Source organism: Benincasa hispida, chromosome 10 (genome assembly GCF_009727055.1).
Source record: "Benincasa hispida cultivar B227 chromosome 10, ASM972705v1, whole genome shotgun sequence".
Lineage (NCBI taxonomy): Eukaryota > Viridiplantae > Streptophyta > Magnoliopsida > Cucurbitales > Cucurbitaceae > Benincasa > Benincasa hispida.
In genome coordinates this window covers 45,051,068-45,123,156 of record NC_052358.1, presented here as the reverse complement: position 1 = coordinate 45,123,156, position 72,089 = coordinate 45,051,068, and positions in this window count along the sequence as shown.

Genomic DNA, 72,089 nt, shown 5'->3' with positions numbered 1-72,089 from the left:
CCCTAAGGTTTGCAATGCAACTCTTTATTATTGATTTTAATTCTAATTTCATTTATTATAACATTATAAGAAATGAAACAATTAAAACAACCAATATTGCAAGCTAACATACACGTTATATATAACAATTATAAATTAACCTAAGGTAGTGTCATGCTTCATGCAATATTCATTCATTACTAATATATAACTTTTATATAACTAAGTAATGAATTTTGCTTTAGCTAATATTCATAACAACTATTCAACCTTATATTATAATACTTATAATATAAATGATGCATGGATATGCTATAATGCATGCATGCATATAGTATAACTCTTATATTATATGATGATGAGTATGCTTTATATAATTTAAATCATGCATACTAATTATTATAACACTTATAATATAAAATGATGCTGAAAATAAATGCATAACCTATGTGGGTTTTAAAACTATATAACACACATTATGACATAAAATATAAACATACATCACATGCATATTTAATAAAAATTGGATAGACCGTGATAGATAATACACAAAACTGGAAATAAAATATAAAGGCTAAACTTATTAAAAATGGAGTCCACCAATTCGAAACAAGTGAACCGAGTCTCGAACTGCTGCGCTCGAACCGCACCAACAAAGACCTTGCAGCTTTATCGTGTAGCAAAACTCCAGATCATCAAAGCAACGAAGACGTCGAGTAATAGACGATCATTTTATATGCGATCGTGTAGCTTTTGACTATGCGAGAGCATGAAAGTCTACTCAATCGTGTAGCTAATGACTATGCGATCACATGATAGTTTACACGATCAATTTATCACGCAATCGTTCATCGAGTATCAATATACCACACGATCGTTTACTCCCATCTAGCGTCTATGCGATCATGCAGTCAACGCAACACGATCGTTTAGCAAACTCTACACGATCGCGTAGCATTAGCTATAAGATCGTTTAGCAAATACTAACACGATCGTGTAATAAACTCTACATGATCGCATAAAAAAATCTAAATGATCGTTTAGCTCCAGCTACATAATGCGACCTCCTTCATTTCGTCTTCTCCATCGAAATGCACTGCAACCCTTCTTCTAAAGCCTCACGAGCGAATCAAAACTATACGAATACAGACTCAATTTCAATTTAATGCCAAAAAACGCAGGGGTCCTTACAAATTAACTTTGTAAAATAAACAGAAAGCCATAAACAGAGACTTCTATCCCAAAACATCCATCAACATTCATCTACAAAGATTTATCATATAAATGCAATGCAGAAATTAAAACCCACCGCTACTGTAAACGAATTTAATACAGAAATGGAATTTGGAATTAGAACTACAACCTAGCTCTGAAACCAATTGAAGGAACTCGTTTTACAAGGAGACCCTTGAGCGAAAGTGGATCGTCCAAATTCCATTTTTATTGAAAATTAAATTTACAGTAAACATACAAGACATGCATTCTATATTTAAATTACAGCATGCTTGAAAGAAGAAAAGGATTTAAGAGATATTACTTTTGAAGAACCTTTCTTCTTGTAAATCCCTCGATTGGTCACCAACTCGAACACAACAACCGTTGAAGATTTTCTTCAAGAACTTCATGAACCAAAACCAAGAAGATACTACCATAAAGAGCCTTCGGTATTCTCAGGGTAAGAACCAAGAGTGGTGGGCTCTGACTATTTTGATTTTGAGGGTTTGTTTGAGTTTGGAGGAGGAATAAGAAGATTGAAGAAGACAAAATGTTTCTGTACACTCTATCGTATAGACAATCTCTTCTATCATGAAGTGTTAGTTGTGTAGCCTTAGAAGGAAGAAGAGAAACTAATTTCTTTTATTCTTTTTTCCATAAAACTAATTAACCACCCACTAAGGTGGTAGGAGAGAAAATAGGAATTATTATTCAAAACAATGAAATAATATAAATAAATAAGATAACTAACTTAACATATCTTATTTATTTTGAACTATATGTTATATACAATATAAACTATAGTACGTGAATAATTAATTAAACTCTTTAATTATGTTATCTACCATCCATCAACTGTCGAACACTCCACTAAAGACCGAAAACTGCATTCTTCATACTACAGATATATTTATGTGTCCATTGGATATAACCAATCAATAGTACGATGACTCTTCACAAATTGCTCGTAAGTACAGCCAGGCCGAATTACCGTTTTGTCCCTGTAGTTACATCTGACTTCTTAAGTATCACTGATCCCTCTAATGAACAATAGATCATAGTCCTACTATGACTAAACCCTCTCGGGCTAGGAGAGAATGTGGCATCACATTTTTCAAGACCGTAATCAGCCCTTAAGGGAACAATTTATTTACTCATCCCTGCTTCGAAGACGGAGTGAATTCTCTCTTGTGTAGCTATGTTCCCAGCTCCTCAATTAGACAAATCCTCAAAATGGTAGGCTTGTTAAGTCGGTGATGTGGCCACTCTCACCCATACAAATCAAAGAACCTCCCTCATAGGCAGCAATTCACAATTCACTCAGGATTCAGGTCATGTTACCTATCGTCATCCTGGTGAAATGAAAGTTTCTATTATGAAAGGTGTTATATAATGAGACTAAAAATTTTGTGGTATGGTCTTATACAAACTCCTTTGTATAGAATATCCCCGCTCGCATGTCTAATACATGAATGATCAGGATAAGATCATTTGAAGCACTTTAAGGTACCCAGCCTTATCCATATACTACATATCATTTAGGTTATCATTTAAACATGATTCACTTGTATGTCTCCATATACATGTTTAAGTTACAACGATAACCTTGGATGTTAGTTTATTGGTTTGTGGTTAATGCAACTAAAATATCACATATTTTATAGACAAAGTGAATAAAAATATCATATATTATTAATCATATAACAGTGTATTCATATAAGGTTTACAAACTATAGGACTCTACGAGATTTATGGCATCAACCCCAACAGATGTAACTACATGGGTAAAACGGTAATTTGACCCAACTGTAGTTATGAATAATTTGTGAAGGGTTAACTTACTATTGATTGGTTAAATATGTGGATATAAAAATATATCTATAATGCGAAGAGTGTCGTTATTGATCTTTATTGGAGTGACTGACAGTTAATGAATGTTGATTGATCTAATCAAAGAGTTTAATTGATTAATCTCATATCATTGAAGCTTCTAATTTATAGATCCATAAGATGATGGAGTTAGCAACATGCAAGCTGAAGAAATTAAGATCTTAAACACTCTAGTTATATTAACTTAAGGATAATGCATGCAAGTTCAAAGCTATAAGAAAATAAAATTTTGAGAGCAAACCTTAATGTAGCTCAAAATTGAAGTTGTTCTCTACTTGTTTTTTTTATCACGAACACTTCATGGACCACTGCTAGAGTCTTTTTCGTTATTCTTCAGTCTTAGAATGAATTGTTAGATCCAATTTTGTGATGAATTTTGAGGAACAAAGAGATTAAGAGAGTTTGGAGTTTTCTAAATGTTGAGAGAGAATTCCAGCCTCACAAGCAATAATTTTAAACCAATTCTCGGCCAATTATTCTTCTATTTCAAGAAGAAATCATGCAACACCAATTTACCATTAATTGATAGCAAATTAAGCAACAATTGGACTAGTTAGAGTGGGATATGAAGTGTTGTTGAAAACCAAATGTGGAAAAATCCCACTATCTAAAATTTAATTAATATTGAATTTCTCAAATTCAATATTAATTGAATTTTCTTTAAAATTAATTTAATTAATTAATTTCGAATAAAATTAATTTTAGATAATTAATTAAAAAATTTAATTAATTTAAATTTAATATCAAATATTAAATAATAAAATTAATTTTAATAAATAATTAACACAAATCCCGATCATGAATTCCTAATCATGTGTAATTTTTCAAAATCATATTTAAATACTTCCAACTCTCCAAGACGTTAAGTATATCAAATATAATTAAAGAAAATTCTTATAAATAAAAAAATTCTAAAAATATTTACATTTTATAGCAAAAAATTCCAAAAGTACTTGTGTTTTTGAAATTTTTTGCTATAAAATGTAAATGTTTTTAAATATTTTTTTATTTAAAAAGATCCCTTTAATTAACGATTATTTTCTAATATGAATTTAAACAATTCAAATTCTCTCATCACACTATTCTAAGGTTTAATTCTATATGAGTTAACATGGGAATCTAATGGGCCTACAGACCATGAGCTCCAATGATCCAAGATTAACCAGGTAAACTATTTAACCTAGCTAACCAACATTTGTTAACTACTGGGACACTCCACTATAGCCCAATAGCTACGCTCCCCTCACTGTAGATATATTTCTGTCCATTTGATATAACCATGATTAGTAAGTCGACTCTTCATAGGCTGTTTATAATTACAACTGGGTCAAAATTACCATTTTACCCTTGTAATTACATCTTGTTCCTTAAGTCCCACTAATCCTCTAATGAATAACTGGTTTGTGGTCCAACTACCAAACCGAATCTCTCACGTGCCAATGAGAGGGTGGGGATCCTTGTTCAAGACTTGGAATCAACACTTAAGAGAACAACCTATCTACCATCCCTAGAATCGAGTAGGAGTGAATTTCATCTTGCAGGACTATGTCCTCAACTATGTACCCAATCTTATCCCTAAAATAGGGGGTTTATTGAGTCAGCGAACTTAGGCCACTCTCACCCATGCAGATTAAAGGATAATGCCAAATAAATAGGAGTTCATAGTTAGCTCAAGATTAAGATCAAGTTATCTAGTTCATCATATTGAAATAGTCAGTCTTAACAGTAAACGACATTATAAAGTGAATATTTCATAGTTCGGTCTTATGAAAATTTATTGCATAGGATGTCCCCACTCGCATGTCTCCACATGAATGATTCAGGATCACATCGGTTGTATTAAATACAAAGTGGGTCGCATCCACAGTGTCTCCAAGATAAGGTACACAACCTTATCCTTATACTATAGATCGTTTTAGCTATTTACTCGAACTTGATCCACTATTATGTCTCTATATATAGTTCAAGTATTCATGTAATAGCTAAGGGTTCTTAGTTTATTGGATTTAGGGTTATTAAGTACAATTCACATATTCAATAACATCTTTACTGAATAAACGTCAATAATAACTTTATTTCAAAATAAAATATGTTCATTGTTTACAAGCCACGAGTCTTAGGACATAAAACCCAACATAAGGTCTCCTCGTTAGCTCACTGTGGATAAAAACAAGAAATTATTATTCTGGAATAATTTGAATTGTTCAAATTATTTAAGAAAATTTAGTTATTAGTTATTAGTTATATTAATATGATTAATATAAAGTATAATGTATATTGATACATTATAATATATAGTTAACTATAAATGTGGTTTATAATTAAAACTATATAATATGCGAGAGATAAATATTTGAATGAGATTCAAATACTATTTATATAAATACTATAGGTTAAAATTTAATGTCAATATGATTCATATTAAAACTATAGGTTATATGAGAGAGCTGCATTTTAATATGATTATAATGCATGTTATATGGTTTGTTAATCAGTAAACTAACCATATAATATAAGTATTATACTATTAATATTTTAATAATATAATTATAACTCCCCATGATAGGGAAATTATTTGGCAGAACGTGAGAGGAAGTTATTATAACTCCCTCTCCTTCACTCTTCACATGAATCGATGTTCTTTAAAAAACACAGATGAAGAAGATTTCTCTGAGAAATTCTAAAAAACTCTCTCTCTCAATATCAACACTTATATCTTGTAATTGAAGCATATCGAACACGAGGATTTTCATGAGTAGCGGAAAGATCATTCCAAATTACAATCATATATGAACTTTACCATTACAATCGCAAACAAAAACATACGGTTATGCATTAATTATAGAAATAACAACATGATATACATATGATCAAGGACGAGAGAAACACATTTTTGCAGACTCATCAAAAAGCTCCTTAATTACGAACGCTCGATCACAACAACCACGAATGCTACACTGCACGAACACCGCACACTCGAACTCAGCAATCGCCTAAGTCATGAACACCCTGAGCAACACGAACGGCCTCCACAGAACCTCGATAGTGTCGAGTTGATTATGACACCACCAAGAAGGCTACCTTGGTATCCTCGGTGTGAGAATCCAGAGGGTGGGCTCTCTTGGACTTGGTAAGAGGCATAAGACCGAAGGAAATACAATCTGGTAAACGATTGAGCAAGTGGGAGATGGAAGAACCTATCGTATAAGTCGATGTCCAATCGTTTAAGAAAAGCCACGCGATCGTCTAGCAAAAGCTATGCGATCGTTAAGCTCATCGCTTAGCTGAGTATCTGTTGCCTACTAACACTCCACGATCGTTTAGCTAACTCCAAGCTGTCGCAGTAAATTCAATTTACTTGACAACTTCCGTGAGAATATTTTCAAGATTGGAAAATTCAAATCAACAATTTTCAACATTATAAAATCTTCCTAAAATTAGGAAAAAATTTTTCCTTTAATCTCATGATTACAATGAAACCACCAATAACCTCTCACTCAATTGGTTATTAGAGAAAAAGAGATAATTATCCAATAAATAATATTATTATAAATATAAATGATAACCAACTTATCATACTATATTTATAACCTATAGTTTTAATATTTCATCTCATAAAATAACAAACCAATAGCTCTTTTTCTCTTCCATGACACTTAATGTAAATCTCATTTAGATTTAATCCTCCACTAATGTTCTCATACATCATACCGATCATATCATATTATAATCGAATTACCTCTTGTCAAATTGAAACATTTCAAATCAACAACCCCAAGAACTGATCCTCAACTGAATTCATTGAGCTACCAAGGGGACCTTATGGACCTGTAGCTCGAAGCTTCAACGGTCTGACTTAAACTCTTTAAGTCATGGATCCACACCGTTAAAACTATCAAGGCACTCTACTAAAAGACCGAAAACTAAAACTCTCCTTACCATAGATATATTATGCGTGTCTATCTTTAACCAATCAAACAGTACGACAACCCTTCACAGATCGCTTGTAAGTACAACTTCGGCCAATAACGTTATGCCCTTATAGTTACATCTAACTCCTTAAGTACCACTTATCCCTCTAATGAACATAAGTCATAGTCCTAGTATGACTGAGTCCTCTCTTTCAAAGGGAAGCTGGTTGCCACATTGTTCTAGCCCGGAATCAGCCCTTAAGGGAGCAATCTCTCTACTTATCCCCTGCTTCGAGAAAAGAGTGAATTCCATCTTATGTATTGAGTCCCAACTCACAAACCCAGACAAGTCCCCAAAAAGGTAGGCATATTGAGTGACAATTCTGGCCACTCTCACCCATACTAATCAAAAGACCGCCCTCAAAAGCAAGAGTTCCCAAAACACTCAGAATTGAGGTCGTGTCACCTATGGTCAGTTAGGTGAGATGTAAGTCCCTAGTATCAACGATGTTATATACAGATTCTAGTCATCTCATGGTTCAATCTTATACAAACTCTTTGTCTAGGACACTTCTGCTCGCATATCTCCACATGAATGATCGGGATCTACCATCTATAGTAGTTTACAACACTTGCAAACCTCTACAAAGCGGGTCGTATCCATAGTGTCACCAGGATCAGGTATCCCACCTTAATCCTTATACTACATACCTATTTAGATTATCACTTAAGTCATGATCTACTTGTATATCACATATACATGCTTAAGTTTACATAAGATAACCATGGAGCTTTGTTTATTGGATATGAGTAAAAGGCAGAAGGAAATAACACTTAATTTATTCATAAAACAATGTGTATTATTATAAACAACGAGAGCCCGGGAGAATTAGGACATCAATCCTAACAGTAAAAAGCCCTCTCCCAAAAGCAATTAAGAAGGAACCCACATGTCCTTTCCTTGTTCCGGAGAATAACAAGGTTACTAAATGGTGGTGTCTAGATTTGAGGAAAAATCCCACTGTTTGTCCTGAAACTGCTTAGTTCGTGTTCTTGGAGAGGATTTGCGTGAAGAAGAGTTTTTTTTATCAAAGGCCAGTCTTCTATTTTCTAAACTCTTTGTAGATTGCATGCTTAGGTTTATTAAATGTTTATTCTGTGACAACTTTAGTTTGTTACTTTTCTACATTTCACTGTTTATCAAAGTGATTTTCGAATTGTATGACATCCACACGCTTCCACGAGAAATTCAATTTCATCAATTGGTATTAGAAACAAATCATACAATTTGTTTTTCATTTTGACATGAAATTGAGAGAATATGTGGGTACTTTCTACATTTTGAATGTTGGGAATTGCTAAATAGATGTTTCAAATTTTGGCACTAGATTTACTACTTTAATCTGATTAAAGTTATAAAGGCCCATTATTTTTTTAGCATTTCATTATGCTATCGAGTCTGCAAGTATGTGTTTTGGAGCTTTGGCAAGAGTTTTTGGAGAAGGCAAGCAAAAACAGAGCAAGATGGACAAAGTTTGAAGTAGAGATGTGCATTATGTGCTGGAACATAAAGAAACAGCGTAGCAACACTTTCCCTTACACTATTGCACAAAAATCCCAGTGTTGCGATGTTCGACTACAACGTTACAATGCTAAGGCTGAGCGTTGCAACGTTGCGAGGAGCATAGTGTTACACTGTGGCAACTTCTAGATTAACATTGCTATGCTTGGCTAGAGCAAACACTTCAAGCATCAGACGTGTGTGTGTCATTGGTTTACCGATCGAGGGTTCGATCCTCAAGGCTTTTTTCTGGAGTAGTTTTTGTTGTATTTTTTAATTTTGGTTATTTTAATTAATTAAATTTATATGATATAATTATATTAATTTAATTAATTTTTAGGGGTGCCAAAATTTGGTCTACTTTGTCTATTTCTTTAATTTCTCATTTGATGTATGATTAAATTTATATGTTGTTTATTGTATGCCATATAGTTTTAAAAATCCCACCTTAGTATAAACATTTATCATGCATCATATTTAATATAAATGTTATATTATATAGTTGCATGATTTTATAAGCATGCTCATGCATCATATTCATACAAATGTTATATTATATGATTGTATGCATAATTAAGCATATCCGTGCATCATACTTTAATATAATTGTTATTTTGTATGATGAATATGCTCTTATTTTCATTATTGTTTAATATAGTATTATATTATAATGAAAATAAAATTGCATTGAGCATGTCATTACTTAGTAAATGTAACAGTTAGATTTGATTAATGTCATTAGATGCATGTTATAGGTTTTAATTATTTCATTACTTTATAAAGGTTATAAGTTGAATGAATTAGAATTAAAATCTATAATCAATAGTAGCATGCAAATTTAGGTTCTAATTAATTTTAAATGGTTAAAAATTAATTCACTTAGACCTATGTTAAAGTATTTCTAATATGATTAGAAATAGGTTAATTATTTATTTTTCTTTTAATAGGATGAATTTGACTAATAAAAGATTAAATTTATAAAATACTTGTCTATAAGAGACCTTTGTCTAAGGAAGGTTTTGTCTAAGGCTAGGGTATTTAAGCTGACAGAAACGAAACACCTCTATCTGATAACTGACTTGGAAGGTGAATTAGATAAATATTTTATAAGCATGCAATAAAGGATTAAATTTATTAAAGTATTTAATAAATAAAATTATATATTGTTAAAATATTCAATATAAACATTATATTGGAGCAAATTAACAATGACTTAGTTAAATTAGTTAGCTAGATTTATTTAAGTTAATAAACCCTAGGTTCTAAAACATTTAGTCGGAGGAAAAAACGATGTATATGATATGAATTTTTTTCACCCACGTTCTCCCTAAATGTTCACATCGTGAGATCCATGCTTGGCCTCATGGTGTTCTGGGTGCACCTCCCTTAGAAAGGTATTTGCATGGGTCATATCAAGGTGAATGGAGAAAGTGTTTATAGTAAGTGTGAGAAGGACGTGTGTTAACACATCCTATGATCTCTTTCATTAGTTTGTAATGTTTTTTTATGATCGACCTCGTGGCGGCCCTGTGAGCATCCCCCATAGGAAGTTATTTGCATGGAAAGAAACAGATCGAACTCCAAAAATGGATAAGATCACTATAGTCATTTGCATCAATGATGTTCTTCCCTGAGGCAGACTAGTTGGGGCGGGACTATAGGGTTGAAAAATGAAGGGTTACACTTAATTTGCTAATGATTCCTTGACCAAATCAATAGTAATTAAATATTGTAGGAATAAGAGTTATTTTAATTAAGAATGTCTCAATTCAGTGAAGAAATAACTTTACACCATGAGGTGACATTTATTCTAAATCATTGAAGTATCATTGAATATTAATGTTGTTATGGTTCATTAAATTTTGCTAAATTTATTGGATTAAATGAGATATTTCAAAGATATATAATATAAATATTTTTTTTTGTATCAGCATCTTATAATCATGACTAGCATTATAATCTGCTTACTTGGTGCTGATAAATTAAACGGTGAGTGATAGCTCTAACAAGGAGCTAGTTTTATATCCTTAACTCTACCATATTTATACAATTTTTATGTATAAAATGACATGCATTTCCGGGTCGATCAATTAGAATTATGCCGCATGGAAAAATATGAGTGTTACAATGCTCGTTGGAGAGTCAGGACACTTTGCACTTAAGTATAAAAGGAAATTTTAGCCACTTTGCGTAGAAGATTAGAACACAACTCGATTTTCTCTTAATTTACTTAGCTTTTTGCACTTTTTCTTTCACTCTTTCCTTACCTTTGATGCATCCATGCTATTCTTTGATTAGATCTTGAAGGAGATGCTACACTAAGGTAAGTAATTTAGTTTAGTTTAGATATATTCTTAATTTTCTTGGTATGAGGTTGAATCTCTAATAATTTCTCATGCAATTTTTTGCATTATGTAATAAGCTCTTGTTGAAATTGATTCTTGAATGTGAAATAACTTCTATGCATTGGATGTAAGAATTTTTGGCCAACTTTATTTTATTCATGAATGCTAAAAATAATAGCATGTCTATATGTTTAATTTCTTAGGGCAACCACAATTAAAAACTGCAAATGTGTGAATTTAGGTTATTGGAATTAATCTTGTTCACAATTATGCATGCTTAGTAATTCAAGAACAAATGGGCTAGTAACCTAGCCTTTCCAAACTACTAATGCAATCTTAGTCAAGAATTGCTCTTTCTTAATGCAAAGAACAATTAATTAGGTCATTATCGATTCTTATTGATTGAGTCATTTAGGGTTGATTAATTGTTTAATCAAGAAATTAAGGTTATACATTCTTATGCTTTTAGGGTGTATAGACTAAGTGGAATCTTGATTTTGTTAAATGCCCATGATTACCAATAAAAATTAAGAGGAAACCTAACTAACCTAGATCAAAGGTTGATTTCACTCGAATCCTGGACCTGATCTTTAATCCTACACCGGTTAATGATGCGATGGGAGAAGTTTCTCTTTTGTCATTTTTTCATCAATGCTGGCCCAATCGATGCTCATCCATGCCCAATCCCAATGGACAAACCTTTAATCCGATCTGCCCCTAGCTCTATAATCCACCCGTCTTCCCTAGTGCCATCAAGCCGTTGAACTTCATACTAGAGTTGAGAAAGAGGTCTAGGCCCAAGAAATCCTACCTTTAGCTGCTTCTCTACTTCCTCTTTTATTTTCAAATGTTTATTTTTTCAAAATCAATTATTCATTTTTCAATTATGCATTTACATTTCTGCCTTTACATTCTCGCATGATTTTGTCAATTTCAAAACAAAACCCCCTCCTAGTTACCACTCGAATTCCAAATTAGGTTAAACAATCATTAGATTCTTTGTGAACAATCCTTTTCTTGCCATCTATACTACGTGTTAGTGTAGGTTATTAGATTAGACTTGCAAATTTATTTGGTCCTTGGAAGTGTGATAATGACATGCATTTCCGAGTCAATCAATTAGAATTATGCCACATGGAAAAATATGATTAACACCATCTTGATCATTGACGACCTCAATTTTGTTCTAACAGATGAATGTCCTCTAACCCCCCAACTCAATCCATAGCGAAATGTTCGTGATGCCCATGACAGGTAAACAAAGGCCAATGACAAGGCTTGAGTCTACATTTTGGCAAGCTTAACTGAAGTCTTGGCCAAAAAGCATGAGACCATGGTCATGACCGTCAGATCATGGAGTCATTACGTGAGATGTTCAAACAACCGTCCACATGTGTTAAGCATGATACTCTCAAATTCATCTTCAACACCAATATGAACGAGGGGTCATCTATTAGAGAGCATGTCCTTAATATGATGGTCCATTTCAATGTGGCAGAGATGAACGGGGTTGTCATAGACGAGTTCTGTCAGATAAACTTTATTCTGGAGACTCTTCCGAAGAGTTTCATTAAGCTCAGCAGCAATGTTGTTATGAACAAAATTGGATACAATCTTACCACCCTTCTCAACGAGCTGTAGACTTATGAGTCCTTGATGAAAGTCAAAGGACAACACGAGGAGGTAAAGTTTACTAGTTCCTCAAAAAATTTCCACAAGGGTTCAACCTTTGGGACTAAGTCTGCACCTTCTTCCTCAGGCTCCAAGAAATGGAAGAAGAAGAAAGGTGGTAAAGAGACTAAAGCTACCCCATCTGTTACTGCCCAAAAGGGAAAAAGGTCAAGGTTGCAAAGAGAACCTATTTTCATTGCAACCAAAATGGGTAATGGAAAAGAAACTACCTAAAGTACTTGGCTGAGAAAAAGAAGGAAAAAGAAGGTATATGTGATTTACTAGTTCTAGAAAAATGATGATTCTGCTTGAGTACTTGATTTTGAAGCCACTAGACGTTTGCTTCTCATTATAAGAAACTAGTTTCTGACAACAACTAGAGCTTAGAGACTAACAACATGACTCTGCAGGTTAGGATAGGGTGGGTTGTCTCAGCAATTGCAGTAGGGAGCTTGAAGTTATTTTTTAATTCAAAATATATATTGTTGGACAATGTTTATTTTGTTCCTCATTTCAAGAGAAATTTGATTTTTTATATCCTGATTATTAGAATATTCTTATAATATATCTTATATTTGTGACAAAACGTTTATCTCAAAAAATGTTATTAATATTTGTTCTGCAATAAACGAAAAAAACTTATATGTGCTAAGACCATTAGCATAAAAAATGCTCCATAATATTGAAATGTTCGACACTGAATAACTATACAAAATAAAAGGCTAAAAGTTTCTCCAAAAGAAAATGCTCATCTTTAGCATCTAAGACTGGGTCACATAAACCTCAATAGAATTGAAACGTTGGTCAAGAATGGACTTCTAAAAGAGTTAGAAGAAATTTTTTTACCTGTATGTGAATCTTGTCAAGAAGGCAAAATGACAAAACAACCTTTTACTGGAAAATGATATAGAGTCAAAGAACCCTTGGAACTTTGGACCTTTGTGGTCCTGATGAATGTTAAAGAAAGATAAGGGTATGAATATTTGATCACTTTTATAGATGATTATTCTAGATCTAAGTATGTTTACCTAATGCAACATAAGTCTGATACACTTGAAAAGTTCAAAGAGTACAAGGTTGAAGTTAAGAATTTATTGGGTAAAAAGATAAAAATACTTTGATCAGATCGAGGTGGAGAGTATATGGATATGGAATTCCAGAACTATATGATAGAACATGGAATCACATCTCAACTCTCAGCACCTGGTATACCTTAACAAAATAATGTATCAGAAAGAAGGAACAAAACCTTGTAAGACATGGTTTGGTCGATGATGAGTTATGCTTCTCTACCTAACTCATTCTAGGGTTATGTAGTGGAGAGTGAAGCCTACCTCTTGAACCACGTTCCATCAAAAAGTATTTATGAAATATCTTTTGAGTTATGGAGGGATCGTTTAAGTAGTTTACGACATCTAAAGATTTTGGGGTGTCTGATCCATGTGCTAGTGGCTAACCCAAAGAAACGAAAAAAAAGGCCTTGAGGTATCCTGGAACCCTTCCTCCCTCACAGGACGAGCGAAATCTGTAGAATTGGAACCATATTTGGAGTTATGTCTCTTTGTAGGCTACTCAAAGAAACGAGAGGTGGTCTCTTTTACGATCCGAAAGAAAAAAAAATATTTCTATCGAAAAATGGAACTTTCTTGGAGGAAAATCACATTAGAGAGCATAAACCAAGAAGTAAAATCGTATTAAATGACCTTTAGAATAAATCTACTGAACCTTTCACAAGTGTTATTGAAGAAGCAAGCACAAGAGTTGTTGATGTTGCTTCATCTAGTCACACATTCTTCTCAAGAGTTGAGGGAGCCTCGACGTAGTAGGAGGATTATAACCCAACCTGCTCGCTATTTGAGTTTAACTGAAACTCAAGTTATCATACTAGATAATGACGTTGAGGATCCATTGACCTACAACCAGGCAATGGTTGACGTGGACAAGGATTAATAGGTTAAAGTCATGAATCAAGAAATGAAGTCTATATACTTTAATTCTATCTGGACACTTGTAGATCAATCTGGTGGAAATGGCTAGATTTGGCCATGAACGACCATAACGATAGACTTGCTTGAATATTTTTGCTTGAGTTCTCAATTGACTATTCTCTGAGGCATGAATCACTAGCACACTTAGAAATTTTCTTTTCTCTTGTTTATTCTTTGCTCGGACTAGCAAAATCTTAGGTTTGGGGTGGTGAAACTGATAACTTGTAGAAATACAAGCTATTGCAACCTTTTACTTAGAATAATGAGGGTAGATGAGCAGAATATGTGTTGATAATACTAATAATTCTTGTGAAATAATAAACTTGCGTTGATTTACATTAAAAATCCCACCTGACCCCATATCATGTGTATCTTTTGTAAAAGTGTCTATTTTGTAGTTATCGCAGGAGTTGATCGCATGCGCTAATCTCAATGAAGAAAAGTTGGTCGCATGCACTGCCACAACTACAGAATGATAACCATGATGACAATGTTTAATGTCATGGGTCTTAATTTGATATCAATGTTAGCTATCATTTAGGATTGCATGAGAAAGAGTTGTTCTCGAAAGATAATAATTTGGAATTTAGTTTCTAGACTTAGATAAATGGTCTTGCTTAATTCCATGATTAACCTAAAAATTTTTCAATGAAGTATGTAATGAAATCGACACGCTAGAACACTCTTTTATTTTGAAAATACATTTTTTTGTCTTGTTATTTTGTTTTATTGCAAATAAATAAAAAATCATTCAAATTTACTTTCCAATTCTCTAGCTTAAATTGACACGGTTCTAAATAGATAAGTAATAAATGTACGTTTGATCCCTGAGGATGATACTCGACCTCTTAAGCAATTTTAATATACTATAACTTGACCGTGTTCACTTGCGCATGTTGTACATCAAGTTTTTGGTGCTATTGTCGGGGATCAAAATAATGGTTTTGTGCTTACTAATCGAGGATTGGAGAAATCTTAGACTAGGGCTTATTTTTGTGCTAACCTTGTTGGAATTTTCTCTTGTGCATGCCCCGTGATAAGGATACACCTCTTTTGCCTCTTGATCCAGATTGATTGTACCTTAAGCCAGAACCTTAGAGACAAGCAATAAGTAGAAGAAGATATGGCTGAAGAAGTGGAGAAAGCCATTAGGGATTATTTCCAACCCTTTTTACCCTTAGCTCAGCCCGGGATCATGAATGCATCTATAAATGCAAAGAACTTTGAGTTGAAACTAGTGTTGATTCAAATGACGAGGGAGATTGCTTTTTAGAGGACGCCCTACTAAAGATCCTCACAAGCATTTGAGATCCTTCCTTGAAATTTGTGGGATGGTAAAAATTAATGGAGTTTCTAACGATGCCATATGACTAAGATTATTTCCACTCTATTCAAGACCGAGCTAAGGATTGGCTTGAAAACATTCCATCGGGGAGCATTGGAAAATGGGATGAACTAGCTCCGGTCTTTTTGAACAAGTACTTTTCGCCTACCAAATTCTCTAAATTGAGATATGAGATTGTAGCCTTCTCTCAACAGCTCGATGAACATCTATGTAAATGTTGGGAAAGATACAAGGACCTATTGAGGAGATGCCCACAACACGGATATCCCAATTGGTTGCAAATTCAATTATTCTACAATGGGTTTAATGGTAACACTAAATACATCCTAGATGCTACTGCCGGGGGATCAATCTTTGGAAAAACTGCTACTAAGCCTTATGCTATCTTAGAGGACATGGCTACTACGAGTGATTAGCCAAGTGATAAAGATTTCACCACCAAAACTATCGAAGTGTATGGTGTGGATGAGGTAAGTTCCATTAAGGCTCAGTTGACCACAATTACTAACACTTTGTCTAAATTGGTTGCAAGAGGAAAATCATTAAATTCACCATTAATACCTTCTCAAGCATCTGTGGCAGTTGAATCTTAACAAGTTTAGGGAACACAGTAGAGTGAGACAGCTAATTATGTTGACAGAGGACATTACAAAGTCCACCAAAAAATTCCTACACACTATCATTCTAGTTTAAGAAATTATGAGAGTTTTTCCTATGCTAACAATAAGAATGTTTTGTAGGCACCCCCTGGTTTCTTTAGTGTAGGTACATCAAATGTAGAGAGGAATTATTCTCTAGAGGAAGTAATGTTAGAATTTATGAAAGAGTCTGAGAAAGAATCACAACTTTGGAGAACATGGTTCAGGTTCATGGAAAGGCAATTCAAGACATGGAAGTGCATCTTAGTCAAATTGTCACTTCCTTTCAAGAAATGCAAAAAGGTAAATTCCCCAGTTGTCCTAAGAAGAATCCAAAAGAGGAATGTAAGGCCTTGACATTGAGTGGGAAAAAGCTAGTCACTCATTTGATAGATGATGATGATGATGAATCACTTGCAAGAAGTGAAGGAGCTCAATGATGAACCTAGTGAAATACAAGAACTTGAGAAAGTTGTTAAGCAAGAGCAACCAAAGGAAAAGGACAGTGTTCCATAATCATCTTTAAATGAGTCTTCTACTCCTATATCTTTTGTGCTTAATAATATTCCTTATCCTCAAAAGTTCCTAAAAAAGAAGTTAGATGAGCAATTTTTCAAGTTTCTAGGGATTTTTAAGAAATTGCATATTAATATTCCATTCTTAGAAGCTATAGAATAAATACCTAATTATGCCAAATTCATGAAAGATATCTTGTAAAAGAAAAGGAAATCCGAACAATATGAGATGATTGGTTTGACAGAGGAACGTAGTACTATCCTACAAAAGAAACTTCCTTCGAAATTAAAAGGTCTAGGGAGTTTACTATCCCTTGCATTATTGGCTCGTTTATTGTTAAGAAAGTCTTATGTGATTTAGGTGGTTCAATTAATCTTATGTCTTTGTCTGTTTACAAGAAGCTTGGACTAAAGAAAGTAAAGCCTACTATAATCTCCTTACAAACGGCTGATAGATTTGTAGCATATCTTCGACGGATAGTCGAGGATGTGCTTGTCAAGGGGGGATTTTTTTTTTTTTTTTTTTTTTTTTTTTTTTTTTTTTTTTTTTTGCATTGATTGTGGTTCTGGACATGAGAAGGATTCTGAGATCCCATCATCTTAAGGAGATCTTTCTTAGCCACAGGTAGAGTGCGAATTGATATTAAGGAAGGTAAACCAACTTTTAGAGTTAATAAAGATAAGGTAACTTTTGACATTTATCCATCACTCAATAGCTCTAATGAGGTAAGTACGTATCATAGGATAGATAGCAAAGATGAGAATGCTTTTAAGCATGATTTTGTATTACCTTCTTTGCCATCTTACATGAGTAGGAATGATAGATTTGTTGCTTTCAGTGGCAATGATAATATGATTGTTGACCCTCTGGTTGGTTGTTATGATAAGTTATCTTTTAGGCATGGATATGATACTTTGATCTCAGGATGTGAAAGTATGAATGAGAGATCTAAACCACTATGGGATCCGACATGATGAATGAGTTTAGTCTAGCTAGGAGACGTTAAACCAAGTGCTTGTTTGGAGGCAACCCAATATTTTTACTACTTTCCTTTTTTTTTCTTTTTTTTTTCTTTTTTTTTTTTGCTTTAGTTGTTTTATTTTTAAAAAAATTAGAGAGTCACTATTGTTTTCATATTTTTCAGGATATATATTCAACACAAAAGGTATTTTTTCTATTAGCCTTTTTGGTGGACTTCCATACGCTTCTAAGCTTGCTTCTCTGTGCTTTATTTTTTTTCTTGCATTGAGGGCAATGAAAAATTCTAAGTTTGGGGTGGGAGGTGTCATTTGTACTTTTGTGTTTGTGTGTTTATCCTATTATGCATGTTATTTGTACTTATCCTGCTATGAATATTATTTCGAAAATTTGAAGAAAATTTTGAAATTTTTAGCATGAGTTGAGGAGATTTGGTTAGTTCTTTGTTGTATGTTGTTGATGTTGATTGTCCATAATGAAACTTAAATATGCTTGTTGAATAGCTTATAGTGGGAATAGGATAGTAATATCTTGAAGTATGATCTATTTATGTCCCTATTTGAGTCTCCCATATCATGAGCACAATCATTTTAATTTAGAAATGTTAAAAATAGAATCATGTTTAGTGTATTTAATTGTCACCTCGAAAGGCCCCATCGATTAGAGAATTAATGTGCACGATGGTTTGTAATGTTATACTAAAAGGAAAAGAAAAGAATATTATGTTTGCCTTTGGAAAAAACAGTGATCATTCATTAACATGTGCTTAAAAGAAATATATTTTTGTGTTTAAACTTGTAATGTGTATGCATGGATGGGGGTAAAAGGTGTTACCTTCTTGTGATCAATTACGACAATTGAGAATTGACTATGTACGATTCCCTGCATTGAGTGTGAGAAAGCTAGTACCTCTTAGGTAAAATGATAAAAGTTTTAAAACCTGAAATTCTAATTAAGGCACCTTAGTGGACACATTACTTTCTTGAAATGTGTGGATGCTTGATGATTGGTGCATGAGCCAGAGTAAGGGGAAAATAGGAGAAACTTTCTTGAACCTAATTTTAGTTTCTGAGTTTTAAATTGATTGTGACTTACACACACACACATGGGAGATGATTATATTTGGCCATGGATGACCATAAATAGAGGCTTGCTTGAATATTTCTTCTTGAGTTCTCAACTGACTATTCTCTGAGGTATGAATCACTAGCACATTTACTTGGAATTTTTCTTTTCTCTTATTTATTCTTTGCTTGAGACTAGAAAAATCTTAAGTTTGGAGTAGTAAAATGATAACGGGCAAAAATGCACATTATCATATTGCTAAGTTCTTAAACAATGTTGGATTGTGTTGATAAAACATGTTAAATTGCGTCCATCAAGCATCAATCTCATAATATTGTGGTCGCATGCATTCATCGCATAGGACAATTGATTTTAGTGTTTTTATGCAGAATATGTGTTGACGCAATGTAAGAATTGCGATCATATGAAATCATTGGTCGAGCGCAACTTCACCGCAAGGCTTTGCGATGATTGTGTTCGCAAACATTTTCCCGAGAAGGATCGCCGCAACTTGGTCAGCGCAACATGGTGGGCGCATCTGGGTGAAAGGCTAATTAATCGCAATGGGACAGAAAGCTGATGACAGTCGAATCCGAATTAAGTTGACAGCCGATAACGATCACAAGTACATTCAGCTTTTCGGTGACAATTATTTGGCGCATCAGTCAGGAATTAAAGCCTTCCCATCTGTACAATCATAAGAGAGAAGTCGCCTTTCACCCTAGATGCACTATGAATACGAAGGGCATCCTTCATAAAAGAGGTTAACCGGTTCCAAGCAGTTAATCAGTTTGCAAGTCCTTGTTCATAGTTTTCTTTCATTTTAAGGCGAACGTAAGAGAGAAGGTTGTGCCGATAGATCGTTCCGGTAAGCTTGGGAGAGCGACGAAAGCTTCAAGGATAGAGAGAGGGCCGACGCCTGCGGAAGCGGGAACATCTTTAGAACCGAATAAAGATTACAGTATAAAAGCCTCGGTCAGCAAGGAATTGCTACCAGGCTCTCTACCTTCTGTCTCTTATACACATCTAGATGTGTATAAGAGACAGAGATAGGAGCTTAGAAATAAGCACTGTTTGCTATTAACGCATCCCATGCATCCTAGAGATAGGATATGATTGTATGCGGTCACCTTGCTTTTATGAATTTTGCATCATCGCATAGGACAAGAGTACAAACTTAGGGATAAGTTCTATGGACACTTTTGCATTCAATACATGCATCCTAGACTTAGGAGCATCGAATTTGCATTAGAAAATGACTTGTTGTGCATGGTTGTCGCATGATCGCATAATCTGACGCATTCCCAAGTAACACTAGCTAAAGATCTTTTCAACCCTTTCATCGCATACTCAGTGGATCTATTACACAACTGACTTTTCTCAAATCTGTTGGATTTGTTTTTTTTTTTTTCATCAACGCAATTAACAACAAACCAACATTTAATTGAGTTACTGGTTACCGCAAAGTTTTCATAAAAATTACCAACGCAATCTATTTTCATAAGTCCCTGAGTTCGACCCTGGACTTACCAGGAAACTCAGTGGAATTTACACTTGGATTCCGCTGAGGAAACTTGAGTGCACAACGTAATTTCATCAACGCATATCATCTACATTCCACTTCATAAAAATAAGCATCATGAAATGCACAAAAAATGTGTTTTATTTGCCTTAGATTTAGGATAGTTTTTAATGTGTTCTTATCAGATTTGATGCGTTTGTTAGTGATTTCCAAAATTTATTATTCATAAGTGAATTATATTCAAAATAATAAAAAAAATGACCAAATTAGGCTTAAAGGAGTAAAAATCGAGCAATGGACCAAAATGAGTGAAGAGAAGAGAGGAAAAATGCTAAAGAAATCAAAGGGCGGAGCAGTATAACACAAGCACTACAAGGTAGTAGCTATGTTAATTGAAGCGTAGAAATGCTGGATGTAGCATTGCAACATTACGACACATGACAGAGATTTATCCTGCATGTTCGAGGGAGCGTAACGAGGGAGTAGCGATGCTCAACACATTACGCTTGAAGGCAATAGCTGCACTTAAAGAGGCAGCGTCATAGCATAGCATTACGCTGCGGTAAAATAAGACTAGTGTCCTTACGCTTTGTTTGAGTGTTGCGAGGTTGGCTTTCAATATTTGAAAAATCTCCAAATTTTGGTAAGAATTTATTCCCAATTTCTCATCCTCTATATATTTGGACATCTATAAACACTTTGGAGGGCATTCTGACCTAATTTTCAGACATAAAGTAGTGAGATCTTGCCAAAGAGTAGAGTGTGAAGAATTAATGTGGAGACCGTGCAACTTCTCGACGTGCTAACGAAGAGAAGAGTGGCGATTTCTACCAAAGGAGAAGCATTCTTGATGGGGAAGCATTCTTGATGGGGTTTTTCTCTAATTTTTTATTTTTCTCTACTCAATTTTGTATGCGAATATGTTTATGAGAACCATGAGTGGCTAGACTCTTTGTTTTAGGATGTTGTTGGATTTACATATGGATTTAGGTTAATGCTTAAGAATTTTATGGAATTGCATAACTTTTTATCTTTTAATGTTATTGTTCTTAATTTATAGCGATTGGCCATCAATGGATGTTAGATTAAATGTCCAATTCGGTAGGTTGCATGTTTAATCGGACTTGTAACAATGAATTGCTATTAACCTATCATGTGTGCAGTTAGGAAGATAGTAAAAGTTGATGATGACAATGTTTAATGCCATGGGTCTTACTTTGATATCACGATGTTAGTTATCATTAGGTTTGAAGGAGAGAGAGAGCTATTTTCGAAAGATAATAATTTGGAATTTAGTTTCGAGACTTAGATAAATGGTCTTGCTTAATTTCATGATTAACCTATGTATTGCTCAATGAAGTATGTAATGAAATCGACACCCTAGAACACTCTTTTATTCTGAAATTACATTTGTTTGTCTTGTTATTTTGTTTTATTGAAATTAAATAAGAAACCATTCAATTTTACTTTCTAATTCCCTAGCTAAAATCGATACGGTTCTAAATTGATACGTAGTAACTATTCATTTGATCCCTGAGGATGATACTCGACCTCTTAAGTCGTTTTAATATACTATAACTTGATTGCATTCACTTGCGCTGTTGCACATTAGCTCCCCCTAAGGCTTGAGAAATCCTTCTCAATAAACAAAATCTTAAGCTCCCTTTAAGACTAATCAACCTTTATGAATTGAAGCAAGAACAAGTGAAGAACACGCCGCCACAAATAGCTCAAAGAACTTCTACTTGAAAACAAGGTAATGTTGTAAGAATTCTGTAAAGCTCTCAAGATAATCTCACAAACAATTGATGCGGCAACCCTAGCATGAGTACTTCTTGAACTTAAATAGCACAAAGGAATAATGGAAATCATCCCCATATAAAATTGCTAGCTCACTGAAAAGGAAAACATCCCAAATAAATATATTATGCAAAATAATTTTAATAAGGAAGGAAATATTCTGTAGACTTGGCATCTAGAAGAACATCCTCTAAGACAAGATCCACCAAAGACAAAAGTCGAGACAACTCCTAAAATACAAGGAGTCAACGCCAGTAATCTAAAACAAATATATTTAGCCAATATCACATTTTTAACAAACTCCCCCTTCGGCTAAGATATATATCTTTTTAAAACAAGACTTATTAAACGCTTCCAACTCAGATCAACAATTAAAAAGGGTAGGCAAAAAATAATAAAATTGTTAAACCATAATAGTAATAAAGATCCATGCAGAAATACTAACAAGTCTGAGAATCCAAAGACAAAAGATAATGATCCAGAAACAACAACAGTCCAAACATAAAAAACAACCCAAACACCATACCAAACAGTTGCAGTTGCTATCATCCAACCATCAGTTCAAGTAAAAACAAATTCAATTTAACAACCAACTGCCGTTCTGACTTAAAAAAAATATTCATAAAGAGGGCCCAGCATAATCAGGATCCTCCCCATTCTGCCTCATCAAAGTCATCAATGCAGTAAGTTCATGCTTTTGATCAAAAGTACGATCGATAACATCATTAAGCATTTTAATCTCCTCAGACAAGAAGTGCAGAAGACAATGACCTAAGAAGGAGGCAACAAAATTTGCACTTGGGGCTTCCTCAGCAGTACTAGGAGAAAGCGGAGTGATGTTTGGAACATGATTCCCTTAAAATAATTTGTAGTTAAAATTCAGCAACCCGGGACCAATACCAATCAGTTCAGCAGCTGAGAGCAAGTCAATCTTCTGAGATAATAGAATTCCATAAATCAATCTTGGATAAGCAATGGGTAATCTCAGATCTTGTGATCCAATATGCCTTTATAATCGTCCAATGACAAAAATTCCATAGTCAAAAGTAGCTCCTTTTCCAATTTGATATAACAAAGTAGCCAGAGGAATTAGAAGACTAGAGTGGTGAGAAGAAGAACATCAATTGGCAATCCTAATGTGAAACAACACAACATATTTAGCACTTAACTCAACACAAGCAAGTTGCCCAGTCTTAGGCCAAACATTCTTCAAACCTCCAAATAATTTTGAAACCAAATCTTTCACAAAAAGACGTAGCTCATGAGAAGGAAACATTCCTATCAATAAAAGAATTAATTACACTAGTAGTAAAAACAATGTCGTGGCCTTAGACATGAACCCTTTAAAAGTCAGTAAAATTGGCATCATCAAAGTAGGCTAGAGATTCACAATAAACTCTATGACAAGTTTTCTATAATAAAGACCAAGGTTCAATATTGCCTTCATCAGATCAGCTTTGATAACTAGGTCCATGATATCATAACATTCTTGAGCATTTTCAGACAACTTCTTTTCAACAAAAATCTTCCTTGACCCTATGGTAGGTGCACGAGTGACTGAACCTTGGACCTTTTCAAACTCATCATCAAAACTCCTAATCACCTCCCAGTCTCTGGAAGACTCAGATACGTCTTTAGCATCTTCTTCATCAGAATTTTCTTTTGAAGACTCAGAAAAAGTCTTCGCATCTTCTACAACTTTAAATTTGGACAAGGCAAAGAGGAACATCGTCTTGACTAGATGAATCTGACACATGAGGATTACCCGAGGGTTTTGCAAAACTCTCCTCTTTTTCAACCTGGTCATGATCAACATTTACTTTTTGAAGATTACCACTCTTGTCTAGCACTTTGTCATATCCATCAACATTTACTCTTTCAACATACAACTTCTTCTGTCAAGCACCCATTTAAGAAGACACTTTTCATATCCATCTAAAATAATTTACATTTCAATAAACACGAGATACCCAAAAGCAATCTAATAGCTTTGAGCTGAGCCATAGGAGAAAATGTTTCATCAAAATCTACTTCTTCAATCTGAGTATACCCTTAATCAACTAAACGAGCGTTATTCATGGTTACATTTCAACTTTCATCATATTTGTTCTTAAAAATCCATTTTGTCCCTATAACATTCACACTTTCTAGATGAGGAATGGGAGTCTAGACATTATTGCTCACAAATTGACTGAGCTCATCCTACATTGCATTCACCCAACACTCATCAACAAGAGCTTCCTTAACATTCTTTAGCTCAATAGGGGAAATAAAATAGATATCACTTATCATCTCAAGATAGTTGACTTTATCTTTTGTTCTGACGAAGATCCCTTCTTCTAAAGTTCCGATAATGTTAAGGCAAGATGCTTTTTAAGAACCATGCTTAAGGGTTGCTTCTTACTAACTTCATTTTCTTCAGTTACATCCTCACTATTCTCATTCTGGCTTTCAGTGCACTTGTTAGTTAACTTGTCCTAGACATTTGAACTGTTAACAGGTAACATGCTATTTTCTTCTTCCTTAGAGACAATATCAAAACCATTCACAACATCATCAATTATAATATTTATAAATTCCATGACACATCGTGTACATTTTTTGTATACACATTAGGCCCTACTATTTGTGGAATAACCCAAAAATATGCCTTCGTCTGATTTGGAATCCCATTTTCCCCTGGTGTCTCTATCAACCAACATATAACACCTATTGCCAAATATATGAAAATATTTGATTAGGTTTCCTCCCTCTTCATATTTCATAATTCGTGTTGGATGAATCTGGACGTAGAGCTACTCGATTATATGACATGCAGTATTCAAAGCTTCAGCCTAGAAGTGGAAAGACAAATTTTTAGCATAGAACATGATTCTGGCCATCTCTTGAAGAGTCCGATTCTTACGTTCAACAACCCCCTTTTGTTGAGGAGTAATAGGGGTGGAGAACTCATGATGAATACCAGCAGAAGAGTAAAATTCAGTAAACTAAGAATTCTCAAATTAACGACCATGATCACTTTTGATACGAATGAGATTCAAATTCTTTTCTCTTTGAACTTGAAGACAATAGTGCTTGAAAAGCAGTAAACGTTCCTTTTTATCATGAAGAAGGTGCACCCAAGTGTATCTTGAGTAGTCATCAAAACAGTATAAGGTACCTGTTTATAAGACACATGAATCTATTACTAGCTTGACAGTCATCACAAATTGTTCCATTTGTGACTTGCAAAGAGGGAAGGGAAACGATGGCATTTTTTACACAACTTTCTGAACAGACTTCATACTCATGTGATCAAAGAATTTATGCCACAAACTTGCCTCTTCTTAACAAGAAAGGTGACAAACCTGAGAAGAATCATTAGAAGGCTATAAGTAACAGTTATCAGAGGAACGTGTACCTATCATGACAAGTGCTTTGGCATCATCTGTAATGGTGCATCTATCTTTAGAAAATTAACATTCAACCCTTGATTACACAATTGACTGATACTAATAAGATTGGTAGTACGTCATTCAACCAACATTACATCATTTAGAGAAGGAAGACCAGGAAAGCTCAGTTTGCACTTTCTAATATTTTTTCCAATAGCTCCATCCCCAAAGGTAACACACCCAAAACTCATAGGCTTTAGGCCAGAAATAAAGCTCTTTTCTCCTATCATGCGTCTAGAGCTGCCACTGTCAAAGAACCAATCTTCCTTTGCTGAAGACCCGAGGGAAGCTAACACATGTTACATTTATGTTGTACATCTTTGGTTCTCTATATGTAAGCCCTCAATTACTTTTTCTCTTCATTCAAGCTAGAGATGCACCAAGAAATCAGTCGAGCTAAGGAAGTATGATGGACGAATACTTGGATCTTGAAAGCTAAGAATTTGGCTAATTATCCAAACTATGCTTTGGAGGAAGTTAAGATATATAGGAAAATTTCTAAGTGTTAGTGTCATGCAGTTGAACATAGGGGAATAATGGAAAGGAAGGGTTGAATGCATAGTCCTTTGAAGAAGTGGAAATTTGACTAAACGTTAGTAGGAAAGGACTCAACCCTAAATTATTTATTAATAAAATAAGAGGTATTTTATTTTATATTCAAACTGCATTGATTCAATCTAATAAACTAAGATCCAAGGTTATGTGATGTCACTTGAACAGTATGTGGTAGACATACAAGTGGTTCATTATTCGTAGACCTGCCGAGACCTAAAACGAATAAAATTAACCACTCTTATAAGTTTATAACTAGCGGGACCAAGTTGTCTTTATTAGGCCCTAAAACCCATAGATAGTAAATGTAAATAATTTATTATCATCAATAAGAAGTTATCAATATTATTTCAATAAGTGTTATTGATTGTGTTGTATGCGTTTTGTCTTCATAACTCTAAATCCAATAAACTAACATCCTAGGTTGTCTTATGAGTCTTGAACTATACGTGGAGACATACAGTGATCAAACATATAGTCTAAAGAGTCTAGTATAGGGATAAGGTTGGGTACCTTGTCCTGGTGACACTATGGATACGATACGCTTTGTATTTGATATAAAAAAAAATGATCCAACACATTGGTGTAGGTGACATGCAAGTGGGGGTATTCTATGCAATGAGTTTGCATAAGATTGGACCGCAAAATAGTAACCATTAGATGTAAATCTATTGACTAGTTAGGTTTCTATTTCAATAGGATGATCTAGGCAATTCAGTCTTAATACTAAGTCTATTATGAACTCTTATTCACGAGGAATTGTCCTTTGATTTGTATGGGTGAGAGTGCAATTAGCTAAATCGATATACCTACCATTCTGAGGACAAGACCGAGTGGGGAACTAGAAACATAATAATACAAGATGGATTTCACTCCTTCCCGACTTTAGAGAAAGTAGATGAGTGTTCCCTTCAGTGGTGTCTCCGTGACTTGGACAAAGGGCCCTACTCTCTTATTGGCCCGAGAGGGGTTTCTGTTTAATTGGACAACCATAAACAGGTTGTTCATTAAAGGAGCACTGGTACTTTAGGATGTAGAGGTAACCCAGGGGTAAAATGGTAATTTGACCTAGTTGGTGTTATGAACACTCATGAATGACTAACTTATTATTATTGGTCTATATCCATGGACAAGGAAATATATCTATAGTGATAAGAGTGCATATGTGGGTCTTTAGTGGAGTGTATCTATAGTTAACGAATATTGATTAATTTTGTTAATGAGTTTAGCCAATTAATCTTATATCATTGGAGCTTCAAATTTGTAGGCTTATGAGGTCCCTTTCCTAGCTTGTAAAGTGGATTGAGGTAACTATGTCTTGAATAGAGTTTGAAATATTCAAATTCACTTAGGGAAATAATATAATGTATAGTACATTATAATATAAAGTTTATATTTTAATTAAACTTTATAATATAAATTTAATTTTTTATACGATTCAAAATCAATTTATGGGAGAATTAAATATTTGAAGGAGTTCAAATATTAATTTAATATGAATCGAATTCATATTATAACTATAGGTTACAATTAATGCGTATTAGATGCACATTAAAACTATAGGTTATGAGAGAAATACAATTGAATATGATGCATTTGTATGTTAAATTAAATATTTGATATTTAATTTAAAAATTATTTAATCGAAGAATTAAATAATTATCTAATTTTATTTAATTAAATTAATTGGATTAGAACTATAGGTTATGTGAGAGATGTTTCATTCAATATGATTTAAATAAAATGATTAATTAAATTAGATTTAATTAATTTATTAAATTTATTAAATCAAATAACTCCCACATACATAGGGGAATTATCTGAAACATGGGCTATCTTACGTTTCCTCACTCTCTCTCTCATCTTAGTTAAGAAACTTGCAAAACATAGTTTTTTGTAGTGATTGTGATTTCAACATACAGATTGTTTTGTACTTAATTCTCTCTCAAGAATTCTCCCATCCTTTCCCCAATTTTGTTCTTTTGGTTCACATAAACCTATATACCTCAATTATCAGAGAATAGGGAGGTAGCCTATTGGTAGTGTTCGTGGAATTCTTTCCCAGAGGAGAAATGGCCATTTCGTCTGAGTCGTCAACAAATATGAGTAGTTATTTCCTTTCTCCGTAGAATTTTTTGAATGCATGCTTAACCTAGAAATAATATAGTAAGCTGTTTTTATTTTTAGTCTTTGTAATTTTCTAGAATTTACCAGTGTACTAATATTTCAGAATTCCTAAATTAGTTTCGAGTATGGGTTTTGTGTTTTCTTCCACTGCTTTAGGGATTTGATCCCTACAATTGGTATCAAATCCATCTCTAGAATTAATTTAGCTTTCTAAAACTTTCATTGGGTTTTGATGGGATTAATTGCGTTGTGAATATATTTTTGCGAGTGATTGTTTACGGTAGTTTATGGCCATAAAATTTCATGCTTTTTATTCGATCAAATTGTAAAGTCCCCCTACGGTTTTGGGCATTTAATCATCTAATTCAAGTCTTCTATAAGTCCGTGTCTAGAATAGGGTTGTGATCAATGAAGATTGAGATCAATTTTGGTCAAAAACAGAAGAACAATCGGCAAACTGCCCAAAATTGCATTTAGATGCCACAGCGTTGCAATGCTACGACACATGCAACGCTAGGGTTGTGTTACACGCGGTTCAACTGCTGTCCAGGGTGGTTTGGTCTGGTTCGACTTGTTCAAAGTGGTTTGGTTCGGTTTTACACTGGGTTGGCTCGGTTCGTGGTTTTGGGGTCTGGTTCAAAGCGATACGGTTCAGTTCGAGTTGGTTTGGTCTGGTTTTAGAGCGACATAAGCAATTTTAGGATAAAATTAGCATAATTATTGTAATTTATTTCTTTATTTTATCCTAGGGGCCAAATTACCTCTTCATTTGCTATTTAAATGCTTTGTGGTTGTGATTTGAGTAAATGCCACCATAGGTTAAACATGTTCATGCATTTTAATATATTATAAGCGTTATAATGTATGATTTCATATACACGAGTTATTTAATGTATTTTGATATGTTAAATATATGAAATTGGAAAAGCATGATGCATGACATTACTTAGGTAAATAAAAAGAGTTATATATATTAATGTCTTGTATATGCTTGGTGGATTTTCATGAGTTGTTTAATATAAGTGTTATATTAATAAAGTTGAAAATCAATTTGCATTGAGCATGACACATCCATAGTTTAATATAATTGTTATTTAAAGTCATGAAATGCATGTAATATGGTTTCCTGTTAATTAGAATTTGATTGTTAATCAAGTAAACCATAGAAAACATGATTATATGGCTAATAATTAATTTTTTAATAGTTATAAAATTAATATTTAGTAACTGTCAACCTATAATAAAGAGTTGCATGCAAACTTAGGATCTTAGGTAATTGGAATTAATTTTAAAATGTTTAAAACTAATCTAGACCTTAGATCACATTAATTTTAATAAGATTAGAATTATGTCCTATTTTTTTTAATGGATTTAAAATATGATTAATTGGGCAAACAAGACTTTAGGTTATAAGGAAACTCTACCGGTGAAGTTTTATCTAGGTTGAGGTTTTTAAGATGACGGTTTATGGAACACTTCCTACCTGGGAACTAACCCGGAACTTAAGTTGAATTAACGTTGGTCCTGTTAGCATGCAATACCATTAGATTAATTAAATGGTTTAATTCACCTAGAACATTATAGTAAAGACCATATTATAAGAGTTATAATAGGCATAGATTTAGATAGATTCATTAGCCGTAATTTAACTAAGTTTAATAAAACCCTAAAATAGTATAATTCTTTAGTGGGACAAAAATGTTATATGGGATATATCAAGTTTTAGCTCTCACGTCCCCAAGAATTCACACCGTGAGATCCATGCTTGGCTCCGTGTCACCGCCCGAGCCCGGAAGCTTTAGTCGAACCCAAAGTCTTGGTAGGGTTGAGTGTGGCCTCCCTTCGAAAAGTGTTTGCATGGGTTAATACGAAATTGAATAGGGAAAGTGTTCATAATAAGTGGGAGAAGGATGTATGTCAATGTATCCTATGATCTCTTCCATTAGGTTGCACCGTGAAATTCTTATGGTGCGCCTACATGTTGTTCTAGAGTAACCATCCCTTCTGAGGGCCTGATCATAGGATTCGGAACAACGCAAACTCCAGTGATGGATAGGGTTTCTTAGGTTAATCTTCAACAGTTATCTTTCCTTATGGTAGCATGTTGAAGCGTACCTTTGGGATCCGAAAATGGTAAAGTCACACTTACAGAAAAAATTAAGCTAATTAATGAATCCTTGACCAAAAAAATGGTAGCTAAGAGCTATAGGAATAAGAGTTATTCTGACATTAGTAACTAGTTGAGATTGTCTCAATTTAAGGGAGGGGTAGTTGATCACCCTTTAGTGGCTGTTGCTTTAAACCTCTTACGTATCGTTGCAAAAACTAAATCAATAGTTTAATTAGGGATATTTGATTACTTACTTTTGCTTAATTGATTGGGTACTTGTTTTTGTGTAATGGGTTAAGACAAATATAATTGATAGGGTCAATTGTTTGTTATTCATTTCAACATGTCTTCCAAAATTATTTCCTTGCTTAAGAACCAAAAACTAATTGGTGAAAACTATAGGACGTGGAAATCTAATTTGAAGTCGATTCTTATTGTAGATGATCTATGGTTTGTCTTAACGGAGGAGTGTCCTTCAATCCCCTCTTTAAATGCATCCCAGGTATTGAGGGATGCTTATGACCACTAGAAAAAGCCCAATGACAAGACCCGAGTCTATATCTTGACAAATTTTTCTGGCGTTCTTACTAATGAAGTTAGCATGCAATCTGTGGAAGAAATTAGGATCATTAAGCACTCTTACCAAGAAACACGAGGCCATAATCACTACATGCCAAAACATGGAGTCCCTCCAAGAGATATTTGGACAACCGTTCTCTCAGATTCGGCATGAAGCCCTCAAGTACGTTTATAATGCACAATAAAGGATGACCAGTCAGTGAAAGAACATGTTCTCAATTTGATGTTCTATTTCAATGTCACTGAGACGAACAAATGGGTCATCGACGAGCAAATTTAGGTGTCCTTTAATTTGGAATCTCTTCCGAAGAGTTTCCTTCAATTCTGCTGTAATACGATTATGAATAAAATAGAGTACACCATAACTACTCTCTTGAATGAGTTAAAGACTTATAGTATCTTATGTAAAGTAAGGGACCAATAAAAGGAGAGAAAAATGTTGCCCATTCTAAGAAGTTCCACAAGTCTGTTCCATTATCATCTGGTTTTAAGAAGACCCAAAAAAAGAAATGAGGGAAGGCGAAGGCTTCTGCTACTGCGAAAGGCAAGGCCAAGGCCAAGGTAGCTGACAAGAACAAATGCTTCCACTACAATGTGGATTGAAACATAATTTTCCCAAGTACCTCGTCGAGAAGAAGAAAGAAAAGGGAGGTAAATATGATTTTCTGGTTCTAGAAACTTGTTTAGTGGAAAATGACCATAATACCTAGATATTTGATTCTGGAGCCACTAATCATGTTTGTTCTTCTTTATAGGGAATTAGTTCCTTCCAGCAGCTCAATGAGGGTGAAATGATGCCCAAGTTTGGAACGAGAGATGCCATTTCAGCTCGTGTAGTGGGAGCTGCAAAGTTGTTTTTTAGAAATAGATACTTAATTTTGGATATTTTGTATATAGTTCCTAAGGTTAAGAGGAATTTTGATAGATCAGGAATTTAGGAATTTTGAGATTAGGCACATAAATATTGATAGATCGGGGGATTGGTAAATAATGGACTTCTAAGCGAGTTAGAAGACGATTCATTACCTCCACGTGAATCCTATCTTTAAGGAAAAATGACTAGATGAACTTTTAGTGGAAAAGGTTATAGAGCCAAAGAGCCCTTAGAGCTCATACATTTAGATCTTTGTGGTCCAATAAATGTAAAAGGTCGATGAGGGTACAAATACTTCATCTCTTTCATAGATTATTATTCAATGTATGGTTACTTATACCTAATGAAACATAAGTCTAAAGCCCAGAAAAGTAAAGGAGTATAAGGTTGAAGTTGAAAACCTATTAGGTAAAATATTTAAACACATCGATCTGATCGGGGTGGAAAGTACATGGATTTAGCATTCCAAAACTATATGATAGAACATGGAATCCAATTCCAACTATTAGCACCTAGTACACCTCAACAGAACAGTGTATCAAAAAGAGAAATAGAACTTTGTTAGACATGGTTCGTTCTATGATGAGCTATATTCAATTTCGTTTTGGGGGTATGCAGTAGAGACTGCAGTTCATATCTTGAATAATGTTCCCTCGAAGAGTTTTTTGAAACACCTTTCGAGTTATGGAGAGGGCGTAAACCTAGTTTATGTTACTTCATAATTTGGTTGTCCTGCACATCTGCTAATGATGAATCTTAGAACCTCGTTTAAGGTTATGCCAATTTGTTGGTTACCCTAAGGAAACGAGAGGTGGTCTGTTCTATGACCCTTAAGAAAACAAGTTATTTGTATCAAAAAATGCTACAATCTTGAAGGAAGACCACATGAGAGATCATAAACCACAGAGTAAATTAGTATTAAATGAAGCTGCTAAAGAATCAACAAGGGTTGTTGATGAAGCTGGTCCTTCACCAAGAATTAATGAAGAAGCCAGCACTTCAGGTCAGTCTCGTCCTTTTCAATCGTTGAGAGTACCTCGATGCAGTGAGAGGATTATATCACAACCTAATCGTTACTTGGATTACGCTAAAACTCAAGTTTTCATACTAGATGATGGCATTGAGGATCCATTTTCCTATAAATAGGCAATGAATTATGTAGACAAGGACCAATGGGTTAAAGCCATAAACCTTGAAATGGAATCTTAGTACTTCAATTCAGTATGGGAACTTATAGATCTTCCTGAAAGGGTTAAACCTATATGGTGTAAATGGATCTATAAAATAAAGAGAGATGTAGTTGGAAAGGTACATACCTTCAAAGCTAGACTGGTAGCAAAAGGTTATACCAAGAGGGAAGGAGTTGACTATCAGGAAACTTTTTTCCATGTTGCTATGCTTAACTCTATAAGAATTCTCTTATCCATAACCACATATTATGACTATGAGATATGAAAAATGGATATCAAGACTACCTTTTTGAATGACAATCTTGAAGAAAGCATCTTTATGTCTCAACCTGTGGGGTTCATAGCCCAAGGTCAGAAACAAAAAGTTTGTAAGCTGAATTAATCCATTTATGGGTTGAAGAAGGCATCTAAATCTTAGAACATTAGATTTGATACTTCGATCAAATCTTTTGGTTTTGATCAGAACGTTGATGAACCTTGTGTCTACAAGAAAATCATCAACAATAAAGTAGCTTTCTTGATACTTTATGTGGACGATATCCTACTCATTGGGAATTATGTAGGGTGCCTTACTGATATTAAAAATTGGCTAGTAGACTAATTCTAAATGAAAGATTTAGGAGAGGCGCAGTATGTTATTGGGAATAAAATCATTAGTGATCATAAGAACAGAACGTTGGATCTGTCTCAAGAAATTTATATCAACAAAATGTTGATTCGATATTCGAGGTAGAACTCTAAGAAGCATTTATTACCTTTCGGGAATAAGGTTCACATGTTTAAGGAATAGTGTCCTAAGCCACCTTAAGAAATTGAGGATATGAGATGTATTCCCTATGCCTCAACTGTGGGCAGTTTAATATATGTTATGCTCTGCACTAGGCCAGACATTTGTTATGCAGTGGGAATAATCAGTAGGTACCAGTGAAATCCAGGGTTATACCACTAAAATGCAGTTAAGAATATCCTCAAATATCTTAAGAGGACAAGGGACTACATGCTGATGTATGAAGCTAAGGATTTGATTCTTACGAGATACATCGACTTTGATTTCCAAACTGACAAGGATTCTGAGAATAAAAATGTTATAAGGTCATGAGTACATTAATTACTTCATTAGATCTATTCTAGTCAATTCATGGAATCATGGATAAACATTGTGCATAAGTCTAGAAACTTAATTCAAGATTACTTTCTCTCAAAATAACATATTCTCATGCAACTTAATTAATAACTAATCTCATAAAATCAAATTAAGAAACAAAGCATTAGGAATTGTCATTAACAACTTTCACTATTAACCTATCTATAATCATGATATATTAATAATGATTTAATGATATAGATCCGATAAAACATTCAATCTCTCAATTAAATATTCAACCTAACAATTATCAATAGCCAACCAATAAGAATGAAATATGGTACCATTAAAAAGTAAAGTGTTCAACAAACATACATGAAAAGAACTAAATTCAATATAAATTCATGACAACTTCATCAATATAAAATCCCACCTTAGGATAAACATGTTTCATATACCTTTTTCAATATAAATGTTATACTATATGGTTTCATGATTAATTAAACATGTTCATGCATCATACTGGAATCTAATTGTTATATTGTTTAATGAAAATGAATATGTATGTATGTTTTCATAGATGATAACTATAAGTGTTATTATTATTGGATGAAAATAAACTTTGCATTGAGCATGACATTACTTAGATAAATGTAATTGTTATATTTGATCAATGTCATTAGATGTAAATTATTAGTTTTAATAATTTCACTATTTTATCATGGTTTTAAGTTTATTGAACTACATTAAAATCTATAATTAAGAGTCTCATGCAAACATAGGTCCAAATTAAGTTTAAATGGTTTAAAATAAATTCACCTAGACTTATGTTAAAGGTATTTCTAATATGAGTAGAAATAGGTTATTCTTTTAATTTGTTTTAATAGGATTAAAATTAATTCTACAAAAGATAAGATTTATAAAATAATTTCCTATAAGGGACCTTTGTACAAGGAATGTTTTATTTAGGTTGGAGTATTTAAGTTGACGGAAACGGAACACCCCTACCTGGGAACCGATTTAGGAGGTGAATTAGTCAAATATTTTATAAGCATGCAATAAATATTTTTGTTTATTAAAATGTTTAATAAATAAAATCACATATTGTTAAAATATTCAATATAAATGTTATATTGAACAAATTAACAAGGACTTAGTTAAAATATTTTAGCCGGATTTTTTAGAGTTAATAAACAATTTTTTTAAAACACTTAGCGAGGGAAAAAGATGTATATGATATGTTATTTTTCCACTCACGTTCTCCTTAAAAGTTAACAAAGTGAGATTCATGCTCAACCTCATGGTACCCTGGGTGCGCCCTCCCGTTAGAAAGTGTTTGTATGGGTCAATATCGAGGTGAATGAAGAAAGTGTTTATAGTAAGTGGGAGAAGGACGTGTGTCAACACATCCTACGATCTTCTTCATTGGTTTGAAATGTTTTTTTTTTTCATGCTCGGCCTTGTGGCACCCTGGGAACGACCCCCTTAGGAAGGTGTTTGTATGGGAAAGGGGCATAACAAACACCAAAAAATGGATAAGATTGCTATAATCAATTGCACCAATTATGTTCTACCCTGAGGCAGATTGGTTGCGGCAGGATTATAGGGTTGAAAATGAAGGATTACACTTACAAGAAAACATTAAGGTAGTTAATGATTTCTAGACCAAATAAATAGTAATTAAATATTATAGGAATAAGAGTTATTCTGATATAATATTTGATTGAGAATGTCTCAATTCAGTGATAGAGTAATTGTTCACCCTAAGGTGACATTTATTCTAAATCACTGAAGTATCATTTCAAAATAAAAGGATGTTGGGGTTCATTATTTCTTTTGGTAAACTGATTGGATTAAAACAAATTTTTGCATAAGTTTCTAACATAAGTAATTTGTATTGTATTAGCAAAATGACTAACGCTACACTGAACCTTTTTAGAGCTAAAAAAATTAACCAAAGAAAATTATACAACTTAGAAGAACACAATAGATATTATCTTAGTCATAGATGACATTAAATTCGTTCTAATAGAGAAATGTCGTTCGGTTCCTAGACACAATGCATCATGAAATGTTCGTGATGCTTATGAGAGGTGGATCAAGGCCAGTGATAAGGTCAAAGTCTACATTTTGGTAGGCCTAGATGAAGTCATGATAAAAAGTATGAGACCATGATCACTACATGCGAGATCATGGAATCACTACGTGACATGTTTGGCAAACCTTCCACACAAGCCATGCATGACACTCTTAAGTTCATCTTCAATGACGGATGGTGGAAGGATCAGCTGTTAGGGAATGTGTACTTAACATGATGATTCTGTTGGGGTTGATGCCTTAATTCTTATGAGTCTTGTAGTTGTAATTGTATTGTACGAATAATTTATCAATCTAATAAAATAAAGATATTTTTTATTTATCATTTAGTTGCATTTATCCACAAAACCAATAAACTAAGATCCAGGGTTATTTTTTGAAACTTAAACATGCATGTAGAGACATATAGGTGGATAATGTTTAAGTGATAACCTAAATGGTCTATAGTAGATAGATAAAGTTGAGTACCTTATCCTGGTGACACTACAAATTCGACCTGCTTTGTAGTTGTTATGATTGTTGTAAAGTGCTACAAATGATCTAATCCTGATCATTCATGTGTAGACATGTGAGTAGGGGTATTCTATGCAAAAAGTTTGTATAAGATCAGACCACAAAATGTATAGTCTCTCTATATAACACCGTCGATAGATGAGACTTGCATTTCATCAAGATGACCATAGGTGACTTGACCTGAATCTTGAGTGGGTTGTAAACGCCTACCTATGAAGGCGGTCCTTTGATTTGTATGGGTGAGAATGGCCAGTGTTGCCGACTCAATATGCATACCATTTTGAGGATTCATCAGATTAGGGAGCTGGGAACACAACTACACAAGAAGGAATTCACTCATTCTCTATGGTTAGAGACTGTAGGTAAATTACTCCCTTAAGAGCTAGCTCTGGGGCTTGAAAAATGTGGCGCCACACGCTTTCCTAGTTCGAGAGGGGTTTGGTCATAGTTGGAATATGACTTATTGTTCATTAAAGGGATCAGTGGTACTTAAGGAGTTAGATGTGGCTACAGAGAAAAAACGGTAATTTTGGCCCAATTGTACTTATGAGCAATTGATGAAGAGTCAAGCATCGTTGATTGGTTATATCCAATGGACACAGAAATATATATGTAGTGCGAAGAGTGCAACTATTAGTCTTGAGTTGAGTGACTGATAGTTAATGGAAGTTGATTAATTTAATCAAAGAGTTTGATTAATTAACCAAATATCATTAGAATCTCAAACTATTGATCCATATGGTCCCATCGTTAACTCAATTGGGATAAAAGTGAGAATCGAATTAATTCAGATTAATTTGAATTGTTCAAATTAATAAATGGAATTATTTATATAAAACTATATAAGATATAATTTGAGAGAAAATATCAAACTTAATATGAATTTGATTCACATTAAATAATTGAAAGAATTTGTTTTTATAATATCAAATTAAAGTAAACAAAAATTAGTTTTGTTTAATTACATGAGTTGTTAAACCTTTCAATTTTTTTCAAATAATCTATAAATCTTTCATTTTCTTCAGTAAATTCTCTCATTATTATTTGGAAGATGAATAGAAAGGGTATTTCATCTTCCACTTGCACTATTATAAATACTCCAAAATGTTTTGGAGTTTGAAGGTGTTGAAAATATTGAAGTTGTTGAAGGTTTTGGAAAAGTGTTTTTTAACTCTAAAAAAAATCATTCTCTCTCCAAATTATTCAAAGAAGCCCACAAACTCTCTACGGTTCCCTACCTCGAGAATACTGAGGTCTCCATGTGATGGTGTCTGTTATTTTTTAACACTTGTTACTATGTTTTTTGTTGTTCGTTTTGAAGTTTTTGGAGAGAAAATCGTGAAGAGACTAGTCTTTAAGGGTATGTTTTCCAATTTTTTTTTCTTCTTAATTTCTATATATATATATATATATATATAGATAGATAGATAGATAGATAGATGGATGGATGGATGGATAGATATATATGTATGCTTAATTGATCATGTGTATTCTATTTCAGTCAAATATATTCTTTGCATGTTATGTAAAATTAAAATTAGGACGCAATCTTTTTCGCAATGGGTACTCGCATATCCTTTCAGGTTCATTTCAATGTTGCCGAGATGAATGGAGATGTCATAAATGAGCTTATCAAGTGAGCTTTATTCTAGAATCTCTGTTAGATAGTTTCCTACAATTTTTTCACAACTATATTATGAATAAAATTGACTACAACCTTACCACCCTCCTTAACGAGCTGTAGATTTTTTTGTCTTTAATGAAAATAAAAAGGACCAGTGGGGAGGCAAATATTTCCTTCTCCAATAAGAAGTTCCACAAAGGTTCGACCTCTAGAACTAAGTCTATACCTCCTTTCTCTTTTGGTATTAAGAAGTGGAAGAAGAAAAATGGTGGAAAGGGGAATAAAGTCACCACTACTACTACTGTCAACAATGGCAAAAAGATCAAAGCTACAAAAGAAACTTGCTTCCATTGCAACCAGGATGGGCACTGGAAGAGAAATTGTCCTAAGTATTTGGCCGAAAAGAAGAAGACAAGAGAAGGTAAATATGATTAGTGGAAAATGATAATAATACATGGGTACTTAATTCATGAGCCACTAACCATGTCTGTACTTCGTTATAAGAAACCAATTTTTGGAAGCAGCTTGAGGTTGAAGAGATGACTCTATAGGTTGGAATACGGGAGGTCGTCTCGGCGGTTGCAGTTGAGAGCTTAAAGTTATTTTTCAATTCAAGGTTTATATTGTTGAACAATGTTTACTATGTTCCTAATTTTAAGAGGAACTTGATTTCAATTTTCTGTTTGTTAGAACACTCTTATAATATATCTTTTATTGTGATAAAACGTGTGTCTCGAAAAACGATGTTGATATATGTTCTCAACAAACGAAAAAAACTTATATGAGTATGAATACTTCGTCACTTTTACTAAGGATTATTCTAGATATGGTATGTTTACCTGTTGTAACATAAGTATGATAAACTTGAAAAGTTCAAGGAGCATAAGGCTGAAGTTGAGAATTTATTGGGTAAAAAGATAAAAACACTTGATCAGATTGAAATGGAGAATACATGAATATAGGATTCCAGAATTATATGATAGAAAATAGAATCACATCTCAACTCTTAACACCCGGTACACCTCAACAAAATGGTGTATCAGAATAAAGAACTAAAATCCTGTTAGACCTGGTTCGGTCCATGATGAGTTATGCTTTTCTACCTATCTCCTTCTAGGGTTATGCAGTGGAGATTGCAGCATACATTTTGAACCAAGTTCCATCAAATAGTGTTTTTGGAACGCCTTTTGAATTATGGAGAGGTCATAAAAGTAGTTTACGACATCTTAGGATTTTGGAGTGTCCAGCACATGTGCTTGTGGCAAACCCGAAGAAATTGGAGCCACTTCAAAATTATGTCACTTTGTAGGCTACTCCAAAAAAATGAGAGGTGGTCATTTTTATGATCCAAAAGAGAATAAAATGTTTGTATCGACAAATACAACTTTCTTAGAGAAAGACCACATTAGAGAACATAGACCAAGAAGTAAAATCATATTAAATGAGCTTACCAAAGAAACTACTGAAATTTCAACAAGATTTGTTGATATAGCTTCATCCAATCAAGCACATCCTACTCAAGAGTTGAGGGAGCCTCGATGTAGTGGAAGGATTATAACCCAACTTACTCGCTATTTGGATTTAATAGAAACTCAAGATGTCATACAAGATGATGACATTGAGGATCCATTGACCTACAAGAAGGCAATAGGTGATATGCACAAAGATGAGTGGACTAAAGCCATGAATATAGAAATGGAGTCTATGTACTTCAATTCTGTCGAACAACTTGTAGATAAACCTAATGAAGTTAATCTATAGGTTGTAAGTGGATCTACAAGAGAAAAAGAGGTGTAAATGGAAAGGTGCAAATCTTTAATGCGAGATTAATAGCAAAGGGTTATACCCAGGTTGATGAAATGGACTATGAGAAAACTTTCTAGCCTGTTACTATGCTAAAATCTATTCTAATTCTCTTGTCCATTGCCACATATTATGACTATGAAATATGGAAAATGGATGTCAAGATTGTCTTTCTGAATGGTAATCTTGATGAGATAATCTACTGTCTCAACTAGAAGGATTCATTGAACAAGGAAAAGAGCAAAATGTTTGCAAGCTAAATCAATCCATTTATGTATTGAAATAAGCATCTTGATCTTGGAATATGAGGTTTGACGCTGTGGTCAAATCTTATGGCTATGATCAAAATGTTGATAAACCTTTTGTTTACAAGAAGATCATCAACAGTTCAGTAGTTTTCTTAGTGTTGTATGTGGATGATACCCTACTCAACGGGAATGATGTAGGTTTTCTTACTAAAATTAAGGAATGACTAGCTGCTTCGTTTGAAATGAAAGATTTGGGTGAAGCACGGTTTGTTCTAGGGATCCAAATCATTTGGGATCGTAAGAACAAATCAATAGCCTTGTCTCAAGCATCGTATATTGACAAAATGCTTGTCAGGTATTTGATGCAGAATTCCAAGAAAGGTTTATTACATTTTAGGAATGGAAATATTTTGTTTAAGAAACAATGTCCTAAGACACCTTAAGAAGTTGAGAAAACGAGATGGATTCCCTATGCATCTATAGTAGGTAGCCTTATGCATGTCATGATGTGTACTAGGCTTGACATCTGCTATGCAGTGGGAGTGCCCAGCAGATATCAATCCAATCCAAGATTTGATCACTAAACATCAGTTAAAACTATTCTCAAGTATCTTAGGAGAACAAAAAACTATATGTTTGTGTATGGCACTAAGGATTTGATCCTTACAGGATACACTGATTCTAATTTTTAGACAAATAAGGATTCTAGGACATCCACATTCGAATCAGTGTTCACTCTGAAGGGAAAGGCTTATTATGACGTAGCATTAAGCAATGATGTATTGTAGATTTCACTATCGAGGCAGAATATGTAGCTGCTTGTGAAACTGCTAAAGAAGCTGTCTAGCTTAGAAAATTTCTGAAAATTTTGGAAGTTGTTCCAAACATTATCTTTCCCATTACCCTTTATTGTGATAATAGTGGTGCTATGGAAAATTCCAAGGAGCCTCGAACTCACAAACGAGGAAAACATATTGAGCGCAAATATCATCTTATTAGAGAGATTGTGCAACGAGGATATATGATCGTCATAAAGATTGTTGATCCATTACAAAAGCTCTCATGGCTTGAGTTTTTAACGTCACTTGGAAAGTCTAGGTCTACGAGATATGAGTCATGTAATCTAGGACAAGTGGGAGATTTTATTGGATATATTGTATGCCTTAGTTTATTTTGTTATATTTGATACTACACATCTCACTCACTTTAGGACAAGCGAGAAATTGTTGGATTTAGTGTCCTAAATCTCATATATCTTGTAGTTTGTATTTTTAAAAAATAAATTATTTATTTAATAAAATAAGAATTATTTGATTTGACATTCAGATTGCATTAATTCAATCCAATAAACTTGTTAGATTTTTTGCCCTAAAACTCGTAGATGGTAAATATTATTAATTGACCGTCATCAATAAAGAATTACCGATGTTAATTCAATAAATATTATTGATTGTGTTGTATTCTATTTTGTCTTAATAACCCTAAATCCAATAAACTAACATCCAGGGTTGTCTTATAAGTTTTTAATTGTATGTGGAGACATATAGAGATCAATGTTCAAGAAACAACTTAAAGGATCTATAGTATAGGGATAAGGTTAGGTACCTTATCCTATGACACTATAGATACGACCCACTTTGTATTTGATACAAATGCAATGATCTAACGCGTTCGTGTAGGGTGACACGCAAGTGGAGGTATCCTATGTAATGAGTTTGCATAAGACCAGACCGCTAAACAGTAACCACTAGATGTAACATTGTTAACTAGTTAGGTTCCTATATTAATTGGATGATCTAGGAAACTTAGTCTTAATCGTGAGTGTATTATGCACTTCTATTCACGAGGGATTATCCTTTGCTTTGTATGGGTGAGAGTGATTAGTTTGTCAACTCAATATGCCTACCATTTTAAGGACAAGACTGAGTAGGATGCTAAGAACATAATAATACAAGATGGAATTCACTCATTCCCAACTTCAAGGTAAGTAGATGAGTGTTCCCTTAAGTGGTGTCTCTAGGACTTGAACATAGGGTCGTATCCTCTCATTGGCCCAAGAGGTGTTTTCGTTTATTGGTTGGACTATAAACAAGTTGTTCATTAGAGGAGCACTGATACATAAGAAGTCAGAGGTAACCCAAGGGTAAAATAGTAATTTGACCTAGTTGTCGTTACGAACACTCGCAAAGGACAAACTTGCTATTATTGGTCTATATCCATGGACAGAAATATATCTGCAGTGAGAAGAGTGCAATTATGGGTCTTTAGTGGAGTTTATCCACAGTTAAAATATTGATTAATTTGGTTAATGAATTTAGTCAATTAATCTCATGTCATGGAGCTTCTGATCTGCAGGTCCACCAGGTCCCCTTGTTAGCTCACTAAAGAATATTAAAGAGGAATGATTTGAATTTTTCAAATCAATTTGAAGAAATTGTATATTAATATGATTAATATGTAATTGATTATGGATGTTATCTATAATTTAAATTAAATTGGAAGAAACATTTGAATGAGATTCAAATAATTAATTCAAGTGAATTAGATTCACAAAGAATTAATTAATTAATAGAGAGGTGTTGTACATACACATATAATGTTTATGGTAATTAAATAGATACGTTAAATTGGATTTAATGTTTAAAGGGTAATTTAATTAATGTGATAATTAATCAAATAAGTGTTATTTAATTAATTATGCACACGAGTAAATTGAGAAAGACTTGGAGAAGAGGCTAACCCTTCTCCATATAAAGTCTTCCTTATGGCTCTTTCAAGGCAAGATTTCATTTTGCAATTTTTACCCTAGCCACCAAAGAAATCTTCTTTACTCTTTCCAAATAATTCTCTCCTCTTCACCCTTGTCCAATAGTTGGATACCACATATCCTTTTATTGGAATCCTAGAGAATAACGAGATTATTCTCATGGTCGTGTTTAATAATGTTTGAGGAGACATTCATGTTCGAGAGTCTATTCATCATAAAAGCGAGAGGATCATTCTAGGAGCTCAAGAATCTTCAAAGGTAAGAATGGTTCTTTCTTCTTATTTCCCTTTTTCTCAAGCATGCTTTTAATATGTTTATATTTCTATATTCTGTTAACTGTTTTTGGTGTAAGAGTTAAAAAAAACATGAAGTGGAAGTATCAAGGATCCATAAACATTCAAATTCACTAATTTTGGCAGAAACTAAAGCATGCTTTTTTAAAAAGAGGGTTTTAAGATCATACCTTTGTAGAACTCTCCAAGAATTCGAGTGTACAGCAGCAGTCTTCACTAGAAATCGCCATGAACCACCTCAAAGCCTTCCCTACTATCCTCTTGGAGCTTTAGGCAGAGTTTTCAGGCTCAAGAACAGCTTGAAAAGGTGAAGAACAATGAAAAACTCATAGCAGCCGAACAAGAAGAACAGTTTCTTCTCATAGAGATTTTTCTCTCAAAAATTCTGCATTCATCCTTCTCAAATGATTCCAATCTTCTTTATATATTGCAAATGAACATGCAAAGAGGTGAAGTGCATGGCTTGCAGCTCATGCTTGGAGAATTAATGAAGAGAAGTTAATGGCTTTTGTGTGAGCATGAAGATGAAGATAATGGAAAATCTGCATTCTCCATTTTATGCAACATGCAAAAACCAATTTTCATTTTTCTTTTTAAAATCACAAAATGATTTCAAAACTATTTTGATTAATAAAATTTGCAAAAATATTTTCTATAATTAATTTCATAAATTAATTTAAAATAATAATTAATTTAATATCAAATATTAAATCAATTTTTGCACAACAATCATCTTCATATATTTAAATTATATTTAAATATATATTCTCTTGTTCCGTTTAATTTGAACGTTTCAAATTAATTTCTCAAGCTACTATAAAGCTTATCCATTTATGAGCTAGTAGGGGGACCTCGTAGACCTACAGATCATGGGCTCCAACCATTTGAGATTAATCAGCTAAACTCATTAGTCTGATCTAACCCTCGTTCGTTAACTAATGGGACACTCCACTATAGCCCATAGTTGAACTCCCCTTACTGTAGATATATTATGTCCACTTAATAACCATAATCAGTAAGTCGATCCTTCATAGGTTGTTCGTAATCATAGCTAGGTCAAAAAATATCGTTTTACCCCTGTGAATACATCTTCTTCCTTAAGTTTCTACTGATCCTCTAATGAACAATTCTTATTCATAATCTCTATGAATCAAATCCTTTCTCTATCATGAGAAGGTGGAGCCCCGATTATTCAAGACCTGGAGTCAGTACTTAAGAGAACAACCTATCTGCTAACCTTAAATAGGGTAGGAGTGAACTCCATTTTGCAAGGCTATGTCCCCAGCTATTCATCCGATCTTATCCCTAAAATGGTAAGCTTATTGAGCAGTGTTGTTGGACTACTTTCACCATTTGCATATCAAAGGATAATCTCGAAAAAAAAGGAGTTCATAGCTAGCACAGGATTAAGATCAAGTTAACCTAGGTTATATAATAAATGAAATAGTCAGTTTTAACAGTAAACGATCGTTATAAAAAAAAAAAGTGACTATTTTTGTGGTCCAGTCTATATGCAAACTCATTGCATTAGATGCCCCCACTCTCATGACTCAACATGAACGATTTGTGGATTACATTGTTTGTAGCACCTTACAACTTCTTGTAACAACTACAGAATGGGTCGCATCCAATAGTGTTACCAAGATAAGATACTTTATTTCATTCATATACTTATTAGACCATTTAAGCTATATACTATCAACTTGGTCCTGTTTATGTCATTACATAAAGTTACAGCATTCAGACTATAGCCAAGGATGCGTTTATTGGATTTTCATAATAAGATGCAAAATCAACAAGCCATTGTTATTGATAAAATAGAATGTTTAACACGAACTGCGAGTTCTAGGACATTCCCAATATTTGGTTTCTTTAAAAATGGAATTTCGAGATGCAAGGCATTCACACGCTTCCGCTCGAGATTCAATCCCAGCAAAACTAAGATCGAGGTTATGTGATATCAATTGAACAGTATGTGGTAGACATACAAGTGGTTCATATTCAAGTTATAACCTAAAAGGTTTGTAACAAATAAATAAGGTTGGGTGCCTTATCCTGGTAACACTGTGGATATGGCCCACTTTGTAATTGTTACATGAGTTGTAAATGTTACAGACAATATGAGCCATATTGTTCATGTGGAGACATATGAGTGGGGGTATCCTGTATAAACAGTTTATACAAACAGGATCATGAAATGATTGGTTTTTCTTTATCAAATCGTTACTTGAAGAAACCAATATTTCACTAGGATGACCATAGATGACTTGACCTTAATCCTGAGTGAGTTGTGAACTCCTGTTTATGAGGAAAATTCTTTGATCTATATGGGTGAGAGTGGTCATGTTAGCCGACTCAACAAGCCTACCATTTTGGGGATGTATCCAAGTAGGGAGTTGAGAACACACCTATATAAGAAGCAATTCACTCCCTCCTGATTATAGGAAAAATAGATAAATTATTCCTTTAAGAGCTGATTTCGGGTCTTGAATAATGAGGCATCAACCTCTGACTGGCCCGAGAGGTGTTAGTTTATAGTTGGACTATAAATTATTTGTTCATTAGAGGAATAAGTAATAGTTAAGAATTTAGATGTAACTACATGGGTAAAATGGTATTTTGACCCAGTTGTAGTTATGAGCAATTTATGAAGAGTCGACCCACTGTTGATTTGGTTATATCCATGGACACAAAAATGCATCAACAATGCAAAGGTGTAGCTATGGATCTTTAGTGAAGTAACTGGTAGTTAATGAATATTGATTGATTTAATTAAAAGAGTTTAATTAAATTAATCTCATATCATTGGAGATTATAATCTATAGGTCCATGAGGTCTCCTTGTTACCTCGCTAAAGATAGTTAAAAGAAATTATTTGAATTATTCAAATTAATTAAAGAAAATTTATATTAACATGATTAATATAAAGTATAGTAAATTCTGATAGATATTATCTATAATCCATAATCCATAATCCATACTATATTATAATAGAGATATATTTGAATGAAATTCAGATATTAGATTTATATGAATTGGATTCATAAAGAGATATATACATATAAATATGTGATATTTATATGTTAATTAATTAATTAACTTTCTATGAAATTTGATTTTGTATATAGTTATTTAATTTGTACGCTAATTAATTAATTAATTAGCTAAAAGGAGGAAGTGGAAAAGCTTGAATAAGGGGTTACCCTTTCTCCCAAAAAATATACCGTTATAACCCTTTTAGGGTATGGTTTGTTTTTGTGAAAAATGACCTAAACTCCACCCTTCCTCTCCAATCTCTCTTCTCCAAAAGGAATTTCTCTCTAAAAATTTCTCCATCAAAAGGTCTTGGAGCCCACACTTTCAATCTTTTTTTTATTCCAAGAGAATAACAAGGTAGCCTTAGAGGTGGTGTTCTTGTTCGTTAAGAAGCTCGAGATTGTTCGTGACCATTGGAAGGGAAAATGTGAAGAAGGAAAAGAATCCACAAGGATGAGTTCATTTCTTCCCTTATTCTTCATTAGAATCATGCTTAGGTCCTTTTGTATGTTTATCCTTTGAATATTTCCATGAGTTCATTGATTTTAATTTCTCACAAAATCGTTTGTTCCCCTCCCCCCCTCCAGGTAGCAAACAAGAAGAGTTCCAGGGTACTGTTGAAAGTGAACATCTTCCACACTTTATCTTAGTTACTTAGGAGCCTTATAAGTCTTATTGTAGGTATTGGAGTTGGAAGTTTGTGGTAGTAGATGTAAAAACGTTAAATTTTGTTGTAATTTAAACAATTTATACTTGAGAAATCTTCTAGATTTTATAAACAATGGGCAAAATGGATTAGAGTGGACACTAGGTATCACAAACGAGTTATATTTTCTATCTTCATACCTTCTTCTGGGTGAAAGAAGTAAGCTTGGAAAAGGGTGTGACACCATACCAGTTCATTCAAGGATTATAATAAAGCTATTTCTGGAGGGAGGAGACATGTAAGTCATATTGAGAGATCTATACAGTGTTCCATGAAATTAAAAATAGAGAGGTCTTTTGTGACCTCTTTTTCCATAGTGGTGATTTATCCATATCTGTTTAAACTGATAATTGATGTCTTCTGTTTACACTACTAGATGAAGCTTCTAGTAAGTCATATGATTCAAGATGTTGTGCTCTTATAAACTCAATCTTTAAATTCCCTTTGAGTTTGGATGACTGATTGTCCCTGATTCCCCCTTTTGAGAAGCCTAGCCTTGCATTGTCACTGGCTTTTTTCCCTTCTGACAAAATTCTATCAAGAGTTTCAATGTCTGAGTTCAACATTCTAATTGACTTACTCATGGAATCTTTTTCTGCTTTAACTAGATTCAATTCATGTTTAGATCTGAAATTTTAGACATATGTCTATGATTATCTGTGATTAAAGATTCAATCCTCTCTTTTTTAACGTCAAGAACCTTCAAATCATATTGCAACTTGTTATATAGTGTCCGATAAGAGAGACAAGAAAACACAGGGTTATTCTCACTGTTTTCACTTCCCATGAACACATCAAGTTTAGGATTCTCATAGGACGAAGTGTCAGATGAGATGTTACAAACAAACACATTGACATCAGCTTCAGAGTCGCTACTACTATCAGATTCATCATCAGACTAGGTCATCATGTAACTTATATTATGCTTTTTCGGAAAATTTAGACTTTCAGTTTGAAAATGACCATAGCCTTCACATTTTCTTCACTTGAAAGTCTTCTCCCTGTTTTGATAGCTGGTGAAACCAGCTTTGCCAACTTCCTTTCGAAAATTTTGAAGTTTAAACTGTTTAGCAGTGGGATTTCCTCCAGATCTAGAACTCCGAGCACTTTAATTCCCATTTTCTTTTTAAGTCATTTGAGAACACGATTGAATTGTTTGGATAAGTAAGATATAGAGTCAATAATAGATTCAACAGACTCTCTATCAGGATCATCATGCTCTTCTTCAACTGAAGATTGCCAAGCAATCCCTTTATTTCTCTTTTCTAGTCTTCCATCCAAAGACATCTCAAAAGTTAATAGATAGCCAAATAATTCATCAAGTTTCATAATGGAGATGTCATTAGCTTCCTCGATGGATATAATTTTTATATCAAATTTCTTAAGTAAAGACCTAAGTACTTTCCTGACCAACTTTTCTTAAAAAGTTCTCTCTTTGAGCACAAATGACTCTTTGGCTATGTCAAGCAATCAAATATCAAATTCTGCAATCGATTCATCGTCCTGCGTTTTAAGACTTTTAAATTTAGATGTCAGCAATTGCAGTCTAGACAACTTGACTTCTGATGTTCCCCTATAAGCAACTGAATCAAGACTGACCCACAAACCTTTTCATGTAAAAAAGGCCATCCTTTTCATGAAGACAAAGAAAAGGCAAAAATCCTTTGCATCAATATAAGCTGGGTGGTTGTGGATCATTTTTATGTTAAGTTTGAAAATTGGATGCCCTTTGTACATGCAACCCCTAAGCTGATTCCTAGATATGGTGGATGTACATGCTTCCAGGGTATTCCCAACCACACCTGGAATATAAGTACCTTTATGCAAATCAGTGAAACATACGGAGGCTTCATCGAGGTTTCATAAAAAACATGGGAAAATCAGATCTTGTTGAGGAGAAAATAAAGATCAGAAGTAACTATACAAGGTTCATTATAGCGACAGTTAACATTAGTGATAAGAAAGGTAACAAATTTCTTGCCCAAACGAATTACAACATTATACTTATTTTTAAATAACAATAATTACTGTGACTTTCGTACAACCTGACTTAGCTTATCACCTAGGCTCCCCCTAGATGTGAGACTTACTCTCTCTCGAACTTAGACTCCCCCTAAGTATGTGGATATTAGTGTTGAAACACTTAGGCTCCCCTAAGTATGTGAGACTCCTTCTCACTTGATGATATCTTTTCTCCAACTTGTAAACTCCCTTCACATGAGAACTTAGGCTTTTTTAAGTCTTGAACCCTTCTCAATGAATAACACCTTAAGCTCCCCCTAAGGCTTGAGAAATCCGTCTCGATAAACAAAGTCTTAGGCTTCTTCTAAGACCAATCAATCTTCATGAATTGAAGCAAAAACAAGTGAAGAACACACCACCACAAATAGCTCAAATAGCTCAAAGAACTTCTACTTGAAAACAATGTAGCACTATAAGAATTCTGTAAAGCTCTCATGATAATCTCACAAACAACTAATGTGGCAACCTTAGCATGAGTACTTCTTGAACTTTACCATATAAAATCATTAGTTTACCAAAAAAGAAATCATCCCAAATAAAATATTCTGCATAATAAGTTAAATAAGGAAAGAAATATTCTATAGATTTGGCATCTAGAAGAACATCTTTTGAGACAAGATCCACCAAAGAAAAAAAACCGAGCCAGCACCTAAAAATCCAAGAATTCAACGCCAGCAATTTAAAACAAATATATTTAGCCAATGTGACATTTCTAACAGGGTTTTTTTTTTATCCTGGCAACACTACGGTTATGACCCACTTTATAAATGTTACAATTATTGTAAGTGTTACAAACGATGTGATCCAAATAGTTCATATGGAGACATGCGAGTGGGGGTATCCTGTAAAGACCACAAAATATTTAATCTCTCTTTGTAACACCGTTTGACTGAAGAGATTAATATTTCATAGGATGATCATTTATAACTCAATCTCAATCCTGAGTGAGTTATGGACTCCTGTCTATGAAGGCAATCTTTTGATTTGTATATGTGAGAGTGGCCCGAGTCGTCTACTCAATAAGCCTACAATTTTGGGATTTGTCTAAGTAGGGAGCTGAGAACATAGCTACACAAGATGAAGTTTACTCATTCCCGTCTTTAGGATAAGTAAATGAATTGCTTCCTTAAGTGCTAATTCTAGGTCTTGAACAATGAGGCCTCACCCTTTCATTGGTCTAAGGGAGATTAGTTTATGGTTGGACTATAAACTGATTGTTCATTAGAAGGATCAGTGGTACGTAAGGAGTAAAAAGTAATTACAAAAGTAAAACGGTGATTTGACCCAACTGTAATTACGAGCAATTTGTGAAGAGTCTACTTACAAGTAATGACTATATCTATGGACATGGAAACTGGTATTGATGCCCTAAATCTCATGGGTTCTATAGTTTGTAATTGTATTGTATAAACAATTTATTTATTTAATAAAATCAGAGTTATTTATTTAATAAAATCAAACCAATAAACTAACATCTAAGGTTATCTTCTAAGAGACATATAGGTGGATCATGTTTAAATGATAACCTAAATGGTCTAGAATAGATAGATAAGGCTAAGTATCTTATCCTAGTGACACTACGAATACGGGCCCGCTTTGTAGATGTTTTAATTATTGTAAAGTTCTACAAATGATCCAGTCTTGATAATTCATGTAGAGACATGTGAGCGGGGGTGTTCAATACAAAATGTTTTGTATAAGACCGAACCACGAAATGAATAGTCTCATTATATAAAGCCGTTAATAATAGAGACTTCCATTTCACTAGGATCACCATAGGTGACATGACCATAGGTGACATTACCTGAATTCTGAGTGAGTTGTGAACTCCTGCCTATGAAAGCAGTCATTTGATTTGTATAGGTGAGAGTGGTCAGATCACCGACTCAATATGCCTACCACTTTGGAGATTCTTCTGATTGGGAAGCTGGGAACATAGTTATAGAAGACGTAATTCACTTCTTCCCTATGGTTGGGGTAAGGAGATAAATTACTTCCTTAAGAGTAAATTCCGGGGCTTGAACAATGTGGTGCGGCACCCTCTCTTGGCCCGAGAAAGGTTTGGTCATAGTTGAACTATGACTTATTGTTCATTAGAGGGATCGATAGTACTTAAGGAGTTAAATGTAACTACATGAGCAAAACGGTAATTTTGGCTCAGATGTACTTATGAGCAATTTGTGAATGGTCATCACACTATTGACTGGTTATATTTCAGTGGACACAGAAACATATCTGTAGTGCAAAAAGTGCAGTTGTTAGTCTTTAGTGGAGTGATCGGTAGTTAATAGATGTTAAGTAATTTAATTAAAGGAGTTTAATTAATTATTTAAGTACTATTAAAGCTTCAATCTATAGATCCATAAGGTTCCCTAGGTAGATCAACTGGTATAATTGAGAATCAAATTAATTTTTGGCTACTTTGAATAGTTCAAATTAATTGAGGGAATTAATTATATATGATATAATTAATTTAAATTAGTTATATATAATATAATTAATATAATGTATTTGTTATATTATCATATAAAGTTTATTTTGAGATGAATTAAATATTTTAATATGATTCAAATACTAATTATATGTATTGGATTCATATAATTAAATTTAGTATGGATATGATTTATAATAAATACCACGATTGATTGAGAGAATTCAAACTATAGATTATACTGTATTTGATACAATATAAAAACTATAGGTTATGTGTTATATCTGATATAACATATAATTTAATATATACTTATGATAAGGTAGTTATTATATATATATATAATTTATTAAATTTTAATTTTAATTAAGGAGAGAATTGTAACTCCCTCCCCTTAATTCTCTCAATCACTCATAATCGTGGAAAAATCTGGGAGTTGATTTTTTTTTTCTTTTTATGTATTCATCATCTTCTTCACGAGAGAACAAAGATAGTCTGTGTGATTTTTTATCTCCCAACGCAATTCTCCCAAAGAAATTTTTCTCTCTCAAAATTATCTCTCCCAAAAACAAACAGAGTGCAGCTACTATTAGACTCTCTATCTAAAGGAGAATACAAAGGATTATCTTTTGGTGGTGGTCATCTTGGATTGTTGTTTCTGGTTTAAGGAGAATTGGAGAATTCGTGATCAATTTGAAGGAATTTCGTGAAGATTTTGGCTTCAAGGGTATTTAATTTTTAACGTTTTTTCCTCCTCTAAAAAGCATGTTGTAAAATTTTATTTATAATGCATAATTTATGTTCCCTATATTTAAATTTTGTGATATTAAAAATTGGAAACGATCCTGACTTCTGCAATTGACCTCACAGGTCCTTCAATCTATGGTGCAAATATGCAGTTGCATGTATTTAGTGGAGTGACCCACAGAATGAATGTTGACTATCATAATTAAAGAGCTTCATTAATTAATCTTGGATCACTGTAAGTCTATTAGGTATCTCTGTTAACTCATTAAGAGTAAAACAAGGAACATTTATTTTTTAAAGAAATATAAATGTTCAAATTGATTATGGGAATTAATTGTATATAATAAAATTAATATAATATATATAGATACATTATAATATAGTTTATTTTGAAAGAGATTCAAATTAAACTATACGAGAGAATAATAATTTTGAATTAGATTCAAATATTAATTAACATGAATCTATTCAAATATAATTTTAATTAAATATGTGATATTTAATTTATTAAATTAATTGTTAATTAATTAATTTATTTAATTATATAGATATATATAATTAAATAAATAATTTAAATAAGATAACTCCCATGGGGAGTTATCTAACGTGTGCGAAGAGGAGTGCCTCCTGTTCAATTATTTCTTCTGACACTCATTATAGAGTGGAGGGAGAAGAAGAGAACAAAGATACGTTGATAATTCTCTAAAATTCTCTAAAAATTTTCAAGAAAAGAGAAAAAATTTCAGCGAGAAAATTTTCTCATTCTTCCCCTTAAACTTTCATGATTTCTCAGATCTTACCATCCATTCCTTATCGGAGAATAGTGAGGAAGATCCGGTGGTACTGTTTTTTCTTGAATTCCAAACGAATTAAAAAACAGTGGCACCGACATTCGATTTCTTAAGTAAGAACAACTATCTCTAATGATATGAAGTCCTTTGAGTGAAACCAAAAACAAAATCATGAGGATATTCAAAGTAGACAATATCATATTATTGTGAAGATATTTGGAGGGTCATTGTCCCTAACAATTGATATCAACAATCATTCTAATTATAATTTCAAGTATAACATTTGTATATTAGTAGTATATATCTACATTAATTTAAAATTTATTTCAAGTATAACATTGATGCATCATTAGTATATTAATAGTCCTTAAAAGTTCATTTGTTCAAAGTCTATCAATACTATATCAACTTTCCGTTTAAAATTCAATTTCAAGTGTAACATTGGTTTATTGATAACTTATCAACATTTATTCAGAATGTCTACTAGCACGAGTGAATAGAATCTTTTCAAGTTGAAGATAATGTACTTAAAAAAAATATTTTTAAACAAATAAATAAGGATTTAAATTAAGTCCACATATAATAGCCAATACACGAGTATTTGGTAACTGATAAATTTAATATATCAATTGTTTAACTGAAATACCAAAAATCAAAATGTATCAAATTAATCTATTTATATACATGTTAATACACTAGTAAGAATAAAATTGGAATATAATAAATGACAATCATATTTATTTATTATTTTGTTTTTTATATATTTGAAAATTTCGAAAAATCATTGCAATATATACTTGTAAATTAAAAAGGAATGCTATTTTTGCAACTGCCCAATTTTTCAGTTTTATGTAATTTTCAACTTTGTGTAAACATGTTAGCAATTAGTAAAACACATTTCAATTATGTCTTCATTATGATTTAAGTTCTTCTGTTTCATCGGTATCTAAAATTCTATTTTATGTTTTCAGATTTACTGGATTCAGCGAATATGCTTTTGTATAGCTGTTTGGATTATTTCTTTCTAAGCAGTTTTTAGATTTGTAATTAAAGTTGTTCAGATTCAAAATACAATTTTTTATGTTCTCAATGTATTCAAATTTTGAATTCAAAATTTTAAAATGCAGAATTATATTAAAAATGGTAAAAATAATAACAAATATAATATTTTATGTTATAAACTCAATTATATTTGTTAAATTAAACTATGTAATTTGTTATATATTATATGATATTAAAAATTAATAATTGTACAAAAATTTTACCGTTAAATAGTAATTATTTATATTCAATCTAGTATTTAGTGAGTAATTAAATATATTTCCAAGTCTATTTTGAAAAATTGTTTAAACTTGAATTTAATTTCTAACTTTACTACCAAATACATATTTGAGAATATGAAATACAACTCTATTTTCTTTTAATTTCTTATTTTCAAAATTCGATTTTCAAATTACCTATCAAACAAGCTTTAAAGATTCAATTGTGTGGAAATGCTAAAGGATATGTTTACTGGAAAATATAATTGCTTGGTTGTCCCTTTAACTTTAAGGCCATTAGTGGGCTTAGGCCCAATTAGTTTTTGGGCTCAATAATTGAACTTGGGCCAGTGTTTTATTTGGTCTAATTTTTGGGGAATTGCACTGTATTCTTATTTCCCAAGAGGTTGTATTCTTATTTTTTGAATTATTGTTTTTGGATTAAGATTCAAGCGCCCAAAATGTAAGGATTTGATTGGGTTGAATTAGTTTTGTTCTTGGGTTGGATTGGGTTCATATTTTTCTATTTTTGTTGGATTAAGTTGAGTCATGGGTTGGATAAAAAAAATTTTGATTGACACAATCCAACCCGAATTTTATATATATTAATAATATATATACATCTTTGTTTAAAGTTTATTACTCTTTACTGATCACTTTGTGATTTTTTAATATTATTGTCTTAAAATTATTATGATATTTGTCTTTGTTTAAAGTTTGCAATAAATATCATAGATATTTGATATTTAACATTTAAATTTTATGAGAATTTAGTTATTAGTCATGTGTTGTATATAAATTTATATATTTTAAATTAAAAAGAAAAAATAAGTCATAACCCGATAATCCAACCTAATCCAACCAGAATTTTAAGGGTTAGGTTAGATTGAAAACTTTATTTGGGTCATTTAAATTGACAACCCAACCAACTCGAATTTTCGAGTTGATCCTAAAAACACTTTCAATCCAACCCAACCCAACCCATGGACACCCCTAATTCGGAGTTCTATTTTTTACAAAACAGAAATTCAACATTTCAATACACAGTGTATTTATATCATTATTATGTCTCATATACACATTGTATTCTCTTATGCTCGTTTTATATGTAATTGAGAAAAATCTAGGTTCAATATTTTACCTTTTGTACACAGTTGTATATACACAGTGTGTTTGTTCCCAATTATATCTTTATACACACATTGTATTTGTCTACTTTAATTTTGTAATTATTAACAAGTTCATGTTTACACATATATAGTGTATTGGGCAATACCCCTAACCTCAGTAAACAATTTCAAAGGTGTTTGGTTATTTTATGAAGCCTCAATATCAAAGTTGACAGATAATTAAATAATCATTTGGCCATATATCTAATAAATAAATTAAATATGGACCTCTTTCAAAACGCTAACTTAAATTTGATCATTCTTGTCATTGCCTCCTAATTTTTCACAATGTGCTTAAAGTGGGGTAAACTTTAGACTCAAGCAGCTGGATCCAATATATAATTTCAATCTCAATGGAATCGCTAGCTAAATTTGTCGGTCGTGGCCCAAACTGAATTCGATAAGTTTATTATTGTGATCAAATGACCAAAAACGAGACATGCAATATTTTTTAGTTTGTTATTTGTTTGTCTCCAAATTTTAATTTAGGAACAATAATTCTTAATTAGCCCTAAATTTAATAATATTGGCTTTTATTGTAATGACATGGCAGCTTGTGATTCGTCGAAATTTTTACTTCAATATTTACTTTTGATTTGTCCATTTGTGTTAATTTTATATTAATTAATTTTAAAAAATAAATTATTTATAATTAAATTATTTTCTCTAATTTCCATCACCATTAGAATAATTAAAAAAAAATCTTATCATAATTATTTCAAATTAATTAGTTGAAAGTTATTAACTTTAAGAACCCAAAGTGAACATAAGTGAAATCTTAGGGTAAAAATACGAAATGTTTGTTAAACACAAAACTTAAAAGTAAAATGTAGCATTTTGAAACTTAAATACCAAAAGTAAACGAATATATTTATTAATACTGTATTTTTTTTTTTTAAGAAAATGAACACTTATTAAAAATGTATGGTTGTTTTGCAACTTATTATTGAAATTGTAGTGTCATTCATTCTTGAAAAGACAAGGAATAACTTTCCACCCATCCTCGTCTCTTCAAGGGACAAGAATGATTCAAAAAAATGGTAAAAGGCGCATATTGGAAGCCTCGGGAATTTTGTACGGATGGCCCAAAATCAAGGGTCCAAATGAAATTTGACCTCTTCCCAGATTTTCAATGATATATGGTCTTTCGCTTGCGTCAACGACATGTGAATTTACCATATTGCCCCCACAAAAGAGAAAGTCAGGCCCCTGTGCATATAATTCTCGTTTCTCGCTCTCGATTCTCCACTCAGACTCTCGGTTCTTGTTCTCGCTCCACTTCAGTCAAATATTTTGACTTTTTATCCATCACTCACTCTCGGTTCTCGTACATAGATCTCGTATCTTGCTCTCACTCTTTATCAGCACGTTTTCTAGTTATTAATACGTGCTGCATGTCAATCAAATTTGACAATTCACTCCTTCCTTTCAAATCAATTTAAATTATTAAGTAAATTTTTTAATAAGTTTCATTTGTGAAAAACCCTAGAAATCAACCCAAACACCAAATTTACAAACCAAAGAGAAAACTTCATGTCCAAAATTCGTGAAAAACCCATACAATCAAGCAGTGAAAAAGAATCAACAACAAGCACAAAATCGATATTATAGCCATTTAGCTTCAAACGCCAAGTAAGTATTCACACTTTTTCCCTTCTTTTGAACATTTGTAACATAATGAGTAATTGTTGAGCGTCTGCAATGATATCCGAGTAGCAAGATGGTGCACACGAGATAGAGATAGTGAATAATTAACGAATAAGAGCGAGGGACGACAACGAGAGATGGGAGTGTAATACAAGGAAACAAGTTTGGGAACGAGAGCAAGAAGCAAGAGTGAGATGCGTAGAGAGGGGCGAGAGATAAGAAGCTTGTAGAGAGAAAGGAGCAAGAAATGAGTATCAAGAGAGGAGTGAGAAGTGAGTATCGTGAAAGTATCGAGAAGTGAAGGAGAATCAAGAAACTAGTAATTGCGAGCGAGAAACGAGAGCCTAAAGCGAGAGTGAGAAGCGAGATCTATTAGCAAGTGTGTGTATCAAGAGTTTAACATAATTCTAAATTTTTTAATTTTACTATTTTGAAAGATGGATGGGAAGCAACTGTTCATTCGACATGGTGGAATATGGGATGATAGAAAAAAGTGTTATGATGGAGGTGCTTTAAAGAGCATTATGATGCCAAGTACATGGAGGAACTAAGAATTGGAAGACTAAGTTTACAAAATAGTAAGAATTAATCCATTTGAATTCAACATTGTAATGACGGTCCAGTATAAGATGGACTTGTATGGACCTATAGTGTGCCTAAAGGACGACGATGATATTATTTTTCTGTTGGTTGAGTTGGATCGAAATACACTCAGATTTATGTCAGTGTTGAGAGGGAAAACTGAAGACAAAACTATATATGAAATACAGATAGAACAACACACAGAAAAAGAAATAGAACATCATGTAGAACAATATGTAGAATAAGATATGTAACAACACAATATTTGTGAGCCAGACATTTTCCCTTACATTGTGTCAATGAGAAACCACGACACTAATCTATGGAATTCAAGTATTCCACGACATTATACTAGCCAAAAGAGGGTTCGTAATGAAGAAGTGGATGTACTTGTGGATATTAATCTTAATGGTAATTGCAGCGGTGATGGGGATGTACCAAATATTGAAGATATTGGGTGTGGTACAATTGTAAATGAGATAACACTTACTACTAAGTTTGATGCGGGTCCGACATCGAATTTTCCCTCTCAGTTCACTCTGCCGCTAGAAACTCCATTACTACATAACAATTTTGGTCATTCAATTGGAAATCTGGCTAGGTGGGTTGATACACCAATGGAGTGTGGTACTTCAGGTGCTGAACCATTTGTTAGTCCTATTCGAACAGGAGATATTGTTATGCAGCCAAAATCCTTGTTTGGTATGTGTGTGGAGGTAGCCCAAATCTTCTTTTCTAAGCACAACATGAAGATGAGGTTGTCCATGCTAGCCATTAAGGAAAGTTTTGAGATGCGGTTTCGGAAGTCAAATAAGAATTTTTACAATGTGAGGTGTATCTACGAGACATAGAAGTGGGTTGTTTATGCAATGAAAATAGACGAATGTGACATATTTAAGATTATGAAATTCATGACTATTCACATGTGCTTTATTGAAGTTTTGAACCCCGATCATCCCCAAGTAAGTGAATTTGTGGTTGGAAAATTGATAAGGGACAAGTTCGGTGTTGGCCGTGCTGAAAATTATGTCCACAAACAGTCCTCCTGAACATGTGAAATTTCCTATCAGTAAGCTTCTCTTTGAGTATCCAGTTCACAACCCCAAAATGAGATGAAACTAGTGGCTTAGGTAGGAAAAAGGTCTTGGGAAGCAATCATGAAGCTTGCCATCTACTAGTACAGATAAAAAAAAAAAAACAAAATTAGAGGAAAGAAAAAATAGAGACCTCAAATTAAAGAATTTGGTAAAACCCTCATTACTTGCTCTCGTTCATCGTTATCATTTACATCTCTCATGGTCTCGCTCTCGTATCTGACCTTCGTTTCTTGTTCTTGTTCTTGGTTTCCTTTCTTGGTTCTCAAAATCCTAACTCGACTCTAGCATCTCGGCTCTAGACAATCAACCAATAGCACCCCATAACAATCAACATCGCCTAACAACTCACTATTGATTATTTTCTATAGGTATCATTTATTTCTCTCATCTTCTACACTCGTTTCTTATTTCATTCTCTCATAACAACTCACTCTTGATTATTTTCTATAGGTATCATTTATTTCTCTCATCTCCTACACTTGTTTCTTATTTCATTCTCCCATCCTCTCTATCCCCTTCATCCTTATCTATCATACCATTCAAGCAACGCATACAATAGAAAAGAGAACCCTAAAAGTGAAAATTCGAACCGAAATGAAAGAAGACGACACGGAAATAAAGGCATTACCTTTGGAGATGAAAATCTGAAGTTGTGAGGGATGGCACAAATGGTCGATCATCCAATAGGTGTTTGTCAAGAGATCGAGAGTGAGAGAAATGAGAATCGAGAGAGAGAAAATCTATGGTTTCGTCGATCTATACATACCATCAGACTTTTGAAATTCATTTTAATAGTTGAGTTCATGCTAATGAGGAGTGAAAGCGAGATACAAGATCTGTGTATGAGAACCGAGAGCGAGTGACAGATAAAATATCAAAATATTTGACTGAAGTAGAGCGAGAACGAGAACTGAGAGCCCTAGTGGAGAATCGAGAGCGAGAGTGAGAGGCGAGAATTATATGTGTGGGGGCCTGTCTTTCTCTTTTGTGGGTAAATATAGTTAAGGGTGCTCAAAAAATTCATTGGTTCGAAAAAACTGATCAACCCAACTCAATCCATGTGGTTTGGATTGGGTTATCAAATCATTTGGGTTGTAGGTGGGAATGGTTCATGGGTTCACCTAATATAATCTTAACCAACCCAAACCAATCCGAACATATTATTAACTTTAAAATATATATTTTTGTTACTTATAACACAATTATCATACAGATATTGATTTTAATTTTATTTAATTTCATTAATTTTAAATAATTTATTATCCAACAACTCTTAAAAATAGTTTCTTAGCACTTTGAAAAAAAAAATTTCATTATGTAAATTAAAATTAAGTTGTTAATTTTAATTCAATATATGTAAATAATTAAATTAGATTTTTACGTATTTACATTTTACTTATTTTCTGAATAAAATTTTAAATAAATGATCAGTAACCCGAACCAACCCAAGCCAAATATTTCATGGTTGGATTGGGTTGGGTTCATTTTTTAATAAAAGTTATTCGGGTTGAAGAAATTTACAACCCGAGCAATTAGGTTATGTCTAAAAAAATTTTCAACCCAACCCAACCTAACTCGTGAACACCCTAAATATGATAAATTCACAAGCCGCAGGCACAAGTAAAAGACCATATATCATTGAAATTTTGGAAAGAGGCCAAATTTCATTTGGCTTTTGATTTTGGGTCATCCATACAAAATTCCCCAAATTCAAGACCTTGGGTTAACAAAGACGTATCCTGACAACTACAATCAAATGTTATTTTTTATTATTATTTTAGCATCTTTTTTTGCATACGAGGATGCTCTAATTTTTTTTGTAATAAATTTAATCATTCTCGTCTTTTGAAGAGACGAGGGTAAATAAAACTACAATATTTTCATAATAAATTCAAACCAACCCTATATTTCTACTAAGTCTTAAAAATTACAATATTAATGGTAAAATCGAGATAAAAAAGCTCACTTGACTTAAATTTTCAGAATTTAGTAAAGAGTTAGATCAAGCTAAAAAGTAGGAAAAACAACTTATTTTTTGTGGAGATAAGGTCTTTTATTTATAGAGGGGCAAACTCTAGGGTTCTTAGTTCCAAAGGGACTTAGAGATGTCAATTTGAGCTGACCATAGCAGTTGAGGAATGGCCCACGAGAAATGGGCCCTCGTGAAGGGAAAAGATTGGCATGCATGCAACATTAATTGAAAAAAAATTCCAATGTAAGCTATACTCAACTTTGAGGATTATAAATGGGACAATTGCAACTTTAATAAAAAATAAATTGAAAAATTGGCACGTGTCCCTAAGTTTTACTCTTTTGCAAACATGACAAATGACTTCCGTGTGAAAATTTGATTACTATCGGATTTCTATGTGATTGTTATGTGATTACTATCTGATTTTTATGTGATTGTTATATGATTGTCACATCCGCAATTACAAAAAAGTTGAAGTCACAACTTTGATTTCTTAAAATGTATTTGTCATACAATACAATTTCCCATTATAAATAGGGTTATTTTCAAATATAGGAAAATGAATCACATTATTTACAAATATAGAAAAGTATCATTGTCTATGTCTATTGCTAACAATATAGATTTCTATCAATGTCTATCACTGTCTATCTATCACCGATAGAAAATGATATTTTTCTATATTTAAAAATATTTCCAGCGGTTTAGTCATTTAAAATAGTTGCCCCTAAGAAAATAAAATATTTTGAAATCTAAATACCAAATCTTCGAGAATATTTCGATTCCCTCCATTTCGACAAAATTTTGAAATTTTGAGAAAATTTCGAGAAATTTCGATATTTCGAGCAAATTTCATTACTTTTTCTAATGTCCAAGTTTTTTCAATTTTTATCTTTATTTTCAACCAAAATCTTTCATTTCCAAAGAAATTGAATTTGAGAAGACCACAAAAAATAACATATATTTATCTTTTTACCTCATTCAAATTTTTTTCATTAAATTTTCACATCATTTCACCTAAAAAAATATTTCAAAACTTTATATTAATTTGTAATTATTTTTTTAAAATTTTTTTGCTCTAGCATCAACATTTACACATATATTTACAATAGACATCTAAATGTTGTCTTAACTTATATAAATTTTGATTAAAAATAGTCAATTATAGTTCAATTAAACCATAATAAAAGTTTCATTAACTAACTATACTAATTTTCATCAATTTCCATTACTTTTCTTAAAATTTTCATTGATATCAATATTTTCATCGAAATTTCTATAAAAATTGAGATCTCAACGATATTTCGAACCTTGATCTGTATACAATTCTCATAAATTAAAAAATATATACATACTTTTTCTACATTAATTAATTTATAAAGTACAGATGGTGTATGATTTGAAATCTTAATCAGATGGGAATCCTCAAATATAATAATAAAATAAATGGGAAGTTGAGGGGGGGCCGGGAAGGAGAAAGAGGAAATGTAGAAGGCCACGTGGAGAAGATATTAAATGGAATCCCAAAAATGTCCAATCAGTCAGATTTTTGTGTGTGCACTGACAGACGAAAATACAGTGATTGGACACCAAAAACCAAAACACTTTCTAGTAAGGGAAGTGGGAGGAGGATGATTATGAATGCTTTCAATTGGTTTATCCTAAAAGGAAAACATTTCCTTATTCATCAATTGTCCCCTCCTTCACCCTACTCTTCTTCATGTCTATTCAACTTCTCTCTCTCTCATTTCTTTTCTTCACACTTTCATTGTTTTAAGTTCATGTTTATCTCACTAAAAACGTAATAAATCGATGATAATATAAAAAGTTATTGTTTACTTGTTCTGTATCCATATTGACATATGGAATTCACTTCCAAATCTGAAATAAAAAAACGCAAACTAATTGATAAGTAAAGTGTGCTCAATTCCATTATGTCTAGAAATTACGTCGTATCATTACCATTATAGTTACCTTTACCATTACTATCATTCTTGTTGTTCTAGAAGAAAAATTATGAGTTTTGACACATTTACTGTTACCATTTGACTCTTAGAGATAATGGTAACAGTAAATGTGGTGAAATTCATAATTTTAAATAAATGCGATAAAAAGCAATTCAATTATATTTGCAATATAGGCTCATTACAATTGATCCATTAATAAAATTTCATTTGGATTACATCAATTTTCATTACGATTTGGTAAACGTGGCCTAAAATAATATTCGATAACAAGTTGCAATATGTTGGATCATAATTCTTTAGAGCGGATTTGGGTAGTTTTTTGTACCGATGACTTAAATTTTCAAAGGGTTAATATGTTGTTTGTTTCAGATTTTGAAAATCAGGAAGGATGATTGTGCTAATTATTCATATTATTCCTCACAGACTATTAATAAGGATTCAAAGTAGCGAGTTCTAGCTGGTAAGAGACCACTATTCTATTGAATTAGTTGAACACGAGTGCAAGAAGAGGAGGAAGAGCGTGAGCACAAGGTAGAGAGGAAAGGCTGTAGCGTCTATACTTAATCGTTTTTATGATGTGGGGCAAAAACATTAACCCATGCATAGAGTAGCCCGTGCTCTATTATATTCAAGAGTTCTCAGTGCTCTTGAGAATCATTTTGTCATTTATGTCTTTGGGATTTGCTTGCTTCTTCCATGTTTTTTCATCATTAAATTTGATTATAGTCCTTTATTTGCTTCTATTAATGTAATCTTTTTGTTTCAGTATAATTGAGAGTATAGGAAGACTCGAACCATAGATCTCGTGATTTTTAACACATTGAGATGTCAGTTGACCTATGCTTGATTTGATATATTTAATAAACTAATTTAGTACCTTTGAGTATGTGAATTAATGAATCATCCACATATACGTTGCAACTTGTGATCAAAGATTCAGTAATAATTCAAAAGGTTCTAAAATTAACACGCTAGTTGATCTTTAAAAACTTATTAATTTAGATCCAATTTGGTAATCATTTGGTTTTTTGTTTTTGTTTTTGAAAATTAAGCCTATTTCATCTACATTTCTTATAATCATTTACATCTTTCTTAAATACAATGGTTGAATTCTTAGCCAAATTTCAAAAATAAAAACAACCTTTTGAAAGCTAATTTTTTAGTTCTCAAAATTTGACTTTGTTTTTTAAACCATTGATGAAAAATAGATAACAAAGGAAGAAATTTGGAGGTGAAAGTAGCTCCGTTTTTTTAAAAAAAAATAAAAATAAAAATAAAATAGTTACCAAACAAACTTAAATTCTATTGAAAACATATAAACATGTAAAAATGATTAACAAAACTAAGAGATAATAACCCAAAGTGGTTGATGCTACAAATGAAAGTAAAATTAATGTCATTGACGAGATTGAAGATGAGGGAGTAAACTTGATTGATAGGTTGAAGAAAATTGAAGAGATTTTCATAAGCTAATGTCCACAAATCTTTATCTTTGATGCTATTTCTTCTCAAAATACTAGTGAATAGACTCTTCGACAAAGAAAAAAAGCCATTGAGATTTCATTTTTATGATTCCATGTTCATTACTCAATGCCCACAGGGATATTTGATAGCTTATGTACACTCCAATTCTTCTACCAACAAATTTTTTTAGAGCAAGATTTGTCTCAACTAAGGTTTAAAATGTGAAAATGTTGATAAAAATATAGATAAAATGTCATGTTGATGAATATTTTTTGAAAAATATAAGGAAGTATCTACTATACGTTAACAATGTTATAAATAGCGTTATAGCATTCCACATAATAATTACCTGAAAATAAACAGTATATAAAAGAACATCAGAGATAGGTAAACTAGTTTGGTGAAAACCACCTACGTCGGGGGGAGGGAGGAGTGTGCCCAAGAAAGATAACTTCACTAATATTAATGATAAGCAATTACAACGTAGTACTTATCTGTAATAGCAATACAATTACAGTCTCCCGAACAGCTTAATCACTGAACTTTTATCCTAGGCTCCCCCTAAGAATAATATTCCTTCTCACGATAACTTAGGCTCCTTCTAAGTTGTAATATTAGTGAAGAATGTCTTAGGCTCCTCCTAAGATAAAGACTCCCTCTCATATTAACTTGAGCTTTCCTCAAGTCATGAGACTCCTTCTCACTTAAACTGTATCTTCCTTCTTAGAGCAAAGTCCCCTTTTCTCAATTAGTTGCTATTGTAAGGAATAACTTGGGGTATATCTCCAAAACAGTGTAGCTGACTTTCTCCTTTCCAATGCTGAAACTCTAATAGCGACTGAATCCACATGTCAATGATAGAACACAATAATACTTTTCACTAGCAACGACCAACCCTAGGTTAAGGACTAAGTGTCCTTTAAATATGCACGTCTAGACAAATGAAGCAGTCGTGCACATAAAAAGGAAATAGATTTGCAAAAATATTGCTGATAGGAATTTCCAAAAAGGAAAGTATTTTTGTAGGATCAACATTTCTAGAAAACATCCATTTGTTAGAAAACCACCAATGCAAAGACATCTCAGATAACATCTATGACACTTAAACAAATATTGCCAACACATAATATCTAACAAACTACCCCTTTGGCAATATTTTAAGTTGTGACAAACTCAGTAGTGAACAAAAGATAGTCAGTAGCACAATATCACAGTGTCATAGAAAAAGAACATAATAGTATGAGTAACAATACAAAAGAACACCAAACTGTTGGGGTTGATGCCCTAAATCTCGTGGGTTCTGTAGTTTGTAATTGTAGTGTACAAACAATTTTATTTATTTAACAAAATATGAGATGTTTTATTTAACATTTAGTAGTATTAACCCATAAACCAATAAACTAACATCCAAGGTTATCTTCTATAGCTTAAACATGTATGTAGAGACATACAGGTCGATCATATTTAAGTAATAACCTAAATGATCTATAGTAGATAGATAAGGTTGGATACCTTATCCTGGTGACACTAAGAATACGTCCCGCTTTGTAGATGTTACAATTTTTGTAAAGTGCTACAAATGATCTGATCCTGATCATTCATATGGAGACATGTGAGCGGCGATATTCTATACCAAAGAGTTTATATAAGACTGAACCACGAAATGACTAATCTCATTATATAAACTCGTTAATAATAGAGACTTACATTTCACTGGGTTGACCATAGGTGACATGACCTGAATCCTGAGTGAGTTGTGAACTCTTGCCTATGAAGGTGGTTCTTTGATTTGTATTGGTGAGAGTGGCCAAATCGTCGACTCAATAAGCCTACTATTTTAAAAATTCGGGAATTGGGAACACAACTACACAAGACGAAATTCACTCATTCCCTAAATGTCTGGGTAAGTAGATAAATTGCTCCTTTAAAGGACGATTACCAGGCTTGAACAATGAGACGCTACACCCTCTCTTGGCCTGAGAGAGGTTTGGTCATAGTTGGAGTATGACTTAGGAATCAGTGGTACTTAAGGAGTTAGATGTAACTATAGGGGCAAAACGATAATTTTGGCTCAACTGTACTCATGAGAAATTTGTGAAGGGTCATCGCATTGTTAACTAGTTATATCCAATGGACACAAAAACATAACTGTAGTGAAGTGACTGACACTTAATGGATGTAGAGTAATTTAATTAAAGAAGTTTAATTAATTGTTCGAGTACCATTGAAGCTTTAATCTACAGATCCGTAAGGTTTCCTTGGTAGCTCAACGGGATAATTGAGAATCAAATTAATTTTTGGTTAATTTGAATTGTTCAATTAGTTGAGGGAATTAATTATATAAGATATAATTAATATAATATATCTGATACATCATAATATAAAGTTTATTTGAGAGGAATTAAATATTTGAATATGATTCAAATATTAATTATATGAATTGGATTCATATAATTAAATTTAGTATATATATGATTTATATCAAATACCATGCATTGATGAGAGAATTTAAAACTATAGTTGTATTGTATTTGATACAATATAAAAACTACAGGTTATGTATTATATATGATATAACATATAGTTATATATGTGTGTGTATATATACAATATTTAATTAAAACTAAAATTATATATTTAATTTAATTTTGATTTTAAAATTAAAGGGAGAGAAATAACTTCTCTCATCTTAATTCTCTCTCAGTCTAATGTGGGAAGTGGGGCAGTTTTTTACGTGATCATCTTCAACTCAGAAGATTTGGTTACAGATGCTCTAGCTGTGTAGTCTGAAGATAGAACTCCCTGCAAAAGAATTTTTTCCTTTCCATAAATCTCTCATCTCTTCCAAAAATTAACACAGAGCCTACAAAACTCCTGTGGATTCTCAACCAAAGGAGAATACCCTAGTAATCTTGTTGTGGTGCCCAATAAATTGTTTTGTGTTGCTACAATTTTTGGATGTTTGTGATTGTGACTGTTCGTGACCGATCGAGGAAGATTATCATGAAGATCTTGGTTCTTCAAGGATAAATGTATCTTTTCTTGAAATCCTAATATTTTTTCCCCTCTATTGCATGCTGTAATTTATGAAATCATGCATATTTTGGTTATGTAATTTTCTATTATGTGAAAATAAAATTCAACCGATTCCCACTTCCACTGCGAATCTTTACAGTTCCTTCATAAAAAAAAATCGTAATATTGCCAGTTTGAATGGTGTAGGAAATGTTGAGGGCTTTGGTCAACCCCGTTCTTAGGCTTCCTTTTTCATTTTGGTCACTTCTTCCAAAGGGGGGCTTCTTTACTCCCCTTGCGATTTGAGTGGTTGATAGGTGGTCATTCCACATGAGGACATTTTTGCAAAGGGGTTAAGTTATGGAATTGTTCTTTAGTGGGCCAATTTATGGAAGGCCAGCTTCTAGTTGAGGTTATTTCACGATTGGCTGCTAAGTTGTGGGGTCGTGTTGAGGTGTTGTTGATTACTATCTTGAAGGATAATTTGGTTCTTTTTCAGTTAAAGAAAGAGGAGGCTCGAGATTGGGTGATTTTTAATGGTCCTAGCCATATTAAGGACAAACCTATTTTGTTGAGGAAATGGGTCTCAGACATTATTCCTAAAACATTCATGTTTCATCGAGATCGATTTGGTTGAAGCTGTTTTGGGTTTTTTTGTAATTGTGGACGCCTGGGGTTGAGTATTCTAGCCAGTATTGTTGGTCGGTCAATTTGTATGGATAAAGCTATTAAGGAGCATTGAGGATTTTTTTTTTTTGTCGACCTTTGTGTTGAGGTGGGAGTGAATGATGATTTTTCTCATTTTATGACGGTTAGGACACGTAAAAAGGATTTTGAGATCCTGGTAGGGTATGCTTAGAGGCCATGCAAGTGTCTTTAGTATGGTGGTTTTGGTCATCATATTGATAAGTGTAGAGTGGGGGGTTTGATGGGGCGCTCCTCTTCAGTACCTTTGGCTCTTGTTGGTGATAATTTAGTCTCTGCCTCTTTTGAGGGGCCAAGTTGTGGGGTTGTTCCCCTTTATCCGAAGGGGTAATTATTGTTACTGTGGTGGGGGCTCAATGCATCTCTCTTTGGTCAAGTTCTGTGATTGATCCAATGGTACCTAGGATATTAGTATCGACTAAGGTATTGCAGATTCTTCCCTTTCTTTGGCTTTGTCCTCTCAAGATGATATCTCCCCTTAGGTGGTCTATTATCGCTCAATGGCTTAGTCTAAACTTTTGGTGAAACTTCTAGACCCCTTTGACTTGTCAAAGGACTTAGGATAGTTTCCTTTGTTGTGGTTTTGATGGCTTCTTCTGGCTTAAAATGTGATTTTTTCCTTTGTTTTGCTTCTCTTGCTTTGGTTGTGAACTCTAGGTCTTGTACATTGGTTTGTTTTGGTTTGTGCCTTGAACTCAGACTAAGAGGTTTTCTTTTGCAATATATTATATCACCTTTGCAGAAAAAAGAAAAACTTTAAGCAGCGTTTTGGGATTGTGTTGGAATTATGCAAAAGTACGCAACAAGAAAGATGGATATTAATTGCACCTTCTAATGATATGAACATGGTTGGATGTGTTGTTCTAGATGAAGATTGTTATTTTGTGAATGAATCCACTGTCTTGAAAGAAGAAACGACACAACCTCGATGCTATATTGCAAGAAGCCGATTTGTCACACCCCCTTCCAGAAACCTTTACTATCCTAGGAGAAGATGTGAAAACAGCTGATGCCAACCCTCTTATGATACCAATTGCCTATCCTTATCCTTAATATACTCAATAGAAACTTAACACCTAACAAGCATTTATAAACATGAAATTCCTCAAAGAAACTGACTAACACATGTTAAACATATGCCAAACTTATACGTTTTATAACAGCTCATATACAAAGCGTGGCCCAATCTCAAAACTATTTTATATCCCTAGTATGTACATGAAGGACAACTATGAACCACCTAAAGTAGCTTCACTTCAACCCTTAATAATTAAGTGACAAACTAGCAGAACAACTACCCTTTGGGATGTTGACCGCTACTTGAAAAAAAAAATGGAAATAGTGATCTACTAGCCCAGTGAGTGACTAACTTGAGTACCAATTAAACATCAACTTCCATAAAACATCAGGGTTTAAATCAATTACTCTCATGTACATGAAAACACATAAAACATTCAAACCCTGAAAACTCATCTTCAAGTTTCACATTGAAAGTCCTCATCATTTAACCTTAGTTGGGAGAGAATCCTTTTGCTCAATCTCTCAACGTCAATCCTTAACTAATGTAGAGTAATCTCAATAAAATCAACGTCGATAGTATCTTACCTACGTGCACATGGTAGTATCCTGAATATCGTCATAACTTAGGTATCAGGGGTCCCAGATACCTTCATACCTTTAATATCGAGTTTTCTCATGGTAACATCATAACTCATCCTTTGAAAAGTAAACTCAACCCTTGAAACATCACACATTCCAGTAAAACAAGCTAAATACATGCTTCATGAAAGATATTTATGAGTTAAGGAATGCTAGTTAATGCATGCTTCATAAATCTCGTTGTTCAAGAAAATATTGACCTATGCGTCCACATATCAATCTTCAAACTAATGCATGCGTTGGAGTACTACTTTAAAGAAAACATGTTATGCGTTAGAAGAGTCATCACAAGGCTAATAAATTATGTGTGGAACTTCGTTAAGAAAACAACATGAAATCTAGCTCAATAGTAAATCATGCGTTGAAAACTCATATGAGGAAACTTTCATAAAACTTGTTACTCACTGTCTTATGCTACTTCCTCAATGGATGATAGGCTTCTCCTATCTTCGTTTGCCTTGTAACATCAATGAATACCCTTAGTTAAACTACTAGCTTCCTCTTGAGCTTAACTTAAACATTTAAGTTTAACATCACGCTTAGACAACCCTTGTAACTTTCATCGCGTAGCATACTTCATCACGCCTACTTCATCGTGATACGGTAAATAGAAAATTTACCTTGCTCTCAGCTCGAAAGTGACAATGCACTCACTGAGGCTCTAGGATGCGCCTACAGTTTCTATGCGTTAAATGCTTGGTAAAACTCTACCTTGCATGCACCCTCCTCCACCAATGCTTGCGCTCAATCGCGCACAATCTTACTCGTTAGCTGCATACTTATCCCTCAGATGCAGCTTCCTGCTTGTTCAAACATCAAATTTCCATATTCAACTTCTAGCCTTAATAACTTGAATTTCATATGTTATTTCATAGAATTTCCTTCCAAGAACTTGTTGAAAAACATCATAACTTCCTTAACTTCAAGATTTGAGCCTCTATTTCCTTTTGTCAAGCTCAAAATTTATCAAACTTTTCCATTTACCTGAGAAACTTCAAAGCTTGGAACACTTGGGTAAATCTTAAAACTTCAGCACAAATTCGTGAGAATCTCCTTTTGACAACCCTGAAACACTTTCAACATTGCTCAAGCTTCACTTTGGCAGTAGCTTCTCTTCTTTGGTGCAGGTAATTTGCTAAAATTGGGCTCTTCATCCCAAACCTCCCTTTTATACCAAAGGTTTCATGGTCGAATGGTTCATTAAAATGACAGTTGACCCAATAAAGATTGTTTAGGATTCCAATCAGGCCACTTAGCCCACTAACCATGTGACTAATCTGGGTGCCTCAGTCCTATACAATGCATCTCGACCAACGTAAAGGTTGAAATACCATCGCATAGGCTGGTCTTCATCGTATAAGCCCTCTCTTGGCCAATACATCTCCAGCCCTTGTCTCTTGTCCTCACGGCTAAACACTTGCATTGACACTCGATATAAACAAACATCTCCTAAGCCTTTATGGTTCTCTTCAACGCCCCTCAAACCATCGCATCCTTCACACTTAGCCATTTTTCCCCTTTGTAACCTTGAATGCATGGCATGTCAAGACCATCTCCACGCCTCATAATTCTTTTCTACACTTAGAATGATTTTTCCTTCAAAATGTAGCCCCCCTTTACAAACAACTTACATACATAGAATTAATCATACATCTATACATTAACTTAAACATACATACATAGTAAAATAGGGTCTAGGGTTTACACGGTTGCCCCCCAAGTTCACACAACACCTGGACTCTGACATGCATTCGTTGGAGAATGGGTCAGAATCAATAGGAAAAGTAGCTCGAAAATGGTGAGGGGCTCTAGTAGAGGTGAAAGCAGACAAATTTGTGAAGAAGAAGGAGGCTAGGGTTTTTTTTATATCTTCATAAGTTCCTCAAAAGACTTTTTTAAAAAGAGGAAGAAAACACGTTTTGGAATTAATTCCAATTAACACATTTATTGTGGTAAATAAAAACATTTAATGGTAATGAAATAATAATCTTTTTATAAAAATTTAAAAGGATAAATAGTAAAAAGTTATTTCTTTTTCGCGTAACCGCGGTTACCCAAACCCACTCGTTCGATTGACAACAACAACCTCACACATGTGTGA